This window comes from Anolis sagrei, chromosome 2 (genome assembly GCF_037176765.1).
Source record: "Anolis sagrei isolate rAnoSag1 chromosome 2, rAnoSag1.mat, whole genome shotgun sequence".
NCBI classification, from domain to species: Eukaryota; Metazoa; Chordata; class Lepidosauria; order Squamata; family Dactyloidae; genus Anolis; species Anolis sagrei.
This window is the reverse complement of record NC_090022.1, coordinates 190,795,561-190,859,827: the sequence shown is the minus strand read 5'-3', so window position 1 is coordinate 190,859,827 and position 64,267 is coordinate 190,795,561. Positions and strand designations below refer to the sequence as shown.

Here is a 64,267-nt window from a genome sequence, read left to right as displayed (position 1 = left end):
GTGAGAATCTACATGGTGATAGGATTGCCAGAGCAAAAAACTAGTGATAGTTTCTATGCCTTAAATGGTTGTGTGAAACAGGGAATTTCAATAGATATTGCTTGTTACCTGGGTTATTGTCAATAAATACCTGCTGCAATTTGTTTTCTTACACAACCATTAAAGGTCCAGGAGCCCTACCAGCTGAACTTTCAATAATGTGGCTGTGGGACCTGTGTGGCATTTCATCTCAAGCGGAAAACAAATTCTTTTGGGTCCTCGCTGACGCCAACATTTGTGCCCAATGAAGAGAAAACAGTGTCTGGGAAGAAGAGTGCCCGATGGGTGTGTAGTTCCCATAAGGGTCCACTAACGACAATACTGTGAATCTCCAGAAGTTAAAGTCCAGGCTGGCTGGTGTGAGCTGTAATTGGCATTCCTTCTGATGGGAGCTTGTCTGCTCACAAAGGTCTATTGTGTCCTTGCGAAAGGCTTGCTGACAGAAGGCCTTTGTTCCAAAGGGACCTGCGGGGGGCTGGGAGCTTCGGTCCTCACCATTTCGCCAACGACAGCTTGGGGTCTTTGCGGTGATCGCCCTACAAGAGCGTCATTCCTCCCTTGCCATGGGAACTGAGCACAGGAGGAATCGCACATGGCCTCCCACTGACCTTTGGAGGCAATACCAATGTCTAATCCACTAGGTTTATCTTCTGGGAAGGTGAGGCCGAAGCAGCCAGGGCAGTTGCTGTCAGCCCTGAATACACTAGCATCTGCTTAAAACTAAGTCCTAGTATGACAGTAGCAAGATCTGGAATCTAGTCACTGTGACATTTGAGAGGATCATATAGGTTATGCTGTACTATAATGGGACAATTTGCCATGAAGAGGAGTTGTGTGTCTTCAAGTTGTTTCTAATCTCGACCCTAAGGCAAAGCGATCATAGAGTTTTCTTGGTATGGCTTGTTTGGAAGACACTTTTAAACAGAGGTTGCAGGGCCACCTGTTGGGAATGCTTCAATTGTGTTTGTGTATATCAAGCATTGGACTGGGTGGTCTCTTCCAATGCTACAATTCTATGAGGTTGGCCATTGCCTTCTTCTGAGGCTGGGAGAGAGGGGATATCTAGTGGGTTTCCATGGACAAGTAGGAGTTTGAAGCCTATTCTTCGAAAGCTGTGTAGTGGTTTGAGTGTTGGACTATGACTTTGGAGACCAGGCATTATTCTCTCCCTGTTTATGGAATTAAAAATGGAATAATATGGATAATAACATAAAATAGTTGTGCTTTTGTGATACTGAAACTCAGATGTATGAGACAGACACTTAACTTTGGGGTCAGCCTGGCCCTGGTCCTCAGACAAGGTTCCCAGGCACTAAGAAGGGAAGGCTGACTTTTGGGAACTTTTTTGAATTTCTGTAAATGGGACGTTCCCATTTACATTCTCTCACTACTATTACAGAGAACACTTCTTGACTCTTTTTATGTAGAAATAGGAAAAATTCCCATGTATAATTGCTCTGAAGTCATCAGGGGAAGGACTTGAGTATGAATGTGACCAATGATCCCCAAATTCTGATTCTCCGGTGTGTGTGTGTGTTGGACTTTAGCTCCCAGAAATCCCAACAGCTTGGCCAAAAGTCAGGAATGGCAGGAAATGAAGTCTGCAACATCTGGAGAACCAAAGTTTGGAAATTATGTTCTAGACAGAAGGATGTAGGAGTCACGCCCTTATTCCCTGTTCCCATTGGCATTCTCTCTGGCTTTTTTGGCTGTAGAACTCCTTACTTTAGAGAACTTTAGCTGGTCTTGACTGATAAGACTTTTAAAAAAATCTAATATCTTTCACACTTATTTTGGGAATTGCCTTCTAGATGGCTGTAGGATTTATTTCTGTGTTCACTTTTTGTTCTGATTACTGATGAATAAACTATCTTAAGAAAACGTCAGGAGAAATGCCTCTAGAACATGGCTCTATAGGCCGAAAAAACCCACAAGAACCTATCTTAAGAAGCTTCATGCTGCCATCTTCCCCAGCACATTAAAAATGTCCAACACCACACCCATCCCCTTGTCAAGGTTAGCAACAACCAGAGTATTGTAGTGCTCTGTTCAGTAGCTTTGTGGACCAGGGGCAATTCAGGCAGTGTGATATGGACTAGAAGCAAGAACAAATTGTCAGCTAAAACTTACAACTATTTGGAAAACTAAAGGCAACCTACTTCATGGTGAGTGGAGAAAATACTTCAGATATACATAAAAAAAGAACATCACTGAGTCCTAGTGAAGCTTAGTCTGGAAAACAGGAAATGATACAGTAATATGATTTCTGAATTGTGCTACTTCAGGTTGGCTAGAGCTGAAAGGTACAAAAGAGGACATAATCCTGCCCTTTGCATCCTTGTGGAGAATATATTAATCCAACCAGTATAGCTTGCATAATAAAACCACGCCACCTTGTTTTCATCAGACATTATATAATTCCCAATAGTCGATTTAGATACAGTGTGGTTTAAAATGTCACTACTGATAGCTACTTCATATGGTGGACTGCATGTACTATAATCAGCTTAAAAAAACTTTCAGAAAGCATTTCCCATGTTGACATCTGAGAAATACCTATATGTGCATCTGTCCAGAATCCTCCCATGTTACAGAGGATTTTAAGAAGCAACTCCTTCCTTTTTGTAGAGGATCCTGAGACCATATTTGAAGGCATCCAAGGTCTCAGTGTGATGAGATGGCGTCACCTTGAGAAGTTGGATGCCTTCAAATATGGTCTCAGAATCCTCTACAAAAGGTACCTTGGTATATAACTGAGTTGATTTCAAACTTGTCTTAATTGTACCTGTCACCTTCATTTTCTTCCTCCTCATCCTCCTCTTCCATCCCTGTGTTTGTTGATGTGTCCTCAATTTACAAATTAGCACTCATGACTGCCTAATTAAAACGATGAAGGAATAACTAAACTGTACTAATGCAACCCAACTATTCAATCTTTCATATGAGCAAATGTGTGTTGCTGGATCCAATTGGATCAAAATTTATTCATGCTGTGTAATTTTTTAATGGTGGGTGTGAAGTGCCCTGGGAAAGCTCTCCTAGGGTCAAAAATCATTTCAAAAAGAAATAAATATACATATCACACTTGCCCAGTAGACCTCTAATGTTGATGAGCACAATAAAGGCTCAGACCAAAGGCAACTACATTGCAGGCAACATGGAGTACCATTTTATATGAATTATGATATACCAATACCAGCAGGTTAAACCGCTGAGCTGCTGAACTTGCTGACCAAAAGGTTGGCAGTCTGAATCCGGGGAGCAGAGTGAACTCCTACTGTTAGGCCCAGCTTCTGCCAACCTAGCAGTTCGAAAACATGCAAATATGAATAGATCAATAGGTACTGCCTTGGCGGGAAGGTAACAGTACTCTATGCGGTCATGCTGGCCACATGATCTTGGAGGTGTCTACGGACAACACCGGCTCTTCAGCTTAGAAATTGAGATGAGCACCACCTCCCACAGTTGGACATGACTAAACTTAATGTCAGGGGAAACCTTTACCTTTCCTTTAAAACCCAACTGTGATTCCTCTTAAATGGAAAAAAACACAATTTCTGTAGAGCTTTTATTATTTTTTTTTCTGAAACATAGCTTATATTTTATTCTTAATTAAATTAAAAACAAGCAAAATTCAAAGTATTGAAAACAACGTAATTTCCATGTTAGTTGTTCCTTTGAGCAGGCAACATTTAGGGCATTGGCTTGCCCTTCTGGTGATACATGTTTATACAAATACTGAATTGTACCTGCTTAATGATAGGGTCCCAAATGAAACACATTTTCCAGGTTGTGATATCTTTATGTCACGAGTTTCTTATGGCAGCCAATAAATGATATGAGATGCGGGGAGTAGGGACACATGCAACATGATGCCACAATATGAATATGTGTGACCACATATTGCTGGGTAAAAGGGAAGAATGCAACAAAGAGAGCCAGTTAATGTTTCCAGAGCAAAAACAGGAGAGAACTCTGTCAATGTTGTGTAGAAAGGGAAATTTCAGCAAGTGATGCTTGTTATCTAGTTGCATCACAAATAATATCTCCTAAAATTCCCTCTTCCACACAGTCACTAAAGATATAGGAGTCCTTTCCCGTTTTTAGTGCGGAAACATTAGAAAGGCTGCCTCTTGTCAAGTTAACATATCCTCCTACTTCCAGTAACCTTCAGAGGGATGCAGGAGCAGTACATGGATCAAAGAAAAACGTAAGGAGTTCAGCATTTGTGTCTATTGAGTATAGAGTCTGAGAAAGCAAATAATGCCCCCCAAATGATAGGGGGCTGTACCAAGGACTCCCCATTATCGAGGAGGTAGCTCTTTGCCAAGTGGCCAGCTCCCCAAAGTAAACCAAAATGTCTCATTCCCCTCAAACAATCTGAGCCCAAAACAGTTGACTACCTGCCTCAATTTAATGTAATAATAACAAAGTTCTTCTGATCCTGGTGATGAATCATGTTTATACTTTTTAAAAAAACAACAACCCTCTAGAACAGTGGTTCTCAAACTCTGCTCCTCCAGGTGTTTTGGACTTCAGCTCCCATAAATCCCAGCCAGCTCACCAGCTGTTAGGAATTGTGGGAACTGAAGTCCAAAACATCTAGAGAATCACAGTTTGAGAAACTGTGCTCTGGAACTTACAAGAAAAGCATTCCAAGATTATAAATATTCCATCTTGTTTCACTTTATGAAGCAAAGAAAAAAGGAGAAAAAAAAACAGAGCAAAATTTAGATCATATCATTTTGCACAGAGAAGGTCCCTCAATTAACAGAGAGACAACCCTGATCAGAAAATAGATGCCTCGTTCAATGAGGCCTCCTGGAGACCCAGTGGCCTCCTTCCCTCTGTCAATTTGTCATCATAATTTAAGGCATAAATATACTTCTAGATTAAATACATGGGGAGAGGAGGACCCAAGGGTCTTGTAGCACCTTTATGGAACAACCTGTGGCCTCTTAGTGACTCCTACAGAGCAGTCGGCCTCAGTCCTCCCCCACACTCCAGGTTATGACATCTTGGTGTCATTTTACCTCTGTGTATCAAAGAACATCAGCAAAAGCATGTGTATATTTTGGATTTCACTGACATAACAGTCATACATATGGTGTCATGTCCCAAAATGGCAATATCTATGCAGGCAACTTCTGATTCCATGCTCTCGGCTTGGCTTGTACCATGCACACTACACCACAAGGGCAGGCACAGCTGGAACCTATAAAATGCATATACCATTTTGGCATGACATTGTGCCATTGTTTGGCCACCCAGATGGGGCAGCCCTCACTGATCTTTCACTGATTGGCAAGGCTAGTAGAGGTATTGGTGGCAGGGTGGAGCCCCAACTATGTGTGACCAGTGGGATGAAGCCTATACAATAGGGTATCCCCCGATCCCCTTTTAAAACTGTCCTCTAAACTACTTTCTAGACCTGCTAATGTGATTAACTTTAAACAGAACAGGATTTTTTTAACTGCAAAGCTTTGTATTACTTGCATAGATTACTCTTTTCCAAACGAAGGGTTCCCAGAGTTGAAAAGGGGGTTCATTCAGAAGGTTTCCAAGTTGAGTCTCCATTGTCCCAAATGCTTCAGAACAGAAGTTTTATTGCATTTTGGAATACCTATCTGTATATACTTAGGAAATGAAGGAGAGGAGGAAAGGGGGCTAGTCACACATCCAGTGCCTACTGAGACCTCCCTCCTCAAGGAGACCATGCTCCAGAAATATCAGAAATCTGATGGGGGGAAAAGAAGAAGAGGGAAAGGGCCAGATTTCCACTTATAGAAGACACCTATAAAATGCAGATGTCTCAGACTTCCTCAGCTGTCAACACACTTTCCACCCTTTTAGCAAAGTACTCAGGAAAGGAGGGGAAATCTTCCCCCTGTGCCCCCTGAGTTCTGGAAGGCAGGCATGGAATTGCCTGGGACGTCTACCTTTCAAAGGGACCCCCTCCCTAAATAGAGCTGTAGGAGACAAGAGTCCTCCCTCTTCCCGAATCTCTGACAGTGCTGGAGGAAAAGCTCCCCAAAGAGAAACCCAGTGGGTGCAGGATTTGTAACCAGTCCCACTTCTCCAAAGTTAAGACTGGGCAGCTGGCAGCAAAAGGTTTTGGGTTTTGGAATACTGCACATTTCTGGATAAGGGAGACTCAACCTGTCAGAGCTTCACAGTAGGCAAGGTTTGGCCAGTTGTGGCTTTTTGCATCAGTGGTGCAGTATACCTGAAATGCCATCCCTGGGTAGGTTTTTCCCTTCCTCACAATCCTTAAAGATACTGGAGCCCTTCCAACTAAGGATCTATTTTTTCATATCCTCAACCAGAGATCACACTTGTTCCTTTATGAGTTCTGGAGCAGCGTGGCATGTTCTGTAGATACAAATACTGCACCCGGGTCTCAAAGCAGGTTGTCTCTCACCTTCTTCTTTCTTCTGTTTGCTACAAGAAGTCAGGAGAGGTGATCAGAGTTAGATCCTCAGTGGGTTACACTAGTTGGAAATGAGTCCTATACATGCCCTGAGAAAAACCCACTTCAGTTCTGCATGTCCATGGAAATTTCCTGTGTATTATCTTGACAGATCATACAGAGAACCAAGGCAAGGAAGGCCTTTTGTTATATAATGACATAGGGAATTGTAGAAGACAGCTTTAAATTTGTTTCCATACACAGTCATAGACTACCAAGGATTTCAGTTAGTTTTCCTTCCAGGATTGGAGGGGAAGGTAGAAGTTTGGACACAAAAATAATATTTCAAACAGATGAAAGGCCAACAGCCTCTGGACCTGTGCTTTCTCCAGGAAATAAATTATTTACCTGAGAGGCAATAAGAACAGGTGATGACAACAATGGCTGCAGTAGGAAGTTAACAAGGAATGTGGCTGATCTCACCAAGCCTAGATTTCTAGCAGATTGCTTTGCTCTGGGCTGGTGGCATCTTTTTCGTCTCCAGGTATCCCATCTTGCAGGCCGGCGCTAGGAGAACCAGCCACCATGGTGGTAGCCTCTTCCCGTTCAGCATCCCCCTCTGGAGGCTTGCTGACTCCTAGCTCGTTGTGAGTCTTCTGGTGCTTGCTGAGGTGGTCACTGCGCGTGAAACGCTTGTTACAGAGCAGGCAGGTGAATTTCTTCTCCCGAGTGTGGGTACGGACGTGACGCTCCAGCTCATCTGAACGAGTGAAGCGCTTGCCACAGAACAGCCAGTTGCAGACAAAGGGCCGTTCCCCAGTGTGCCATCGCAGGTGAGCTTTGAGGTGTGAGGCCTTCCCGTAGACCTTCCCGCAGCCTGGGATGTGGCAGCTGTGGATGGGCTTCTTCCGCAGGCTGGCTGCTGAAGCCCCAAGTCGCTCCAGCTCTTGACAATTGGGGCAGTCACAGGTTGACCTTCCTGTTGTGCTTCCAAAGGAACTGCCTCTCCCAGACTTCAGTCCAATCCCGCCTTCCATCAGGGAATTGTTGACTACTGGCTTGGGCTTGTACATCTCTTGGGGCAGCACGTGTTGGCCTGAGGGAAGTAGGTGTGATGAGGATGTAATTCCCACTGCAGGGTATGGAGCGGGGTTTAAAGTGGTGAATTCAGAACTATAACTGGACAGTTGGGGACTGATGGGAGCCTGGCTGGGCATGGACTGCAGTGAGCTTTGGAGTCCATCTGACTGTGGCTGGGAGCTCAGCCAGTTGCTGTTGGAGTGCATGTCCCACCAGGAAGCCGTGGGACTGTTGGAGCTAGTGGAGATGCTTGGGTGGATGCCAGCCTTGTACCAGGAGCCATATGGATGTGCCATGTCTAAAGAGGTGTAGACACTTGGGAGGCAGTCAGGGGAAGGGTGCCCCTTGGACACCAGCAGGGATGATGTGTCTTGAGATGATGGTGAGGCTGGAAAGGAATGGGAGAAAGGACTGTAATCATTGCCATAGGTGGTGGAAGCTTGTGGACTTGTTGAAGGAGACATCAGTCCATTCCCATTGGGGAAAGTGGCCGTGTAGGAATCTCCCATTCCGTCAGCACTCCAGGCTTTTGCAGCAAAGGGTTCCTTGTCTCCCAGTAGATAAGGCGTCTTCTCCAAATTGTCCTCAACTTTTAGAGGTAATGGTGAATCCTGAACTGCACTAGAACTTCCACATTTATGACAAGTGTCCATCAACATAAACAGGGGATTCGTGCCATTGTGAACTTCCTCCTAGGTGGAATAGAAAAGAAAAAGACAATGTAAAACATTTTAAGGATAAATGGAATGGATAGAGTAGGATGACTGCAAACTGGTGTATGCAGTGGGAATAAAGAGAGTGCTACAATCAGCATACTGTTTATGAGAAATAGGGATGCCATTCTTTGCTAATTTTCTTCTCAAAGGAAGCAATGGGTAATTTTAGCAATTTTCTTCCCACTACAAGAAAATCTTTGAAAACAGTGCAGACTATACTCTATTGGGAACTTAATTTGTTCAAGATTCATACACTGTACACAACATAACCTTGTGTAAATTTTGCACAGAATAAATTTTGCACTGTGAAGTTTCTCATTATCCCAGATTTTTTCTTGATTTCAAATATGATTTCCATCCCTAAATAAAAGCAAAGGGTTACTTTTCTCCAGATACTTGGTCACTGAGAGGTCAAAGAATTGTTCCAGCCATTGTCTGCTTGTATGCTGAATTCATGGTTTTTTCATGTCAAGAGAGACTTGAGAAATTGCAAGTCGCTTCTGGTGTGAGAGAATTGGCTGTCTGCAAGGATATTTATAGGAGACACTTGGATGTTTGACATTTTACCATCCTTGTGGGAGGCTTCCCTCATGTCCCTGCATGGGGAGCTGGAGCTGACAGAGGGAGCTCAACCCACTCTCCCAGGATTTGAATTGCTGACCTATTGGTCATCAGTCCTGTTGGCACAAGGCCTTAACCCATTGTGCCACTGGTGTGTGATGCATGTGTGATGAAATATTTAGAATACCAAGGCCTGTGTGTTGAAGTATTTAGAACAAAAATCCAATCTTACAAGAAATAATAGAAACTTTTAGGCAGCATAAAATGATAGAGAATTGCCAACTTGTCCAACAGTAAAGCCTCTCTGTAGTATTAGTTATAGCACTATCCATTTGCAGAGAGTCGCAACAGTTTCCTCAGAGAATGAAGTTTAGCTATAAAAAATGTGAGTTTGAATGTCTTGGGAAACAAACCATAGTCAGGAAATATCCATGCTTGGGAATGTTACTTTCAGGACTACAATTTCTAAAATCTTACAGCCAAGCAAGTCCAAAAGAGTAAGTTTTCCAAGTTCTCCATGATAATGTTAAAAAGGCACCAAGGAGGCAGCTCACCCAGAATCTTACTTCCTGTGGTGGTTGACCAAAAACTTCTAGGAAGCCCACAACCAAGATATGAAGACAACCTGGGCCGGCTAATTTTCAGCAGATTTAAAGCATTGCCAAATTGCTGATGTGACAAAATGGGGAGAGTATTGATGTGCTTTATAAAACCAGTCTTGAGAAGGAGAATGCCAGAGAAAAAGTATCAGTCACAACCAAATTGCCTGTGGTGATTTTTTTTTGGCATGTCAGGAGCAACTTGAGAAACTGCAAATCGCTTCTGGTGTCAGAGAATTGGCCGTCTGCAAGGATGTTGCCCAGGGGACGCCCGGATGATTTGATGTTTTTATCATCCTTGTGGGAGGCTTCTCTGATGTCCCTGTATGAGGAGCTAGAGCTGATAGAGGGAGCTCATCCGCCTCTCCCCAGATTCGAACCTGCGACCTGTCAGTCTTCAGTCCTGCCAGCACAGCAGTTTAACCCACTGCGCCACCAGGGGCTCACCTGTGGTGATGCCGGGTCTGGACTTTCAAAGGTGAATGGTACTCAGAACCTGGAAACTTTTGAGAAAAAATAAATTTGCAGAATATTCCCAGATAGGACTACTGAAGTTATAGTTCAAAACAGTAACATTGCCTTTGGTCATGGCTTGTTAAATTACACTGCCACTTACCTTTCTATTCGAGCTGTGATATAAGTCGGAGGTTCACAATCTGTGGTACATGTGCCACCACGGATAAAGGTGCGATGCTGGCCTGTCATAACAATTTCCAATTTCCAATAGATTTGTGGTTATTTACTGTATTCCGAAAAGTACTACTGTAATTTCTAAAGTCCTTCAGATCAGAAATGATCATAACACAATGCCTGGAAGCATAAATATAACCTTCACACTAAAAGAGACTTTTCTTCATGCTTGGACCTAGTTTCTTTGACTGGAGTGGAGGCATATAATATACAAAAGACTGATAACTATTGTTGTTGTAAACTACATTTGCAAAAGAAAGCAACTTTTCTATGGCAAGTCTACCATCACATAGATTTAACATACAAGACACAGTATGTTAAATCTGCAGTAGCATTCATGGGGAAAATCAGATTTGTCAGATGATGGTTGGTATCCTATTGGTTAGTCCCAATTAGACTAAACGCGTTGAATCAATTGCTGAATGGAGGGCCTGCACATAGATAATTGTTTGATCTTATCAATTGATTCAGTCTGGCTGATTCAGTGGGTCTGCAAATGCCATTACTAAAAATAGAGTCCAGGCCCCTGAGTCTTCTCAGCCACATTTTTTGGACAATGCATTCCCATTTTCGATTTTCTATTTCTGTTTCTTTCTTCTTCTTTTTTTTTTCATGTCCGGAGCAACTTTAGAAACTGCAAGCTTCTTCTGGCGTGAGAGAATTGGCTGTCTGCAAGGACGTTGCCCAGGGGATGCCCAGATGTTTCTGATGTTTTACCATCCTCGTGGGAGGCTTCTCTCGTGTCCCTACATGGGGAGCTGGAGCTGACAGAGGGAGCTCACCTGTGCTCTCCCTGGGATTTGAACCCTTAACCTGTTGGTCTTCAGTCTTGCCAACACAAGGGGTTAACCCATTGCACCGCCAGGGGCTCCACTCTGTTTCTGCTAGTAATTGGACACTTCTGAGCAAATAAGTTTGGATAATGTCTGGGATATCCAGATTTTTCTGTACAGTATCTTGTTATGCAATAATAGTTGAAAAGTTTAACCTATTCAGATGTACTGTAAAAATTCATGGACTATACCATGGTTCAAAGCCCAGAACAATGTGAAAAGACTTGAAATTCAAGTCGTTTTGCATTTTGTTTTGGCCGTTTCATAAATCTCATCTTATGGCATCACAGCCAGAGGTGAAATTCAAATATTTCATTTAAAAGGATGGAAAACTACAGTTAGAAAGACTTATAGCAATATATATGGATGGTCATGTTCACATGTAAGGGCAAGGGATGAGGCCCTATGGAAGCACATCATGAACATCAATTGCAATTGGATATGGCTCAATGAATCGCAGACCTGTAGTCTGTAGTTTGTTTACAATGTCATCCAACCTGGGAGTTTGGTTTACTCTCCTTTGACTAGCTGGAGAAATAATGTGCCTTCTTGAAGTATCATAGCTTTCAAATTAGGTGTAAGATGTATAATTGTGGCTTTATAGCACAGGAAAACCAATGAAATATAGACAGAAAGGTAGCTCAGGAAGTCATGGACAGAAGGAGTGGCCAGGAGGAACTTAGGATGCATCTAGACTGTAGAATTAATGCAGTTTCACAGTATTTTAACTGCTATGGCTCAATGCTATAGAATCATGGAAATTGTAGTTTGATGTAGTTTGATGTAGTTTGATGTAGTTTGATGTAGTTTGATCAATACTATTTGTCTTGCACAATGATCATTATAATGAAGCTTATAGTAGCCGCGTAGAGGCTGGCACATACTGTTTCAGAAGGTGCAGAAATGTGGAGACAAGGTTAATCTGAAATCATTCCATATCACATGCCAAAGATTTCAAAATAACTTCAAACAGTCTGACAGCACTTGGCACCCAAAACTGCAGCCATGTTTATTATTCAAATGGCTTCTCTCTTGGGTGGCTTATGCAAACGCTGATATGCATTCCTGCCTTCTCTTTTATTTACACAAGATCGAGGCTGCTGGCTATCAGACTGGAAGCATTTTACATTTTCATTTCCCAAAAAGAAATTGTTTTGTGTATTTTTCATGCAACCAAGCAAAGACAACGAGTACATCTCACTGACCAGCTTCTGCTACTGTCCATTAAAAGACACTGCACACCGTTTACTGCTTTGCTCATTACATTACAATATGTAAAATTAATCAATGATTGGCATTATTTAGCATTTATTTAGTTAAGGCAGAGCAGTTAAAATAAGCCAATATGCTGTAATGGTTTGAGTTACGGACTAAGACTCAAGAAGACTTAGGCTCAAATTGCCATTCAGACAGGCCTCATACCTCAGGACCCGATCCCAGCTTTTCTACTTTATACGGATTATATGAGTCCATACTGCCAGATAATCTGGAATAAACAGAAAACCTGGGATTAATCAGCCTAAAACACAAAGGCTTGTTTGGGCCAAAACCTCTGCCTGCTCATAGAAAGACAATTGTTCCTTCTTTTCTTTTCTTTTCTTTTTTTGAAAAAAAAACAAGCAAATGATGTTTATTTTGTTCTTGAACAATAAAGATGCATAATGGTTTTAATAAACTGTCAGGATTTACTTATACAGAGAATTGTTGTATATCATGAGTTTTTTTGCAAACGATGTTCCACACACAGGAATACAAACAGGTTGCTTTAAACCTTTTGAATCCTCTTTCTTTGAGGCTTCAACACCAGTGCTTGAAAACTATAGAGGCCCACTATATTCTTACTCCTTCTCCCTGAAGGCTCTAATTACTTTCCTCAAAGAGGTATCTTTCTAACAACAGTTCCCAAAACTCTTCCTTCCTTCCCCTTAAAATCTCCTGGATTTAACTGATTTTTTAGTGAAAAGGAGGTGGTAGTAGGATCGGAAAAATTGCAGGGTAACAATTCTCTAGGGTTACAAGTAGATAACCTGCACCATATAGACCAGAGCCTGGAAAGTTGATTTTTGGACCACCGCTCCGAGGATATCTAATGACTAGTCTGAATTGGTGATTTGGGGAGCTGCAATTCAAAATAAAGAGCCTTGCCATGCTTCCCAATCTTGATCCTTGTAACACTGACAGATGCTGACAACATACACACACACAGAGACTTTTTGGACCACCGCACTAGTCTGGGTTGGTGATTTGAGGAATTGCAGTTCAAAATTAAGAGCCTTGCCATGCTTCCCAATCTTGATCCTTGTGCTGACAACACAGACACACACATTTTGGACTAGTGCTTCCAGGATATCTATGCTGAGTTGGTGTTTCCTTTGGAAACATCTTAGGTACCTTGTAGAAATGAACTGCTATCCAGGAAGCAATATTTTCTTTGCTTCTGCTATTGCATTTTGCAAGAACAGTGCCTAGTCTCTGATGATGATGAAACGAGTATCCCAAGAATTTTATTTCAAGTTTAAACACAGGTATGTCCAGAAGTCAGAGAAATTTCTGCCTGCTATTTGTGGGCTTCCGGGCCCTTCTGGGGCAGACCCCTAAGGAAAGGGAGACTCCATATATTGTCACAAAGTAGAAGGAAATCTGCCCAGGTTGGTCATAGCAGGGCAGTAAAGGTCAATTAGAATAGCCTTCCATTAAAAAAACAAACAAAAAACCATTATTCCCCCCCCCCCTCTTTTTGTAGCTAACAGTGGTTTCAAATGTTTCCAAATGTTTAGTTGAATATTTTTTCATTTCAAATAATCCCATACCTACCTACCAAATTTATTTATAAGCTGGACTAATTTCATGAACCAATTTTTCATGCAACATTAAATACAGAGACTTGTAGTCATAACTTGAAATATTTTAAAGGAACTTTTTTTAAAAGAAGCAACAAGCTGTTACTTTTACTGCAGTCCAGAAAGATAATTCAGCCTGTTACTTTGACCAATACAACAAAATGTTTCCTGGTTCCCCCATGTGGTGAATTCAGATACTGCATATCACAAATTCTGAGAAAAATACAGAGAACGTTTCAAATGAATCCTTCACATCTGAAGCACAAGGCAGCCACCCATCTAAGGATAATTAACAGCCAAACAATCTATTTTAGTTGCACTGAGAAGTAAAGAATTGAAGCCATAGCCAGAAAAAAAGAAATTCTATTTCAGCTTGTTACTGCGCAAAAAGTAATCATGTTAGCAAAGTAACTTACTAGCCAAATGTGTTACTGCCTAGCTTAGCTGGTAACTCAAAAGACTATTGGATACAATGGAACAATAATTTTACCAGAATAGCCATATATGACAAATCCGCTTCCAATAACAATTAATTGAAGGGTCCAGCAAATTCTACCCATTTTTAATTGGGAATAGGTCCTTCTAAGTCTGTTGTGGAGTATTTCAGAATATGCACGGACAGAACAGAACTTCGTAGTCTTCGTTGTTTTTCTTTTAAACATAAAATTATCTCTACTGCTTGCAAAACATGTTAAAATTAGCTGGCTTAGACTCCTCTTGATAGGTCAAATGTGTTGTGAGGCTGTGTAAGGTGTGTCATTTGCTTCTATACTTCTTGGCTTCTCTGTGTGTGAAATATTCAACAATGTTTCTGTTGTCCTGGACTATTTCATAGCAATGTTTGGCATCAGCTGCAGCATTTTATTACCAAACTTGAATGAATATTTTAATTTTTTATTTAAAAAATTCAATTTATACAACAAAAAGGGAAAAGGGGGAGGTGGAGTTATTGTTAGTACAGTAAACCATGAAAAATATTAAATATGTCACAAAACTAGAGGGAAGGTGGTAAAGAAAAAAGGAGAGACAATTACCAATGTACAATAACTTTTTAAATTCAGAAATATATTAGAACAAAATGTCCTCTTCTTTTCTGCACTCTTTTTACAACTATAAAATATATAAGAACCTTATCTAGATTTAATAATAATAATAAAATATAATAATAATAAAACTTTATTTATACCCCACATCCATTTCCCCAAAAGGACTTCGGGCAGCTAACATGAGGCCAAGCCAAACAGATTACAACAGAGCAAAAAGTACAACAGAAGATCATAAGATAATACATAAAATAAATACAATAAAAATAAAATAAAATAAGATAACCCAAAATAACACAGAGTATAAACAAAATAAAACATTGAACCAAGTGGGCAGGGCCAAACACAACGGATAAGATTTTAAAACCTTAGGTGAGTAGGGTAATGTATATGATGGGGAGTTTGGAGGGGACAAACAATGGGATTTAATTCACTGAAGGATGAGCTAAAGTGCATCAAAATACATTATGTGCTGAGTTGGTCAAAGGTAAGAGACTTATTGTTCAATCCTCCAAGGCACACTGGAACAGCCAAGTTTTTAGGCTCTTCCTGGAGGCTGCCAAGGTGGGCGTTTGCCTAATCTCACCAGGTAGTGAGTTCCAAAGTCTAGGGGCCATCACAGAGAAGGCCCTCTCCCTTGTCCCTGCAAGTCACGCTTGCAACAGTGGTGGGAGCAAAAAGAGTGCCGCCCCCAATGATCGAAGGAATCATGCAGGCGTATAAACAGAAATGCGGTCACGAAGGTAGGTGGCTTCAGGGCTTTGTAGGTGATAACTTGCACCTTGAATTGGGACCAGGAAATGAACGGCAGCCAATGGAGCTCCTTCAAAAGGGGGGTAGACCACTCTCTGTAATTTGCTCCAGTTAGAAGTCTGGCAGCTGAACGCTGGACCAATTGAAATTTCTGGGCCATCTTCAAGGGAAGTCCCACGTAGAGTGCATTGCAATAGTCCAATCTAGAGGTAACTAAGGCATGGACCACCATGGTCAGATCAGACTTCACGAGGTAGGGTCGCAGCTGGCACATGGGTTTTAGTTGTCAAAGGCTCTCCCAGCCACTGCCGACATCTGAGCATCAAGCGTCAGTGCTGCATCCAAGAGAATCCCCAGACTGCGGACCTGGGTCTTCAGAGGAAGTGCTACCCCATCAAGCACAGGTTGCCTCCCTATACCTCGATTTGATGTGTGACTGACCTGGAGGACCCCTGTCTTGTCAAGATTAACCTTCAACCTGTTCGCCCTCTTCCAGACCATCACAGCGGCCAGACACTGGATTTAAATCCTGAGCACCTATGATACTTTATTGCTGCTATTCAACTGGAGCTCAGGGTGGCCTCACATAAGCATCAAATGATGCTATCATCATATAAGGGTGGAATATAAATACTGTAAATAAATAAATAAATAAGGCTAGAGTTACACTTAAAAAATGTACCTGTTCTAACTTACACACAAATTCAAGCTGAGAGAGAGTGACTTGTTCAAGGTCACGGAGTGAGATAAGCATGGATCTGAGGTCTGGTCTCCAGAGTTATAGTCCGACGCTCAAACCACTGCACAGCACTGGCTCATCATAATAACAGGTATCTATTTATTTGTAAGCAGATCCATCTGAGCTCTGGTGAACACACAGCAACCGAAGGAGGAGGGGGAAGAGATACAGCTTTATAGCCTTAACCCATTAACCCCGTCTAAAGTTTGCTTTTGATTTCACATTATTTCACATCTCACAATGTCTGGAAATCTGTATGCAGAAGCTCGCTGTGGCTTTGGAGCAACTCCTGTTTTCAATCTCCTTAGGTTTTTTTTAAAGGACTTTTTTAATTGAATTACTTTGTGGCATTTTAAATCCTGCTCTTTCCCTTCCATGAACAACTTCCTCTTCATTTGCTCCCTTCATGTTTTTAATCTGCTGCTTTAGGAGGATGGGGTTTGCCAATTCTGACATATAGTACTGCTTAAAAAAACCCAGCCTAAACCCCAAAGGCATCCTGTTTCCAACTAATCACTCAAAGGCCTCACTGCTTGAGGTCCATTTATCTTGTCACCAAAGCCTGTGCTGAAAACTTTCTGGGATGAATACAGGAGAGGCCTTCATCGCAGAATTAGAATCTTTCAGTGAGAAAAAGACTCCTTAAAAATACATTCAATTCAACCCATCCCATCCAAGGACTAGTTTCTTTCTCATATTTACTTATTTATTGCATAATGAAAAACTGATCCAGTTTGACAGGGACATTCCAGATTAATCCTCCGTCTTCTCACTTTTTTCAGCTGCTTTTAAAATATCCTAATTGCTCTCTCCTTCTCTCACGTTCGTCCTATGTCCTCTTCTTACTTCGGTTCTTGCAAACCGCGTTCAAATTGCAAAAGTGGCTTGAACGCAGCAGGAAAAAAATAAAAGAGAGGAAGGGGCAAAATATTGTTTTTTGTGGTCTCAGACAAAAGGAAACTGCTTCAGTCTCTGTCTCTCCTAGCTTTTGGGTTAAACCTGTGTGCCGGCAGGACTGAAGACCAACAGGTCGGAGGTTTGAATCCGGGGAGAGCATGGATGCGCTCCATCTGTCAGCTTCAGCTCCCCATGCGGGGACATGAGAGAAGCTTCAAGCAAAGATGGTAAAACATCAAAACATCCGGCTGTCCCCTGAACAATGTCCTTGCAGTCAGCTAATTCTCTCACGCCAGAAGCGACTTGCAGTTTCTTGTCGCTCCTGACACGGAAAAAATAAAGCTTTTGGGTTCTTCCTCATTCTGAAATTTGGACATCTTGACAGGCCACACACGTTCCAGTTTGCCGCTGTGAAATGTTGGAGGCTATGTTATTGAATTTATATCTTGAGTTTTCTATCAAATGCACTTAAGGCAGCTTTTTTCTCTCTCCACTAGCTGGAAGTTGCAAAAAGTGGTGGTACAAAAATAAGGAAACATATTACTCCCATGTGTATTGGATTGATCTCTTGAAGAATTGCCAGGTCACAGCCTGGATAAGTAGATTTCATCTTAAATGTTGTAAGTCTGACCAATTAGTTGTTCCTGCCACTCAACCTCCTAACAAAGTTAAGTTATGCTTTTTGTGCTTAGTGTGGTAAGGTTCTCTGTTTATGTGAGTGGGGAGGAGGCTTAGTTCCTTGTGTGCTTGTGAGGGTTTTATTGTGTTCTGGTGAAGGCAGATGATTTGTGTGAGCTGAGTGGGGGCTTGTTTGACAGCGTGTTGGCATGTTATTATTTTATTCTGTATAAGTGTGTGTCCTCTACCTGTGTGCATGGTTTCGGGATGACAGTGCATCTACTGAATCTTAGTGAGTGGAAAAGCTAGCAGCCACTATATCTATATAGCTGTAACCCCAGTCCCTGTAGCTCAATTAACTGAGCATGGGTGTTTAGCAAGGAAGACCTGGGGTTGTTTCAATGCCTATTTAAGATTACTAAATATGGATTGTAGGGAGCTTCTGCAACAATATGAAACAGCTGTGATATGCTTGTATCCTTGGCAGAACATGTGGATCACTATACCTGCAACCAGTGCAAGTTGGTGTCCCTGTTGGAAGATAAGGTCCATCAGGTTGAGGTCCATGTTGCTACTCTTCAGCATATTAGGGAGCATGAGGATTTCCTGGAGAGAGTGGAACAGACTGTCCTTATCAGTGATGTTAATGAACAGCAACAAGAGCAACAGTATTAGTCCTCAGAAAACATGCAGGTGACCTTGGAAAGATGCAGCACATAGAATGGCCCTTGCCAGGTCTCAGTGGAAGTGTGTGGTGGGAGTAGAGGACTTTCTGCTTAAAGGAATTGTGGTTTATGAGACTGACAGGGTGTCCCAAAAGGTGTGCTGTCCCATTAGGGCGACATACTGAAGGAAATAGCTCAGGAGTGGCAAGAAAACTGGAGGTGACCAACTGGATCCAATAATGGTGCCACCAGGAACAATTTGGCTTTTTGGACCATGGACTTCTAGCAATGATGAGCTGCACCTCACAGTAGTTGGCAGGGATATCTTGTCAAGGATTTCATAAGTCTGGAGAGCTTTAAAATGGAACTAAGTGGGAGAGAAAGAATAAATAGTCCGACCTTTATAGATAGAACTGGGCAAACAGTACAAGAACCCAACGAAAAACAAGCATCTAGGGGAAATGGCCCATGACCTTAGATGTCTCTTCACCAATGCACAGAGCAAAGGAAATAAACATGATGAACTTGAACTCTTAACACAGCAGATATGAAATATGAAATATTAGACATCACTGGAACCTGGTGGAACGAGTCTCATGATTGGAATGCAGCTATACTGTAGATTGGTGAGGTTACTCTACTTCTAGCATTGGACAAAGGGGGCCTCGTGGTATATACAGGGAAAATGTTGCTTTTGCTCCATTACCCACATTTTATTTTTTTCATAATTGCACAACTATGTGTTGTGATTAGTCAAATTACACAATTATGGAATGTTCTACATCTGCAATAAGTGTAAAATTTTGTTGTATTGTGAAATTACAGCATAATAAAAAGGGAGGAAACGAAACAATGTATGCACTATGTAAGGCAGACATGAACATAAAAGTAGGGTTAAGTGAAGCAGTATGGAAGACAGATTGTGGAAACATGCATCACTAAAGTAGCACCATGGCACTATTGGAGGAAAGGTGTGAATGTAACTACTGCAATGTGACAAGATGGTGCAGTAAAACCATAAGAGCTGTGAAGTCTAACAAGGCAGGAAACCCCGTACACAATCTTTTATTCTATCATTACCCATAAGTGTGAAATCTACATCTCTGAATTGCAATTCCCTAATTCCAATTTGCCCTTTTATGACTCCAGAACAGTTTTGACAAATTTTCCAGGTAGTGAGCACTTCAGAGAATGTAAAATTAAAAACAGTGGGAAGAATCAAGTCTATAAGCTAGAAAATGTTACATCAAAGTTACACCTCACTTGTATTATAGGAGATGAAACAACATCAGATAATCAACACAGTTTACAATTAGGATCACCCAGGAGGAAATGGTCTTTCAAATAAGCTGTTTAGAGCGAACATCCCATCCATCAACCTTGGAGGAAATAAGGATCTCCTTCCCCAGAGGCCCACAAGACTCCCCTGTGGCTTCAGAATGGCCCCAAAGCAAAGGCGGGAAAGGAGACCACAAAAAGAATTCTAAAACTAATAAGAAAGCTGATAGTGCACCATTCACATTGTGCCTTCTTTTGACGTTGTCATTTATACTAAGTGATGTGGCTTGGGTGTGGGTGCGCATGATGATTTACAACGAGCTGACATCAGGGTTTCTTTAAACTCCAGAACTACAGGAGTATTGTGGAGAGATGACTTCCATGAACCACAGGCATATGCACTCATTTGGTCACTTTCATAAAGGTTTAGATATCCACAAGAACAAGGAATTCCCAAGCTGAAAATATGACCTCAAAGTACAAAAGTAGTTTGCAATTATTTAGCTCAGCGGGAGGGAGGTGAGAGGAGGGGGAATCTTGCCTTTCCCTGTAGGCTCTGGAAAAATCAAACAACTGCAACCTTTCCTAGCTTGCACATTGATCCTCATATTAATAATTGTTGTCATCTTGACCATACTTTGATGATGCTTTGGTAAAAATGTCCCAAGTTTAAATCTAGGAAATAGTGGTGGGCATGGTGATTTTAAAAATGAAGCCAAGACTTCATGATTTTTATAAGTTTATTGACTTCAGACTTAAATTATAATCTATATATGTATCTATAGAAATAAAAATGTAATGTTCGTTTGTGGGATTAACAGAACTCAAAAATCACTGGATGCATTGACACCAAATTTGGACACAAGACAGCTAACAACCCAATGTATGTACTTTTGTCATTTGGGAGTTGTAGTTGCTGGGATTTATAGTTCATCTACAATCAACGAGCATTCTGAACCCCACCAATGATGGAATTGAACCAAACTTGGCAAACTGTTCTCCCATGACCAACAGAAAATACAGGAAGGGTTTGGTGGGCAGTGTCCTTTGGTTTTGGTGTTATAGTTCACCTACATCCAAAGATCACTGTGGACTCAAACAGTGATGGATCTGGACCAAACACTACACAAATACTCAATTTGCCCAAATGTGAACACTGGTGGAGTTTGGGGAAAATAGAATCTTGATATTTGGGAGTTGTAGTTGCTGCGATTTATAGTTCACCTACAAACACAGAGCATTCCGAACCCCACCAACGATGGAATTGGGCCAAACCTCCTACACAGAACCCCCATCACCACCAGAGTGGGCCACAGCAACATGTAGCAAGGGATGGCTAGTAATTATTGTGTGTGTGTGTGATATTTATTTATATCAAGAGTTGACAGCTTACATTTGATGTGCTTGAAAAATCAAGCATATCCAAGAGGTACTGCACCTTCAAATTCACAAAAAGCACTCAAAATTTAAAATGCAATTTTTCCCTTCAAAATTTGGATTTGATTTTCAAAGTTGAAATTTCACACACCCCATTCAACTAGCAAACATTTGAAAAGCTATTGTGTTTTAAATTGTTGTTGATATTTTGTTTGTTGAGGACTATTGCCAGGATTTCAGAGGACAGCTGTCCTACTATGTGTTCCCAAGGACTCTTGTGGAGTAATGCAGAATTCAAGGCAGGGCCCTGAGAGTTAGATGGTGGTTCTGTATTTCTTGTACTAGGACAGAGGTCTGTCAAGGTAACAGAGTGTCTGACTTTTGGACAATGGAAATCTCCATAACCTTTGGAAAGGTATGACCTTGGTAGAGACCTTAACCTTTTGTAAAGTATGATCTTCCCGAGAAGAGTTAAAAACTCCCTTGAGTCAACCTTCTCCTTCGTGGTACATATCCACTGGCACTCATGCAAGGCAATTAGGTTTCTCAGCTGTTAGACTGATATGCCTTGATATCTCTTTGAACTGTTAAGAACAAAGATATGCCAATGCACAAAAACCAGTTACAGGTAGAATAATAGAATCCTAGAGTTGGAAGAGACCCCGTTGGCCATCCTGTCCATCCCCCTACCAAGAAGCAGGAAAATCGCATTCAAAGCCCCCCCCCCCCCCCCCATCGATTGATTGCCATCCAGACTCTGCTTAAAAGCCTACAAAGAAGAAGCCTCCACCACACTCCATGGCAGAGAATTCCACTGCTGAACAGTGGATCTGAAGTAGTTTCTCTGTTCAGATAACACTGGGCATCCTTCTTATAATCAACAGTCCAAAGTCTAAAGCAGTGGTTCTCAACCTTCCTAATGCCGCGACCTCTTAAAACATTTCCTCATGTTTGGTGACCTCCAACCACAAAATTATTTTTGTTGCTACTTCATAACTCTAATTTTGCTACTCTTATGAATCATAATGTAAAAATCTGATATGCAGGATGTATTTTCATTCACTGGACCAAATTTGGCACAAATAACCGATACGCCTACATTTGAATACTGGTGGGGTTGGGGTGGGGATTGATTTTGTCATTTAGGAGTTGTAGTTGCTGGGATTTATAGTTAGCCTACAATCAAAAAGCATTCTGAACTCCACCAACGATAGCATTGGGCTAAATTTCCCACATAGAACTCCCATGACCAAGAGAAAATACTGGGCCAAACTTCCCAAACAGAACTCGCAGGACCAACAGAAAATACTGTGCTTTCTGATGATCTTTGGTGACCCCTCTGACACCCTCTCGTGACCCCTCCAGGGGTCCCAGCCCCCAGGTTGATAAATGCTGGTCTAAAGTATCTCTGGTCAGAGAGTCAAATAGTCTCTACAGTCTTTCTGTTTCTACTGACTTCTGTAAAACATCTTGCTTCTACTGATTTCTGAAGGCATACTGTTGCTAAAATGAAGTCTGAGATCTGAAACAGTTCCAGATCTGATCACATAGTCTGCAGCCCCTCCTACAACATAGAGTTAAAGAAAAGCTGCATACCAATACACACATATACAATACAGTAAGCAATCTGAATTATATTCATAAGAAATAACTAGTGGAGGTTTGAAGAAGGTTTCTATTTATAACACTGACAGTGAGAAATGCTGCCTGATAGTGTGGTGGAGTCTCCTTCTTTGGAGGTTTTTAAACAGAGGCTGGGTGGCTATCTGTCAGGAGTGTTTGGATTGTGTATTCCTGCATGGCAGACAGAGGATGGATTGGACAGCCCTTGGGTCTCTTCTAACTCTATGGGAGTCAGGTGACAGAAGTAGAAGAATAGCAGAGAATGGGTAGAAGGTTCTCCAGTGGGAACTTCTTCTGTGGCCTCAATGCTTTTAAAAGCCAAAGATACAAAACTAGCTATGAGTCATCCACCTAATATTGCAAAAACCAGCTAGCGATTTGCCTTGAGGTCAAGCATAGATTCCTACCCAGTTGGAGCAGTAGCACGTAATTTCTGTTCCTGCTCCTTGTGTAGCTGGCTCTGAATTTGTTTGCTACTGAAGAAAGATTGCCATCTTAGAAACTGTGTTTTTATATGTTTCAGATTTCATTATTTGTGGTTTTTACCCTCTCTCGTTCGTTCTCTTTCTCTGTGCTGGGGCTGTTTTATGAGGATTCCGGTCATGCCGACAGTATATGATGTGCTTTCCAAACATAACAAGTCAACAGAGACTGCAGTAAACTAGAAAATGTGTTGTGTGTACTGCTAAAATGAGTTTCAAACTCTGACTCAAAGTTGGTGGTTTTAGGGTGTGGCATGTCTAGTGCAGATGAGACCCATCCTTTGAGACCATCTCTCCCAACAAAGAGGCAGCAGACCCACTGAAACACACAAAGGAATGTTTTGACAAAGATCAAAACAAGTTGGAATCCATTCTAAAAATCAACGGGACACAATCCAGTCCAAAGTAAGGTTACGTTAAGTTCAGTGAGCACAATGTTTATATGTGCATTTTCACACAACCACAATGAAATAATAATCCACAATGTTTATTAAAACCACTAACTGGGTGCCATATTTTTTAAATAGCAATTTCACACAATTTTGCCGAAATCACCCAATCTAATGTGAAAATGACAATCATGTGATCCTCTAGGTTAGTGTTTCTCAACCAGAGGACCCCCAGATGTTTTGGCCTTCAACTCCCAGAAATCCTAACAGCTGGTAAATTGGCTGGGATGTCTGGGATTTGTAGGCCAAAACACCTGGGGACCCACAGGAGAACCACTGCTCTAGGTCTCATTGGATTGCATTTTGAAGCATTCTTCACTATTGGATATGCCTGGATGTGAAATCCAACACCCATGGAAAGTTGCCGGATTCCAACCTCAGATCTAACAAGAAAAGAAAAGGAAGTAGGAAAAAGACAGAGGAATAAGAAATTGGAAAAAGAGGATACCGACATTAAAATGTACTAAGAAAAAAATTAGACGTTCTTCAAACCATGGAAGAAATTGAAAAGCGCTTTATTTTCATTGGATCATGCCCTTGGGTAAAAAGGAGATGTGTTTAACACAACTCCTATCAGCTGTAATCATCATGGACAACTCTTAAAAATGACGGGATTTGCACTAAAAAAAGATTTCAGGGAAGAAGACTCAAGTGGGCTACTGCTATTGAAGGTCATATATGTTCCATATTTTAAGAAATATTTTATGTATTCTTGCTTTATGCTGGTTTGATTACAGATCTGGTTCTCAGAAGAATCTGCAGGGCTGTGCAGGATGGCATGAAAAAACTCCTAATTGCGGGAAAAGACCATGTAATATAATACGAATAATATAATATTAATAGTAATATAATATCGTGGTTATATATTATATATACAGTAGAGTTTTGCTTATCCAACCTTTGCTCATCCAATGCTCTGAATTATCCAAAGCAGTTTGCCTCTCTCCCAGATCTGCAGCTATTTCAATACATCGCGATGTTTTGGTGCTAAATTCATAAATACAATAATTACTACATAATGTTACCATGTATTGAACTGCCTTTTCTGTCAATTTGTTGTAAAACATGATGTTTTGGTGTTTAATTTATAAAATCATAATGTAATTTGACGTTTAATAGGCTTTTCCTTCATAACCAACATTTTTGCTTATCCAACGTTCTGCCTGCCTGTTTATATTGGATAAGCGAGACTACAAAATGTTGGATAAGCGAGACTCTACTGTATGTGATATTGCTGGTGATATTGGAGTGTGGTGTTGTGGTACAGTGTAGTAATGTATAGTACTGGTGTGCTGTGCTGGTAATGTAGTGTAATGTCTATACATATAATATTGATGGTGGTGTTATGGTGTAATACAGTATAGTACTAATAGTACTGCTATATAATATGTAATAATAATATTGTGGTGTGGTAGTGCTATTATGTTTAAAGCAGTTACTACTGATAATATATACAGTAGAGTCTTGCTTATAAAAAAAATGGACCGGCAGAATGCTAGATAAGCGAAAATGTTGGATAATAAGGAGGGATGAAGGAGAGATTTTACAAATTAAGCACCAAAATATTGTGTTTTACAACAAATTGACAGAAAAAGCAGTTCAATACACAGTAACCTTATGTAGTAAATACTGTATTTACAAATTCAGCACCAAAACAGACAAGGGTTCTTTTTTTCTCCCACCCTGGACATTTTTCCGGGTGAGAGGCAGATTGCGTTGGATAATACAGAACATTGGATCAGCGAAGGTTGGATAAGCAAGACTCTACTGTAATAATATATAATGATATTTATTACTGTAATGTTGTAATGTTTTTGTAATGTTTTTGATTGTGAGCCGCCTTGAGTCTCCGAACAGAGAGATAAAGCAGATACTCAAGTATAAGCCGACCTGAATATAAGCTGAGGCACCTAATTTTACCATAAAAAACTGGAAAAACATATAGATTCAAGTATAAGTCGAGGGTGGGAAATACATCCGCTACTGATAAATTTAAAAATAAAAATAGATTATCAATAAAACTGCATTAATTGAGACATCAGTAGCTTAAATGTTTTTGAATATTTACATAAAATTGCAATTTAAGATAATACTGCCCAACTCCGATTAAACCATTATTCTAACCTTCTTCAATGTAAATGTGCTTCTGTGTCCTTCCAATAATAACAAAGAGTCTAAAATAATAAATGTAATAATAACAATAATAATAATAGAGTAAAATAATAAATGTAATAATAACAATAATAAAGTTAAATTATAAATTTAATAATAATAGAGTAAAATATCAAATATAATAATAACAATAATAAAGTTAAATTATAAATTTAATAATAATAGAGTAAAATAATACATGTAATAATAGTAATAATAATAACAGTGTAAAATAATAAATAACCTTGACTCGAGTATAAGCCAAGGGGGGGGGGGGAGTTCTCACCCTAAAAAAAGGGCTGAAAAATTTGGCTTATACTCGAGTATATACAGTATATAAAATAAATAAATGCACAAGTTCACTGCTTCTTACATTAACTTATGGGTGGAACTGTCCAGATTTCTTCCCATAGGTCAACAACGAGCACTATATTTGGGTATACTGACTACAAGAATTTCTTTCCTCCCTCCCTTCCCCTTCCCCTCCCTTTCTCCCTCCCTTCCTTCCTCTCACCATGGAAGAGCAGCCAATATCTCATGCACTATCTCACGGAGGCCCGCTTTGAATATCATTGTATTAAAAGTTCATTTAGAATGTCCACATTAGTCATTACTTGTAACATTTTATTCCCGAGGTATAGCTGCATGATTACATACCAAACTTATATGAATAATAGAAGTTGCAGGCTATATTCCCAACTAAGGCTATGGTAAACTATCTCTGAGAATATGGGTTGCTTTGAGTTTTCTGGGCTGTGTGGCCATGTTCCAGAAGCATTCTCTCCTGACTTTTGCCCACATCTATGGCAGGCATCCTCAAAGGTTATGAGATCTGTTGGAAACTGGGCCAGTGAGGTTTATAAATCTGTGAAATGTCCAGGGTGAGAAAAAAAAACCCCTTTCAATTTGAGGCAAGTGTGAATGTTGCAGTTGGCCACCTTGGTTAGCACTGAATGGCCTTCCAGCTTCAATGCCTAGGGGATCCTTTTTGGGGAGGTGTTAGCTGGCCCTGATTGTTTCCCATCTAAAATTCCCCTGTTGTTGTTGTTTTTTTTTTTTTTACTGTTGCTCTGATAATACCTCACCAAAGAATATCCTATGAAATTCATGGGGTCACCTGATGTTGACAGGCGATTTGAAGGAACATACAAACACATACAACTGCTGAGCTTTTTTATGAACCTGCCTAGGAGAATTTGTGGATTCTGTGACTTTTTGAATTTGTTTGCTTGTTTTACCTTGATTATGAAACTCTTTCCTAAAGGCAGGCAGATTCAGTTTTGTTGGGCTTTCAGTAGGCAGTCCAATGTCTGCTCTTTTTAAAAAAAATGAGCATTGGACATGAGTTTATATCTGTTTTCAAAGAATGTTCGTCTGTACAGGGTTAGTCAAAATGCATAGGCCAATAAGCCATTCAATTGAATGGCTTATTGGCCTATGCATTTTGACTAACCCTGTATTTTACTAGGAAATTTACCAGGCACCACCTAGGGTGATATCAATGATTTTGCAAACAGACATTGACTGGTAGCACCTAAAAACCGTCCAATTCTTTCACACCAGGTTCCAGACAAAATAGTCCAAACCAACAAAAAGCTAAAGATTGCCAATAGGCCTCAAAGTTTAATGAAGTTGTTTAAGATGTTAGTCTTAAATGTAAATACCAAGTTAGGACAACATCGATTTGTAAAACTTTCTCAGTGGCTGCATGTAGCTTCTGGAATTTCCTTTGACATCCAAAAGGGGTTTAACAAATTCAGCAGGCTTTCTATTAATTGGCTGCCGGATAACTTTATTGAGTATGTGTGCTGTATTTTCATTTAATTCTTATGTATATCAAATGAGTTTACATATCTTTCAAAATTTCACACATGAAAACTGGGATGTGTGTGGCCAGGCAGCATCGAAGTGTGGTCAGGATGGTAAAAGGGATTAAGAAGGAAGAACAGATAAGCTAGGAGAGGCTGCAGCGGTTTGTTTCTTTAGGAGCCTAATGGGAAGGGAAGGATTCCACCTCTTCCTGCTGTCTCCCTTCTACCACGTTAATTGAGCGCAAACTGATTTGGCTGTTTAAACTCAGCCCCCTTCCACACAGCTGCATAAAACCCCACATTTTCTGCTTTGAACTGGAATATATGGCAGTGTGGACTCAGATAATCCAATTCAAAGCAAATATTGTGAGATTTTCTGCCTTGATATTCTGGGTTATAGGGCTGTGTGGAAGGGCCCTGAATTTGCAGCAATTCAAGTAAGCTGAAGACAAAGAGGGAAAGGGGGAGCTGGAAACACAAAGCAGGATAGAGCATTTTAAAAAGAGCTGAAAAGGTGGGACAAGAAGAGAATTAACTGGGACTAGCCCTGCCAAACTGGGACAATTTGCAGCAATTTAGTCTCCAACTGGGACAACAGGAGGGTACATTTTTACACAATACAGTTGAGAGTCCTGCACTGTTACAAACAGAACCGTTTTGCTGTGTATCTTTTAATATTGTTTTCTCTTTTAAAAACAAGAATTTTAAATTGCTTTATTATTGTCAACAGTGGAAACCTGTTTTAAATATTTTTGTGAGTTTTTAGCTGTTGTTTTTTAAATTGTAAGTTGTACTGAGTCATACAATTATTGGAGGGAAAGAAGAGGAGGAGGAAGAGCGGGGGAGGAATTCATAGCTTTTAAAAACGTTTTATCCTGTTAATTTATATTATTTGATTATGCCAGTTATGGCTTATTTAAGTTGCATTTTTGGTTAATTTTTCTTTGGTATTAAGTTTATAGTTAGGTTGCTTGTATATTGTTTGATGTAATGTGTTTATATGTTCTTTATAGGTATTTATTGTCGTTTCAGGAGCAACCTGAGGAACTGCAAGTCGCTTCTGGCATGAGAGAATTGACTGTCTGCAAGGACGTTGCCCAGGGGACGCCCGGATGATGTTTTATCACCCTTGTGGGAAGCTTCTCTCATCTCCCCGCATGAGGAGCTGGAGCTGATAGAGGGAGCTCATCCGCCTCTTCCCGGATTCAAACCTGCGACCTGTCGGTCTTCAGTCCTGCCGGCACAGAGGTTTAACCCACTGCGCCACTGGGGGAAAGTCACTTTGTGTCCTCACCCTGATGCAGCAATTAGTTCATCCCTTCTCACCCCTTATATGGTCCATATATGGGGGAAACAGGGGCATGAGGTACTTTGAGTAAAACTTTGGTTCGAAATGACTGATCCTGCAATTATTTCTGGGACTGTAATTCCTGGTAACACAGCAACATTCTAGACCAGGTCTGGGCAGACTTTGGCCCTCCAGGTGACTTGGACTTCAACGCCCACAACTGTGGGAGTTAAAGTCCAAGACGCCTCGATTGGCAAGATTTACTGCAGTTTTTGTGGCTGCCACAAACTATATTGAATTGGATGAGATATTTATTGCAAAACTATAATAAAATGTTCTGCAGGACAAACTATTTCCATGTTTTTATGATAGAACCAATTAGGAAATGATATTTATTGCCCAGGGGGAAAAATCGTGCTACATAGGCTCCTTCCACACAGCTGTATAAAATCCACATTGATTATATGGCAGTGTGGACTCAGATAACCCTGTTCAAAGCAGATATTGTGGATTATCTGCCTTGATATTCGGGGTTATATGGCTGTGTGGAAGGGCCCATAGTGTTATCTCAGCGTGGTTCATCAAATGGTTGAACCACCCTCAAACTCACCAGAGTTGCTAAAACAATGTACAAAACCATCATTAAACCAATAAACAAGAGATACTCAACTTCAGCCATCTTCACTGGGCCAATGGCTAGTGGACAGTGGTTAGTTAACTTGTCTTCCATTGATTTGTCAAATGTATTTTAGTCACCATCTACTGTTAGTTTCCAAAGAAGTATGCCATACTATATTGTAGGATAAAAAGGAGAAAAGCTGAGAAGGCAATGATAAAGAAATGAGCTTTCATAGAGCTAAACCCACTCCTTAGGATGCAGTATGGGATCACATCTAATGTTCGCTCCCCCACTATAGCATTTGGGGCAAATCATCTTCAAATGTCATTTTCCCCGCCAAACATGGAGCTTCCTAGATGTTAGATTATAACTTCCAGATTTCCTGACCACTGGTCATGTTGGCTGGGAATCCAGGAAGCTTTAGTTCAATAATATCTGGGAATTAGTTTATTATAGCTTGATCCTTTTATTTTAGTAGATATGGCTTGGAAGGACACTGAAATGTGTTATTATGGTTAGCCTAATATCAGTCCCCCTACATTTCCCAGAGACTACTGACCACTCATAATTTGATCTATGTCCTTGAGCTAATATTAGGGTTCTTTTGTAGATTTTCCAGCGTCAGAGGGGGAAACTGATTATGGTGAGGACAGACTGACTAGCGGCTGTGACAGCAATCAACATACTTCACTCCTTGCCTTATGCAAAGCAGTTTTACTATTTGTTTTTTTAATTGAGGTAAATAGGGGAACGCATAAACAAACAAGTAGAAATATGTACAAGCAACTGTAACATAGACCCCTTCGACACTGCCATATAATCCAGATTATCAAAGCAGATAATCCACATTATCTGTTTTGAACTGTATTTTATTTATTTATTTATTTACGGTATTTCTAGCCCACCTTTCTCAGCCCTAAGGCAACACAAGGCAGGTTACAGATCGGCAACAATTCAATGCCACATATTCATAAAAAATACAATTAAAAACATTCTGCATAACAATATAAAACCATATAAAAACCATTAAAAACATATAAACCTTTCCCTCCTCCCCCATACCATCCTACTGTGCTTACCTTTTATTTTGAATGTAAACTTGCAAAATAAAAACCAATACAAATATTATTTAAAAACATATAAACACCGAGTCTACACTGCCATATCATCCAGTTCAAAGTAGATAATCTGGATTTTGTATGGCACTGTAGAAAGGGACTTACTTTTATTTATGTATGTATGCATACATATGTTTGTGTGTTCATGTGTGTGCATACACACACAAAGGCATGAATGGAGGCAAAAGGGAGAAATGTGCCAAAAGGAAGGTGCATCAAGCCAACCCTGACCGGGCCCCCTTTCCACCTGGAAACTGATGGAATAACATGTGGGTCAAGAACAGGGCTCCACAGTCACCTACCTACCCACTGCCAAGACACTGCACTTGGAAGACCATCATATTCTGACGTTGAAGGATTGCCTAAGTATGCATATATGTTTGTGTGTGAGAGTGTGTGTGTGCATATATTATATTACAGAAAGTCAACTATCCTGGAAAACTAAAAAGGAAAGAAAAGACTGACCACTCCGATCTGAATCTCCCACTGTCCAACAGTCCCACTTTGACCCCAATAGTCCTAATTAAGACACCAACTGGGTTGTTGTAGGTTTTTTCGGGTTATATGGCCATGGTCTAGAGGCATTTTAGTAGATATGGTTTGGAAGGACACTGAAATGTGTTATTATGGTTAGCCTAATATCAGTCCCCTTACATTTCCCAGAGACTACTGACCACTCATAATTTGATCTATGTCCTTGAGCTAATATTAGGGTTCTTTTGTAGATTAAATTTTCCTCTAGACCATGGCCATATAGCCCCAAAAAACCCTACAACAACCCAGTGATTCCGGCCATGAAAGCCTTCGACAAGACACCAACTTTTTCAGCTACTTTAAAAACATCCCAGTTTCATTCCCTTCCTATGTTTTTCCCATTGTCCTCAGTTTATATCAGTTACTGGAAACTAGATCCAAAGTACTAAAATGTTTTGCATATTGTTTCCACAAAAGGAGGAGAGAAGGTGAATTTCTGAACATCTTGTAGCAGCTGTTTTAGACATTTACATGAATCTGTTGAACTTTGTTTACAATAGACTTTGCATAAAATGCTTCAGCTGTACTTCATAAAAAGGAAAATCACACTGTTTAACAAGCTTTGCAAATGCTGATTTGTCTGATTTTATGCCCATTTTATATACTATATAAAATCATGTAAAATGTCTTGGGTAGAAAGAGGTTGCTAATGGAAAAGTTTAAGAAGTCATGTACTGGAGGACGTGTATGGCTTCAAACTACAGGAAAGGAGATTCCATCTGAACATTAGGAAGAACTTCCTGACTGTGAGAGCCATTCAGCAGTGGAACTCTCTGCCCCGGAATGTGGTGGAAGGTTTTAAACAGAGGTTGGATGGCCATCTGTCAGGGGTGCTTTGAATGCAATATTCCTGCGTCTTGGCAGGGGGTTGGACTGGATGGCCCATGAGGTCTTTTCCAACTCTATGATTCTATGATTCTATAGATTTCCAGATAGAATATCTCTAAGTCATCTAATGCGATTCCATGGCCACCTTCCAGCAGAAGATGATTACAGGGTCATGCTGAACATTATGGGAATTGTAGCCCCGCACATCTGAAGGGCCGTATGTTGGGCCAGAGTGTCCCGTTTCCCTCTTTGGAAACATACAAAGCAACTCAGTTTCTCACAAGGGTCACTTTCACTTTTGTGAGTTGAGTTTAGCTTGTGGGTTTCTGCAGTGTCCTGGAGGCATTCCTGGGCTGTGAGACAACCAAGAGAGGAGACAGAGAGCCCGTCCCAGTCCTGAGATCCCCAGCAAATAGAGACAGGGCTTGGATGGGTGGAGGGAAATTGGTGTCCCTTTGCTTTCCCCACAGACAAGATCAATAAAAACATGCTGGCATCCACAGACCCTCCTGGGAGTTGACCTTCATGCCAGTTTAGTGCCAGTCTTATCCACACAAGTCTGGTGCCACCAGTTTGGCAGAGCTGTTTTAATTTGCAGCATTGTTGTTGTTGTCTTGGGATGCTAGACAGACTTTCTTCCCTGCTCTCCCAGATGATATTTTTTTGGGAACCAAATCTGGCCTATATAAACAGACTGGAGATTTTTTAAAATATGATTTTGTTTTTGCTGGGTTTTCAACATAAAAACAGGCCACTTCAAATCAGACCAAAGCCTAGAAGGAGAGTGAGACTGATTTTGGCGAAGGTGGTTGGTTACCACATTTGAGTCGCTATAGGACTGGGCAAGAAGACAAACACTGTCTCCTTTCAGTCTGAGAAGAAATAAAAACAAGGGAAGAAATTGCTAGAGCCTCAGCAATTTACAACAAAGCACTGAAGAGGAACTAAAGCATACTATGATGGCATGAAATCCAGCTTTGTGTTGTCAAAGGCTTTCATGGCTGGAATCACTGGGTTGCTGTGAGTTTTCCGGGCTGTATGGCTACAATCCAGAAGCATTCTCTCCTGACGTTTTGCCCTCATCTATGGCAGGCATCCTCAGAGGTTGTGAGGTCTGTTGGAAACTAGGCAAGTGAGGTTTTTATATCTGTTGAATGTCCAGGGTGGGAGAAAGAACTCTTCTCTGTTTGAGGCAAGTGTGAATTTTGCAATTGGATACCTAGCTTCAAAGCCTGGCTGGTTGCTGCCTGGGGGATCATTTGTAGGGGGGTTTAGCTGGCCCTGTTTAATTCTTGTCTGGAGTTCCCCTGGTTTTTTTGAGTGTTTCTCTTTATTTATTGCCCTAGAGCAGGGGCCCTCAAACTAAGGCCCGGGGGCTGGATATGGCCCTCCAAGGTCATTTACTCGGCCCTCATTCAGGGTCAACCTAAGTCTGAAACAACTTGAAAGCACACAACAACAATCCTATCTCATCAGGCAAAAGCAGACCTACACTTCCCATTGAAATACTAATAAGTTTATCTTTGTTAAAATGGTTCTTAATTTTAATTACTGTATTGTTTTTAAGTGGTTTTTTACGCTACGAATAAGATATGTGCAGTGTGAATAGGAATTCATTCATGTTTTTTTTTTCAAATTATAATCCGGCCCTCCAACAGTTTGAGGAACTGTGACTTGGCCCTCTGTTTAAAAAGTTTGAGGACTCCTGTCCTAGAGGGGTTTTTTTTAATCCACAAGCATGTGAACAATTTCAACAGAAAGGAAGAAACCATGAAAATGAACAATATCTGGCTTCCAGTATTAAAGAACTCTAAAATCAGGACAGTAAATAAACAGCAACACTCAGAAAACAGGGGAATTCCAGGCAAGAATCAAACAATGCCAGCTAACACCTCCGTACAAAGGATTCCCTCAAGCAACAACCAGCCTTTGAAGCTTCAAGGCCATTCAATGCTAATCAAGGTGGCCAATTGCAAGATTCACATTTGCCTCAAACAGAAAAGAGTTCTTTTATCCACCCTGGACATTCCACAGATATATAAACCCGACTTTCCTAGTTTCCAACAGACCTCACAACCTCTGGGGATGCCTGCCATAGATGTGGGCGAAACATCAGGAGAGAATGCTTCTGGAACATAGCCATACAGTCTAAATCCAGCTTTGTTACTTCTGGACGTAAAGGAGCCACAAATAGTTCATTTCTGCACTACCAATATTGTGGCTTAATCATCACTTTATCTTAGAACTATGAAAATTAGTAGCAAATGCTTCACATCTTTCACTAATCGCTAGTACGCTTTCTAAAATCCAACTCAGTTACATTTAAACTAGAAATCTACAGTTGTGGTTGGTGTTTTCCAGCTTCATTCTGGAAAGGATTTTAGGATAAGCATGTAACATAACCTTAAAGGTCAATTTGACCTAAATTTAAGAATTTATTTTCTCCCTGAAGGATTAGCAAAAAGCCCAAAGCAGATTTGCAGCAATCCAAGAGAAATGCACTGGCAAACATGAACCATGAGTCTTTTGCACATTTAACTAAATAATACCAGTAACTTAATTTTGCAATTCAGTTCATGCAAAAATATGAATCTTTATCAGTTATTCCATAGCCCCCAGTGGCGCAGTGGGTTAAACCCTTGTGCCAGCAGGGAGAGTGGGTTGAGCTCCCTCTGTCAGCTCCAGCTCCCCATGCGGGGACATGAGTGAAGCCTCCCACAAGGATGGTAAAGCAGCAAACATCCAGTCGTCCCTTGGGCACCATCCTTACAGATTTAATTATTTTGTATCAAAAGCATTGCATAAATTAGTATAAAACTGATAAAAATAGAAGAAGAAGACCAATACTGTCACACCAGAAGTGACTTGAAATTTCTCAAGTCGCTCCTGACATGAAAAAAAAGTTATTCCATCAAATATCAATTCTGATCAAATTCAAAAGTGTTATTTTGGTTAGAAAAATTCTAATTTAATTTATTATTAGGGCCTCTTCTACACTGCCATATAAAATCCAGATTATCTGCTTTGAACTGGATTATATGGCAGTGTAGACTCTTATAATCCCGTTCAAAACAGATAATGTGGATTATCTGATTTGATACTCTGGATTATATGGCAGTATAGAAGGGACCGGTGTAGTGTTGTGCTTTGATTGTTAGGTCTAAGGCCCCTTCCACACTGCCCTATATCCCAGGATCTGACCCCATATTATCCTTTATTATCTGACAGTGGAGACACATATAAATTCAGTTCAAAGCAGACAACCTGGGATCAGATCCTGGGATATTGGGCAGTGTAGAAGGGGACTAGGACATAGGGAAACCAGGGTTGAATCCCATCATGGCCATGGAAGCCCCCTTGGTGACTTTGGTTAAGTCACACTTCAGCAACTTCAGAGGAAGGTAAAGGCAAACCTCCACTGAAAAGGTCTTGCCAGGAAAACCCTGTGATAGGGATGGATCACTATAAATCAGAAACGACTTGAAAGCATGCAACAATAATTATTAACTGATTCTACTTAGTTCCTGTGACTGCTTTAGCTTTAATTAGCTGTTACACTAAAAGCCAACAGCATGGCTCCTGAGGGCTAATGCATTTGGCCCAGAGCTTGGAAATATTATTATTATTATGGATTACAAATTCTCAATTTCCACCCACAGAAACATTTGCCACAAAAATTACTATCCCAAGCTCTGTTTTAGCCCTATCCAAAGTCACAGAGCAACTTGTGGCTTCCCAGAGGGGAGATCTATTGACAATGAGGTACCCCCAATGAAAGGAGGGAAAGAAGCTACTGTATGCAAAGTCAACTAAGGTGCAGTGCTTTGAGTGAGTGCAGGATTAAAACTCTGGGGCCCTTCCAGATAGACCTATATCCCAAGATCTGACCCCAGGTTTTCTGCTTTAAACTGGATTGTATGAGTCTGCACAGCCAGATAATCTTGGATAAACAGAAAACCTGGGATCACATCCTGGGATATAGGGCCTGTCAGGAAGGGCCCTGGGAGACCAGAGTTTAAGTCCCTACTTGGCCATGAAAAACCCAATGGGTGACCTTGGACAAATTACACATTATAAGCCGCAAATGAATGCAATGGCAACCCCGCCCCTAAACAAAACTTGCCAATAAGATCCCATTGTAGGTTTACCTTAGGGTTGCACTAAGGCAACATTATCTGCTTTGAACTGGATTATCTGAGCCCACACTCAGATAATGTGGGATTTTCTGCCTTGATATTGTGGTTATATAGGGCTATGTGAAAGGGCCCTCAGTAAAAGATCACCTGAAGGCACATAAAAACAACCAATATACAGTCTGAGACCACTGGCCCCTCTGGTCCAGTATTGTGAATGGTTCTCCAGGGGATCCATTCCTTATCCAACCTGGAGATCTCTGGTACCACTCCCTGATGGTCTCCCTTCCAATTACTAACCAGCAACTTGTAAAATCCTGGCTATGGAATCAGGCCATTGCAGAATAGGCTGACTTACTGACGTGTTGACTTATTTAGAACTGATGGACTGCCCCTGGGTAATTATTTAAATCAGTGACCACTGACTATTTGTTGTCTGATTTTATATTTTATATTGTTTATATGGTTTTATACTGTTTATACTGTTTTATATTGTTATTATTACATTGCTGTTAATTGTATATTAATGTTTTGATGTGGGCACCATGGGGTGCCACTTTGTTAGCCGTTCTGAGTCCCTCTGCGGAGGTTGAGAAAGGACGGGATATAAAAGCCCTAAATAAATACATTATTAGATCGTTATGAATTAAAGACAGACTTTTTAAATGTAGAATCACCAGCAGCTTTACCATTTTGCACGTAGGCCATATTTTCATTCTTGTGGACCACAGGTTGGGAATCACTGAATTACAGGAAAGGAACATTAGGAAGAACTTCCTGACTGCAAAAGCTGTTCAGCAGTGGAACTCTCTGCTTCGGAGTGTGGTGGAAGCTCCTTCCTGGATGGGCATCTGTTGAGGATGCTTTGATTGTGTTTTTCCTGCATGGCGGGGGATTGGAATAGATGGCCTACATGGCTTCTTCTAACTCCTACGATTCTATGGAATTTCCTCTTCTACACAACTATTAAAGGTACAAGAGCCTTCTCTAGTCTTCAATATGACAACCCTAAGAATGGGTTCCCATTCTGGCAGAGAATATGTCATTGTCGTTGTTGCTGTTGAAAAACCTTCTTGAATTCTTAGCCAAAGGAATAAAAAGAAACACAATACAACTGTCTTCCTGCTTCACATCCTGTTGACTCATTTTAGGTTTGTGACCCATGAGCTGAGAAACCTGATGACACTGATTGTGCTTGTAAAACATCCACATGAATGGGGGGTATCATTGCTGCTGCGGGAATTCCTAGGGATTTTGGTGCAGGGAAATTCACTAGAAAGATCAAAGGGAGCTGTACTTATGATGGGGAGCAGAGTGAGGAGAATGGGCTCACACCTGCATTTTGGCCTCTGACCTCCTGAACAGCCTGGGGCCTTCCACGGCAAGGAATCAAAAGAAAGGTGAACCAGAAGACACTCTAAGGAAAGGGGTGAAATTGCCAGTCGCTGCTTGTTGGGACTTAGAAGACAATCAATGCTGGACTCGACACAAGCGTATCATAGAGGCAGGTGGTTTGATCCATCCTTTCAGGGCAACAATATAAAGTGAAAAAATAATATAAAGCCAGCAAAATACAGCAATGTAAATGCTAGAATAGGACCCTAGCATGCTGTGAAGACATGGAAATGCACTGAAAGGTTTTGGGTAAAACACACACTCAGGCTTAGAAGAAAGCAATGAAAAAAACCCTCTGAGTAATTCTTGGTGAGAAAAACCTGTGATATGTATTGTCAAAGGCTTTCATGGCTGGAATCACTGGGTTGTTGTAAGTTTTTCGGGCTCTGTGGCCATGTTGCAGAATCATTCTCACCTGATGTTTCGCCTGCAGAGTTTGTGAGACCTCACAACCTGTGAGGATGTCTGCCATAGATGCAGGCGAAACATCAGGAGAGAATGCTTCTGGAACATGGCCATACAGCCCAAAAAACTTGTTGTTGTTCATTCGTTCAGTCATTTCCGACTCTTCGTGACTCATGGACCAGCCGATGCCAGAGCTCCCTGTCGGCCGTCACCACCCCAGCTCCAGTCACTTCAAGGATGCCATCCATTCATCTTGCCCTTGGTCAGCCCCTCTTCCTTTTTCCTTCAATTTTTCCCAGCATTGTCTTCTCTAAGCTTTCCTGTCTTCTCATTATGTGGCCAGAGTACTTCATCTTTGCCTCTAATATCCTTCCCTCCAGTGAGCAGTTGGGCTTTATTTCCTGAAGGATGGACTGGTTGGATCTTCTCACAGTCCAAGGCACTTTCAGAACTTTACTCCAGCACCACAGTTAACAAAAAACTTAGAACAACCCAAACCTGTGATAGGTTAACTGAGGCTGGATCTACACTGCCCTATATCCCAGGATCTGACCTGAACTATATCTGGCAGTAGAGACTCATATAATCCAGTTCAAAACAGATAACACAAGCCAACAAGTATTTTTCATCACATATAATTTTAGGTCATTCTTACATTTTTGTTGTTGTCAGATATGTGTTTATTTTTTTCTCTATCACGTTTAGTTTTTGCAATGAGGCTGAATAATTAATGCATTTACGCACTGATATCTATAGAATCTAATTGTTACCGGTGCATAAATGCATTACTTACTCGATTAGCCTCATCTCAGAAACTACACATGATAGAGAAAAAATAAACACAGTTCTGAATTCAGCACAAAAAACTCTATAAGAATGACCTAAAATTATATCTGATGAAAAGTACTTGTTGGCTTATGGTTAATTAAATTCTGTTGATATCAGTGTGTAAATATATTAATTATTTGATTAGCCTCATCGCAAAAACTACACGTGATAGAGAAAAAATAAACACATATTTGTTCAAAAAAAATCTCCATGGGAATGACCTAAAATTATATCTGATAAAAAATACTTGTTGGCTTGTGTTACACAAATATGATGTGAAATGTGCAGATTTTACAGTAGTCTGCTGTAATGTACCATTTCTCATATTTTAAAAAGTTGATGTGATGGAAAAAAATTAAGTCATATTTAAAATTAGCATAAAAAATGCTCTTTTTTTTCCTGTCAGGAGCGACTTGAGAAACTGCAAGTTGCTTCTGGTGTGAGAGAACTGACCAACTGCAAGGAAGTTGCCCAGGGGACGCTCTGATGTTTTTGATGTTTTACTATCCTTGTGGGAGGCTTCTCTCATGTCACCGCATGGGGAGCTGGAGCTGACGGAGGGAGCTCATCCATGCTCTCCCTGGATTCGAACTATCCGACCTATTGGTATTATGTCTTGATGGCACAAGGGTTTAACCCAATGCGCCAACAGGGGCTCCTTTCAGGGTTGCACTGAAACAATGTGACTTCACAGAATATACACATATGCATATAATACCCTGAATATTTTTTTCCAGAAAACCGTAAAGTTTGTCATATTTAGAGTTAAAGATGTAATGACAACATTATAAATTAGTGTACCAAGGAGACAATCAAATGCATTGAAAATACTGTGACTGCCTTTTTGACCTTAATATTAAGAAACTGAATCTTGTCTCCGAGACGTGATTTCTGAAAATAGCAGAAAGATTGAAGCCATTGGTCAACATCCATCTCTTTAGTGCTGCCGTTTAGTCCAGCCTATCCTCTTGTTTGTCTTAAGTGAATTGGAATGACTGGAGCACTGTGTAATTCTCTCAGCTAGGATCCGAAAACTTTCTTTTTCCGCAAACAACAGTCCTTTCGTCCCCCCTCCTTCCCCCATAAAGCCTCAGGCTGAGCTGTTTTTGAAGTGGAAGGGAGTTTCCACAACAATTTGTGCTAAAGGCACAAAGGTCAGATCTCCAAAAGCAGAGGGAACAAAAAGATCTCAGTGGTGTCACACATGGGCCTTGGATGCAAATGGAGATAATGTTTGGTTGTTGTTGTGTGCCTTCAAGTCAGTTCTGACTGATGTCAGCCTGGATCTACACTGCCGTATATCCCAGGATCTGATCCCAGGTTACACAAGCAAACAAAATTAAACTTTTTGTAATAATCAGAAATGTATTTATTTATTTGTCGTGTCAGGAGCGACTTGAGAAACTGCAAGTCGCTTCTGGTGTGAGAGAATTAGCCGTCTGGAAGGACGTTGCCCAGAGGACGCCCGGATGATTTGATGTTTTTATCATCCTTGTGGGAGGCTTCGCTCATGTCCCTGCATCATAATCAGAAATGACAGTAGCACAGTTTAAATGAATTTAAGGACCCCCCCTTGCAGATGGCCAATTCTCTTGCACCAGAAGCAACTTGCAGTTTCTCAAGTCGCTCCCAACACACATACACAAAAAAAGTGCAACTCTCCGATTTTATCATGTTTCCTCTCCAAGCAAGGAATATTCAGAAGTGATTTTTGCCAGACTTTGAAATGGAATTCAAAATCTCGGAGTATTCCATGGGGAAATACGTTCAAAATTAGGTTTTTTTTAAAAAATACAAACATATTGGTGTGTCCTTTCCCATCTCATCATTGATAGGATCAATCAATGATAGGATCAATCAATGATAGGTGCTTCCCTCCTTTTTCCTGGATAATTTTAACTATTGTAAAGAAGATAAGTTACTTGAGGAAAAAAACTCTGATCACTTTCAAATAAGTAGCCAAGAGCTACAGTAGCCACTGCCAGCTGATGAATCCCTTGGACAAAAAGGGGGAGTGGGAACTATTTAAGTCACAAAATGAAGGCTAAACTCTTTGTTAATGAAAGCTATACTCTTCGGTAATATCCTGATGAAGATCAAAGAGATACATAAAGAAGCTACGTAATGAAAGTCAGGAATAACTGGAAACTTCACTGGTGCAGAAAAGCAAAGCTATGGAGTGGTTTAGAGGGTGAAACAGATTAAGTATACCTTAATCCAGTGTTTCTCAACCTTCCTAATGCTGTGACCCCTTAATACAGATCCTCATGTTGGGGTGACCCCCAACCAGAACATTATTTTCGTTGTTGCTTCACAACTGCAGTTTTGCTACCGTTGTGAATTGTCATGTAAATATCCAATATGCAGGATGCATTTCCATTCACTGGACCAACTTTGGCACAAATACCCGATACGCCCAAATTTGAATACTAGTGTGGTTGGGCGGGGGATTGATTTTGTCATTTGGGAGTTGTAGTTACTGGGATTTATAGTTCATCTACAATCAAAGAGTATTCTGAACTCCACCAATGATGGAATTGAACCAAACTTGGCTCACAGAACTCCTGTGACCAACAGAAAATACTGGAAGGGTTTGGTGGGCATTGACCTTGAGTTTGGGAGTTGTAGTTCACCTACATCCAGAGAGCACTGTGGACTCAAACAATGATGGACCAAACTTGGCACAAATACTCAATATGCCCAAATGTGAACACTGGTGGTGTTTGGGAAAAATAGACCTTGACACTTGCAAGTTGTAGTTGCTGGGATGTATAGTTCACCTACAATCAAAGAGCATTTTGAACCCCACCAACGATAGAATTGGGCCAAACTTCCCACACAGAACCCCCATGACAAACAGAAAATATTGTGTTTTCTGATGGTCTTTGGTGACCCCTCTAACACCCCCTCATGACCCCCCCCCCAGGATGTTTAAAATGGCATCTCCCCAAAATACTGATTTGATTGTATTTGAGTCACCTGAATGCTGAGAAAAGCGGTATATAAATAAAGTAAATAAAGTAAATAAAGTAAATAATAAATAAATCTGCCAAATCTGATCAAACTATACAAGTGAGAGAACAGTACACACAAACAGACAACAACTCTATTATGGGTGGAAAACAAGGAAGCCAAACCATACAAATATATTATGGAAGAAGGCATGCAAGAAAACAACAGAAATGCCTCACCAATAAATAAGTTGTTTATAATAATAATAATAATAATAATAATAATAATAATAATAAAAACTTTATTTATACCCCACTCCATCTCCCCCAGGGGGACTTGGTGCAGCTTACACGCCCATCAATACAACACAACAGTATAACACAAAAACACAATAGAACCAAGCAAAATACATAAAATGCAAAATCAAAATAATATACGACACAAGCATTAAAAACAGAAAATTTCACTAGGTAGGGCCAGATTCAAGGATAATTTTTTTAAAAAATTAAAAACTCTGGGAAATAGGACAACGTAAATTATAAGGAGGAGGCTCAGGAATGAGGAAGGATTTCCTTGCACAAACCATAAAATAAAGTGCTTCTAATTAACTTCATGACAGAGAAATCAGCCTTCTACCTGCAACTATGGGGCCGCAGTATCACAGTGGGTTAAATGACCAGCTGCAGAAAACCTTGCAGGCCAAAAGGTTGACAGCTCGAAGTGGCGGGTTGGGGGTGAGCTCCTGGCTGTCAGCCCTAGCTTCTGACAACCTAACAGTTCGAAACATGTAATGTGAATAAATCAATAGATTCCACCTCAGCAGGAAGGCAAAAGGCACCCATGCAGCAAAACACGACTCAGAGGGTCTACCGACAACAGGCTTCTCAGCATGGAAAATGGAATAAGAGCACCTCCCTATGGCCAGAGTTGAGCATTGCCTCCAGACGACAGAGATGGAAAGGGAAACCTTTGCCTTTGTTTGTGTATTATATGTCATTGTTCATTGTATAAAAGGTATGTTTGCCTATATATGTGTATACTGTAATCTGCTCTGAGTCCCCTCGGGGAGATAGAGCAGGATATAAATAAAGTGTAGTAGTAATTATCTAGATATTAAACAGTAAAGCTTCTCTCAGATCCACTGTACTGGGGAAACTCTGACGCTTTTCCCATGCATCCACATGTGGTCTTTTCTAATCTTCTGATTCTTCATCAGAAGACGGTTGTTCGTGCATAGAATTGTCTTTTAAATTGTATTCCACAACTTGGCTTATTCCAATAGAGGATGCAAATGTAAGAGATAACTTATGATACATGATGAAATATATTGTTGGGAGATTTTATTTTTGGCAGTGCAAAAAGCAAATGCATACTGAGTACTCTCAATAATCGATATGTTTAAGATCTTTTTACGCACTCTTAACTCTAATTCCTGTAGAAAAAAATGAGCCAGTGTGATGGGAATGAAAGAATAGCCTTTCTTCCCCTTGAACAATCATCAATTCAAAAGAAAAGAATTTGTGAAGGTCTTGGGTGTAACCAGTCAACAGAATCCAGGATTTTCTGCCTCTTGACTTATGTCAGTCCAAAAACCATGCTGGGAAAATAACTTATTTCAGATTACAACTCTCAGAATTGGAGGTGGAGATTCTAAGAGGTTCAATCTGAAAGGAAATTTTGTCACAACTTTCCAAAAACCCACTCAACAAAAAGATACCACTTCCCACAAAAACTTTTCACTTCTTTTGAGAGAAATATCCTTGCTTATTATTTCTATTTTTGTCTGGATTGTGGTGCAATGGTGCATGACTAGGACCTTAACATGAAATTCATCATATCACCATAAATCCAGTGCTCAAACTATCGAAAGCAAAGAAACAGGACACTGAAGTCTACAACCCTAATGCTTTCCCATATTTCTTTCAAAATCCCCACCCCTTGGTTCTAAAACAATATTTAAAAAACTGGGTGCCCTAGGCGTAAAATGAGGTAAGCTACAATTTGTGTACCTACATATACTTGTATACTTTGTATAATATTCAAAACTAGTCAATATTGTGGTTATTTGTTCTCAACTACAACGGTGTTTTGACTGAAGTTTACCTTAACTATCTGGGCCACCCCTACCATTAGGCAAAGTGAAGAAGTTGAAATATCATGAATATCATGAAAGTATCTCCGTGTTTTGGAAGAACCAGTATGAGGTGCAGAGCATTTCCTGCACATGCCAAATCAGCAGGCTGTCCTCATGTGTGCTAAAGCACTGCTTCTGAAACTGTGGGTCCCGACCCCAAATGTGTTGGAGCATGCAAGGAATCGGTGAGTGTGCGTGACAACTGTAAAATAAGATGCATGAAGCTGATTGGTCGAGCAATGCTTGGGGAGCAGGCTGAGCCTGGGACTTTTTGGATACTGTTACATTTTTGTTCAGGCTTGAGCTATTCAGGTGCAGAGAGGAGAGAGAGAAAATTTGAAGTGTTCTCTTGCTTCATGAGCTGCTGAAGTAGTTTATCCAAATTGACAAAGAAAGACTATTTTAAACCTCTAATAAAAGGGCATTATGTGAGCTGATGTAACTGATCCAGTGATTCTCAACCTTGGGTCCCCTGATGTTTTTGGCCTACAACTCCCAGAAATCTCAGCCAGTTTACTAGCTGTTAGGATTTCTGGAAGTTGAAGGCCAAAAACATCTGGGGACCCTAGGTTGAGAACCACTGAACTGATCAATATTGATCATATTGAGTTGGCCCTGAAAGGCCTGTTGGTTGTGAAAGGGTAGAAAATCCAGTTTGCCACTTTCTGTGCTGGGACATAGGGCAAACAAGTGGATAAAAAGACCCAAGCCAATTTGCTTCTGGGCACAATTCAAAGTGCTAGTCATGACCTATAACTCTCTACATTGCCAGGATCTAGATCACCAATCACTGTCCCACAAAGCAGTTACTCTATTTCCAACTCAAGAATGGAAAATGTAATGTTGGTAGACAGGAAAAGAGATTTAAAGATGTGCTTAAAGCCAACCTTAAAAACTGTGGCATAGACACTGAAAACTGGGAAGCCCTTGCCCTTGAGCACCCTAACTGGAGGTCAGCTGTGACCAGGAGTGCTGTGAAATTTGAAGAGGCATGAATGGAGAACGAAAGGGAGAAATGTGCCAAGAGGAAGCGTATCAACCCAACCCTGACTGGGAATGCCTTCCACCTGGAAACTGATGCCCTCACTGTGGAAGAACAAGTGGGTCAAGACTAGCGCTCCACAGTCACCTATGTACCCACTGCCAAGACACTGTACTTGGAAGGTCATCGGACAACAAGGGATCGCCTAAGTAAGTAAGTATCTGAAATATTGTGTCTCTTCATATGAACCTTCTAGAGTTTTAAAATCATTGGGAATGGGCTTTATCTTGATCCTATTGTAAGTTATACACTACCTACAGAATGAATATATATATATATATATATATATATATATATATATACACACACACACACACACACACACACACACACACATATATACATACACACATACAGAGAGAGAGAGAGAGAAGAGAGAGAGAGCTTTTTAATGTATTATTTAAAAATTCATGATTCGAACATGCACCCCATTTTTAGAGGCAGGGGGGAAAAAACAAAGAAATGCAGCCTTAGGGTTTTTTCTTACTGTTTTTTTGTAAGCTACCTTAAGGACCATATCAGGAGAAAACTGGGATCTTAAACAAATGAAAAAAATGACTAAATAAATAAATACATTCTCAGTGAACACACAGAAATCCATACCAGAGTGTTCGATTTTGCTTCAAAAAAGGAAAAGGAAAAAAAGGGAGAAATCAATGTGTGAGAGATGCCATCGAAACTTGTGATCTGAACAATAAGCACATCATGAACATCATGTTGTAAGCACTCATGATGCTGTTACAATGGGCACCTCGAAACCTCCTGGATATTAACAAAAGTTAATAGTTCCAGAGCCAAAAAGCAGGACTTCTGCACAATATAAGCTCAGGCGACATCTCCTGGGTGATTTAGTTTTTCCAGTCAATCCCTGGATCTGACTGGAAAGACCCACATAAAGCTGAAGAGGGGGCATCACAACTTGTACTGTGCAAGGAACAACACAGGCAATTAATTAACAAGCCATTTTTTAATTTAAAAAAAATCCAATTCTCATAGGGTTGGAAAGTGAGGTGAAATCTTCCAAACGGGGGCACAGATAGCAAAACAAACACCACAGGGGTATTAACCTTTCCCTATGCTATCCAAAGCTTGCATATGCATGTGTATGTGTATATTATAGCTGGAGTTACACTTAAAAATGTACCTGTTCCAACTTATGCACAAATTCAGTTTAATAGCAAACCTACAGAACCTATCTTGTTCATAACTTGGGGGCTACTTGTACTAAAATACAAACGGATGTGCCACTCAGCAGCAAAGCCCTAGAAGAAAGGTACATCTCACAGTTTTACAGATGTCTGATAGTGGAAGCATATTTTTATTTTCTAAATTTAAATTGGAAACACGTTTCATGTGGAGGTGCCTTCAGGCAGAGTCGTTCTGCTACATCTCTGTATTATAAGTAGGGCATGGCACAATCCATTCAGCCCTAATGTTGAAGGAAATGGTAAAGAGGCTCGGTGGAAGGAGGCAAAACTGTGGGCCATACAGAGGCACACTTGGCAGCCTACTGGGCTCACAGGAAACTTTTAATCACTTTTCTTGTGCTACACTGACAGTTCTCGTCTATCCTTAGAGCATCATCTCAGCATCACTAAAACAAACAGTTTTATTTTGCCCAAAGCAGAGAGGAGAACCAAGACACTCTTTGTATTGTCGAAGGCTTTCATGGCCAGAATCATGGGGTTGTTGTAGGTTTTTTTGGGCTACATGGCCATGGTTTAGAGGCATTCTCTCCTGACGTTTCACCTGTATCTATGGCAAGCACCCTCAGAGGTAGTAAGGTAGTGAGGAAAGCCTCTGAGGATGCTTGCCATAGATGCAGGCGAAACATCAGGAGAGAATGCCTCTAGACCATGGCCATATAGCCCAAAAAAACCTACAACAACCCAAGACACTCTTTGTTTTATTCATTCTGATAAATTCCAATTCCTCTTTCAAACATGGAGTGCCTAGTTTCCCTTGCCCTGTCCTGCCTGTGTGTTTATTTCCATAGAACTATCAAAATTTCACATCTCCCTATCAATTTCTTCCTCCATTTCTCTTACTGCCCCTCTCAAAAATTACCTGCATGTTAGGTACCCCATCTGTGGGAAGGTAATGGCACTCCATGCAGTCATGCTGGCCACACGACCTTGGAGGTATCTACGGACAATGCTGGCTCTTCGTCTTAGAAACGGAGATGAGCCCCCCCCCCCCCCCCCGAGTCGGACATGACTAGACTTAATGTCAGGGGAAACCTTTACCTTTACTATAAGAGGTGAGCAAATTAAATCATCACCATCATGAGATTTTCCTACCTGCTTCCAAAAAATGCCTCACACACACTCAGTACCATACATGGCCATATATTAAAAATACGAAAGTAACAACACTAAGCTGAAGGCTTCCTTGTCAGGGGACAGTCAACCTGCTGTGAGTTTGAGTCCATACTTTAAAGGAGATGTGAAATCCTGTCACTCAAATGAATTCAGCACCACGGAGAGCTCTTTTAAAACCCAGAATGGATTCACCACTAACCTAATGCCACCAAGAGCCAGCATCCTGCTACATCAGACTATAAGTAAATATATCCTACTGCTTGGACAGCCCACCCCATAATCCCATCAACCAGTGGTAGGTACAAGGTGCAATCGTTCTCGATACAAAGAGATGGCTATGCTAGCCTGTTTCAGAATAAGAAGCTATAAAGAAATCCAGAAGTACCTTTCAGGTCAACAGGAAAGAAGACATTTCTGATATAAGCTTTTGTGGACTTAGTCTAATCTAATTTCTTCTTTTCTGTTCATCACCAAAGTGCTGCTTGAATCCTTAAGGTGTAGTTAGATTTCCAAACAGAGGGGGCTGAGTTTTAGTGGCCTCTCCCTGTGATGAACCCTTGCAAATAGACTGAAAAACTTTTTCCTTATTAATCATTAAATCAGGAGCATAAAGAATCAAGGGGAGGAAAGGGCTACAACTGAAGGAAAATGGTCCCTCACCACTGGAACTCCTTCCCTAAAGAAATAAAGTTGGCCCCCTCCCTCCTCTCCTTCAAAAAACAACTGAAGACTTACTTTTGCTCACTAGCATATGGAGAGGAGGAGGATTAGACAATGAGAGATCATTACCAGACCTCTGGTTGAGAACTATTTCATATCCAGACTCTGCTAGTCCATGTTTAGCCCAGTTACCATCACTGGCCACACAACTCTGGTTGGCTTCTGTAAATCAATGTGAATGTTTTATGTTCAGATTTTGTCATTATATAATTTTGTTTGATTACTTTTAGTTTAATTTATTGATGTTAGGTTCTAATGTTGTTTTCAGATGTGGGGTTTTTCAGGGAATATTATATTGAATATTTGCCATTGTATGTTGGAATCCACCCTGAGTCCCCCCGAGGAGACAGGGTGGAATATAAATAAAGTGTTGTTGCTGCTGTTGCTGGTGATCGTTTCCTCCACCAGCAAGAAGTGGACATTGGACACCACCGAGCAAGGACCAATCTAGCCCTGCATTTGGCTCCCACACTGGGTAACCACCAGATTATCCTGGGAAGCCCACAGGCAGGATATGGGATAATATCATCCTTCTGCCTGTGTTCCCCAGCAACTGCTATAGAGAGGCATACTGCCACTCAGACTTGATGTATCGTATACATACCACATGACTAATAGCCCTGTTCTCTAGGAATTTTTCTAATAACCTTTTATAGCTGTCCAAGTCGATGGCCATATTGTGATAGTGAATGTATTGTGGTAGTGAATGTATTGCTATACACACCAAATGAAAAAATAATGGATCTACCCTGAAAGGAAGATGTGAAAAGATGAGGGGGTGGAAGGATGGCATTCTATTTTATTTATAACTAGCCATCCCCTGCCACACATTGCTGTGGCCCAGTCTGTGTATATGTGTGTTTGTGTATATTTGTATATATGAGTGTATATGTGTGTTTGCATATATGTGTGTGTGTGTGTGGTTTTGTGCATGCGTTGTAATGGTTTGGTTTTTTTTTTTTTTGGCTTTTTAAGTCTCTTCTGCTGTGTTTTTCAATGTTTTTATGAGTGGTGGTCACTTGTTGGCCTGATAGGTGTATTGTGCCTAAATTTGGTGTCAATTCGTCCAATGGTTTTTGAATTATGTTAATTCCACAAACTAACATTATATATTTTTTTATTTATATAGATTACTAGCCATCCCCTGCCATGTATTGCTGTGGCCCAGTCTGTGTATATGTGTTTTGTGTGTGTATGTGTGTTTGCGTATATATGTGTGTGTATATATATTTGTGTATTTGTGTGTTTATATATGTGTACATGCATATTGTGTATATGTGTGTGCTTGTCTATATGCATTTTTGTGTGTATATATGTATGTATGTGGATATGTATATGTACATGTGTATACATATATGTGTATGTATATGTATGTGTGTATGTGTGTGTTTTTGTGCAGATATATACGTGTGTGTGTATGAATGTGTATGAATGTGTGCATGTGCATATGTATATGAGTGTATGTGTATATGTATACATGGTCTATTCCACTGGGGTTTTGTATGCATGTGTATGTGTGTGTGTATGTGTGTGTTTATGGGTGATGGACACTCATTGGCCTGATAGGCGTATTGTGTCCAAATTTTGTGTCAATTTGTCCAGTAGTTTTTGAGTTATGTTAATCCCACAAATGAATATTACATTTTTATTTATATAGATTATTATAGGGATTTTGCCCTGTCATTCAACATGTTCCCAGGGAAGGCAAACATCTTATACTAAAATGATTAGAAACAGTGCGTGAGAGAGACATTTCAACCAAATTGGGAGACAGTTTACAATTAGTCCTTATTACTTATATTTATTCATGACATTTATGTGCTTCCCAGTAGTAAAAAGTTTTCTAATTGGACATTTTTACTTTAAAAATCCCTTTGTTCACTTCCCTCTTAATACTTCTTCCAGTCCTTGCCTTGTAAGAAAACAGTCAATTCCAAAATGAGGCAGACTGAGGATCATTTCTGCACCATCAATATTTCCCTTAAGGCCACTGTTGCCTCTTTCTAAAAATGCTACACATTTTCAAGGCAGGGGAGCTCTGCATTCCAGGATGCAGGGACAGCAGTAACTGTCGGGAAGTTAGCTCAGCAGGAGAAATGCTACTGCAGCCTTGTCGAAGGGGACGCATGCAGTGGTCAAAGCAATGCCTGCTGGTGGTGGCAATACTTCTCCAGAAAACTGAAACCCTTTCTACGTTTCACTTCGAGGGAGAGCTAGATCCCCACCAATTCTTGAAAGCAAGAAGACAAGGGAAGAATGGGATTCAATCGGTTTTGAGACACTTCTTAGCTGTTATGTGGCACAATCCCAGTAGCATGCTGGGAACAATTAGGGTCACCACTCTTCTCTAGTCACTTCTGCCCGGATAGTTGTCAAATCAAACCATTTATGGTAAAGGACACTATACCCCAATTATAAAGAAAAGATAATGGGTGGTACTAATAACTAGGATGTATATTTCAGAAGAAACCAGCAAACCCACCTCTGTGTATTCCTTGCCTAAGAAAACTATGAAAACATGGGATCCCTATAAGGCAGTGGTTCCCAGCATTTTTTTTAACCAAGGACCACTCTCCAACATTAGTACCAAATGGGTTACGAATCAGTTTTTGGTCAACTTTAGATTCAGTTTGGTTATTTGGGGTGCTGATTCAGAAAATTGCATTAGATAGACCACATTGGCTCTAATTTCTGATACAGAACATATGCCATCCAGTAGTCACAATCTGCTCGCCCACAGAAAACCATATTTAATAATCTAGAGATGGTGTGGTAGTAGTAATCTTTCATGGGTAGTCAGCTTCACCCCTACCAATACTCCCATTGCCTTGGCACTATAAGAGGGTTTCGCGAGACTAGTCGCTCTTGTTGCCGTATGGTTTCAAGGCAACAGTGTCGTAATGGTGAGGCCACGGACCATATTTTCATTCTAGCAGACCACTGGTGCTCCACGGACCACAGGTTGGGAACCACTGCTATAAGGGGACAAACAACTTGAAGACATGCACACACCAAATAGAGGCGGTGGGAGTCCCCTTCATCTGCAAATAGGTTCAGAGTCTGGACAAGTTACTTTGTTAAGTAACAGCACCCAGAATTTCATAACCAACATGACCAAGATGCTGACTTGAGCATTCTGAGAGTTGTTGTCCTAATAAAACTTATTTTCCAAAGCACTGATATAAGAGTTAAGACTGCCCAGTTAAGATTGTGGGAAAAGAGATGCCATCTTACTTTTTTATGATCTCCTGCACACGTTTCCTATTTTTGAAAGGGTCACACTATTCCTAAAGACGTGTGTGTCAATGACATTTTTGGTCACCAAATCAGTATGGCCAGACATAACTTTTTTCATTTGCTTTATAACTGCAGAACATGCAGCTCAGTTTTCAAGGAACAGAGAGGTGCTGCATGTCATTGCCTCTGGACTTTAGCCTGCTTACACTGTGTGTAAAATTTATTGAGATTCATCCAAAGGAGAAAAGCCACTTTAGACTATCTCAGCTATAGCCCATCTGACTTCAGTGAAACAAGGGCAGCTTATGCTATCTGGGGGGCTCACTTCTAACACATTATTGCTCTTGTAGTCTCTTCCAAGTCTATGATTATATTATATTCTTATGTTCTTATCTATATAAGGAGCAACAAAGAGCTGGGCATGTTTAGCCTGAGGAAGAGAAGGCTGATAGGAGACATGATAGCCATGTATAAGTATGTGAGAGGAAGTCATAGGGAGCAAGCTTGTTTTCTGCTGTCCTGGAGACTAGGACGCAGAGCAATGGCTTCAAACTACAAGAAAGGAGATTTTCCCTGAAATATTAGGAAGAACTTCATGACTGTGAGAGCTGTTCAGCAGTGGAACTCTCTGTCCCGGAGTGTGGTGGAGGCTTCTTCTTTGGAGGCTTTTGAGCAGAGGCTGGATGGCCCTCTGTCGGGGATACTGTGAATGCAATATTCCTGCTTCTTGGCAGAGGGTTGGACTGGATGGCCCATGAGGTCTCTTCCAACTCTATGATTCTATGATTTTATGATTCTATGAAACTGAATTATCTCAGAATGGTTTAGTTGCTCCATATATAGATAAAAACATAAGAATCCATCTCAGGGCTTTTCCACACAATCATATAAGCCAGAATATCAAGGTAGAATATCAAGTCCACACTGCCATGTATTCCAGTTCAAAGCAGAACATATGGGATTTTATTCAGCTGTGTGGAAGGGGCCTGATACTTGGGTTGAAATCAAAAGATTTTGTTGCCTGCAGTGGACAAAAATGGCTGTCCTCTTCCATCCCAGGTACAGAATTTGACCAGACTGGCAATTTTAGACTACTTCCACACCAGTAATGGGACAACATGCTCCACTGGTCCTGAAGGGAAAATGGGAGAGGTGGTTGGGAATACTCTACAGACACCAGCTGGAATTTGGGGAGTTGGAGTCCTCCAAAAAGAAACTTTTCCCAGCTCTGCTGCAGGGTGGCCTACCTAGAACGCACAGCTTCATCTTCCAACACAAGGGAACAGCCAGAGGTAACTCATCCGTTTCCACTTCACATCACATCCAACATCAGATCATTTGCGGCAACTGTCTGAGGGTGCGTCTACGTTGTAAAATGAATGCAGTTTGACACTACTTTAGCTGCCACGATTCAATGCAATTGAATCATGAGAGATGTAGTTTAGTGATGCATCAGCTCTCTGTGACAAAAAAAGAGCTTTGCATACTTGAAGTGACTGGACTGACCTTGAAGGAGCTGGGGGTGGTGACAGCCAACAGGGAGCTCTGGCGTAGGCTGGTCCATGAGGTCACAAAGAGTCGGAGACGACTGAACGAATGAACAACAACATGATTCCAAAGCACTGTGCCAGGCAGTTAAAGGGGCGTTAAACCACATTAATTCTTCAGTACAGTTGCACTTTTAGTCTGCCTTAAAAGTATGGATCATCCCACTGGCCATACATTCCACACAGCCATATATCCCAGAATATTAAGGCAGATAATCCACAATATCTATTTTGAACTGGATTATCTGAGTCCACACTGCCATATAACCCAATTCAAAGCAGATAATGTGGGATTTTATACAGCTATGTGGAAATACTGATTGAAAATACTTGTAGAAGTATTTTAGACCTAAAGCATGACTAAAGATACCATGGATTGAAGCTGGGACCCTCTGTGTGCAAAGCATCTATAAGTGAGCTATGGATGTTCCCCATAAGAATATAAAGCAGGCAAAGATTGATCATTGAGGGAGGGACGGAGAATGCTGGCTTAGAGGGGAAAACAGAAGTGCTCAAGTACAGTGGTGCCTTCATAGTGAAAATCACTCTAGTGCTACTCATTCTAATATCATAAGAATGGCTCAATCTAGGCAAACATACTACACAACCCACAGATCACAATTTGACTGCTTTTTTATGAGCATTAGATCTTAAGAACAACTCCGTCCAGGAGTTAGTGGAAAGGCCAAGAGGCTAATCTGCAAACCAGAAAGTCACCAGTTCGTATCTTACCTCTGCTTTTGGAAAGCTATCCTCTCTCAGCCCAATTCCCCATTTGCAAAGTATGCATAAAATAACACTAGCTTACCCCCTTACTGTGTGGTGGTGTAGTGGATGAAACTGCTGAGCTGCTGAGCTTGCTGACTAAAAGGAGCAGGGTAAGTTCCCACTGTTAGCCCCAACTTCTGCCAACCTAGCAGTTCGAAAACATGCAAATGTGAGTAGATCAAAAGGTACCGCTTCTGTGGGAAGGTAACTGTGCTCCATGTAGTCATTCCGGCCACATGAACCTAGGAGGCGTCTACAGACAACGCCGGCTCTTTGGCTTAGAAATGGAGATGAGCACCACTCTCCAGAGTCAGACTCAACTTAATGTCAAGGAGAAACCTTTACCTATACTTTTTTAGCTTACTTTATAAAGCTGTTGTAAATATTAATTAGAGAATGCATCTGAGCACTCATGCATTATAGAGCTAAATAATGATCAATCATTTGAATCCTGTCTCTGGGAAGAACTAAGGCAGGGAAGCAGAAAGGTGGTTCATTCAAGAGGATCAGCCGCTGCAGCTCATAATCATGCAAAACAAAGCTAAATTGCAGAATGGTTCATGTAGTGCCAGGATCCCCAACCTGGCACTTTCTGTCTGTGTTAAAACTACAACTCCCATGGGGCTGTAGTCTACCATATCGAAAGGCACCCTAGATTAGAGAAAATTGCCATGCGAAATCCAAACAAAATGTCTTGATGTGTGTATTTCTACATGTTTATGTAGAAACACGCAGACATTCTTCGAAGGACCATTTTTCCTGCCATTTCATGTGTTGACACAAATGTCTTTGGCAACCACTAAAGCTCCATAGATAGATAGATAGATAGATAGATAGATAGATAGATAGATAGACAGGGGCCTCTTCTACACTGTCATATAAAATCCAGATTATCTGATTTCAACTGAATTATATGGCAGTGCAAAGTAAAGGTTTCCCCTTGACTAGCTGAGTCCGACTCTGGGGAGTGGTGCTCATCTCCACTTCTAAACCGAAGAGCCGGCGTTGTCCATAGGCACCTCCTAGGTCATGTGGCCAGCATGACTGCATAGAGCACCGTTACCTTCCTGCCAAAGTTATTGATCTACTCACATTTGCATGTTTTTGAACTGATAGGTTGGCAGAAGCTGGGGCTAACAATGGGAGCTCACCCTGTCCCACAGATTCAAACAGCTGACCTTCCAATCAGCAAGTTCTGCAGCTTGGTGGTTCAATGCACTTGTGCCACTGCGGCAATGTAAACTCATATAGTCCAGTTCAAAGCAGATAATATAGATAATCTGAATTATATGGCAGTATAGAAGGGCCAAATTCTCTCTCTCTCTCTCTCTCTCTCTCTCTATATATATATATATATATATATATATATACACACACACACACACACAGCTCTCTGTGATGCAAATAGTTTTTGCTCAGATCAGATCTAACTATCTAACACTAAAATTCCTACTCCTTGTTTTAGTACAACTTCAGTAGTAGCTAAGACTTCCAGGCGGCAAATTTCATTCCTCAAGGAGGGGACATCTGTCTCTGAGCTTTCCTTTAATGTGGAACATGACCTTATTAACGCACCTATTTCCATCCTGTATTGCTCTCAGAATGCTTTTTAATTTTTTTTCTTTGAAAAATATCAAACTTCAAACAATTTGCTTCTCTCTCCCTCTTTCTCTTTGGAAGCCAAGTGGATGCTTGTTTTATTTTCCAGTCCCATTAGTCTCATTTTTTAATTAAAATGTCTCGTTATCAGCTTAACCCTTTCAAATCCTCAAATCCCACACATCATGCCTGGATCTTAAATTTCAAAAAAAAAAAAAAATAGACAGAAGGTTGTAAACAGGAGAGCTGGATGGAGAGAAGAAAATGTCTGTAGCCAATAAAATCTGAAAATAGCCCTGAACTGGGATTTTGTCCTCCACCGAAACCTAAATATTTGCAAAGACAGTGGCCGAGAAGTTGGTTTTTCTGTTATTCCTCATTCCACCCTCCAAAAAAGATCCATTTCTCGGCAGAACAGCTCTTCTCGCTCTCTATTTTGGAAAATAAGATTGAGGAAATGTGAGGCCCCTTGCACACAGCTGAATAAAATCCCACATTATCTGCATTGAACTGGGATATATGGCAGTGTGGACTCAGATAACCTAGTTCAAAGCAGATATTGTGGGATTTTCCTGCCTTTATATTGTATGGCTGTATGGAAGGGCCCTGAGCTGTTTTCCCCATATTCGAGAAAGGATGAAACCATAACTAAAAGACGCAGAAACTGAATAAAAGTTATTTCAAAAAGAAAAGAAAGTAAGTCTGGAAAGCAGAAGATATTAAATTTGCAGGAGGGCTGCATCAAGTGGACAATGCCCCCTTCCACACAGCTGAATTGAACTGGGATATATGGTAGTGTGGACTCAGTTCAAGGCAGATATTGTGGGATTTTCTGCCTTGATATTCTGGGTTATATAGTTGTGCGGAAGGGCCCTATATGAAATGTGGAAACTAGCGGACCTTCCACACATCCCTATATTCCAGAATATCAAGGCAGGAAATCCCACAGTATCTGCTTTGAACTGGAATATATGGCAGTGTGGACACAGATAACCCAGTTCAAAGCAGATATTGTGGGATTCCCAGCCTTGATATTCTGGGTTATAGGGCTGTGTGGAAGAGCCCCTACTCCCCACATTTCATATAGGGCTCTTTCGCACAGCTATATAACCCAGAAGACAGAAAATCCCACAGTATCTGGTTTGAACTGGAATATATGGCAGTGTGGACACAGATAAGCCAGTTCAAAGCAGATATTGTGGGATTTCCAACCTTGATATTTTGGGTTATAGGGCTGTGTGGATGGGGTCTGAGTCCCCACATTTCATATAGGGCTCTTCCGCACAGCTATATAACCCAGAAGGCAGAAAATCCCACAATATCTGCTTTGAATTGGAATATATGGCAGCGTGGACATAGATAACCCAGTTCAAAGCAAATATTGTGGGATTTCCAGCCTTGATATTCTGGGTTATAGGGCTGTGTGGAAGGGGCCTGAGTCCACACTGCCATATATTCCAGTTCAAAGCAGATATTCTGGGATTTCCAGCCTTGATATTCTGGGTTATAGGGCTGTGTGGAAGGGCCCCTGGTCTCCACATTTCATATAGGGCTCTTCCGCACAGCTATATAACCCACAAGGCAGAAAATCCCTCAATATCTGCTTTGAACTGAATCCACACTGCCATATATTCCAGTTCAAAGCAGATACTGTGGGATTTCCAGCCTTGATATTCTGGGTTATAGGGCTGTGTGGAAGGGCCCCTAGTCCCCACATTTCATATAGGGCTCTTCCGCACAGCTATATAACCCAGAAGGCGGAAAATCCCTCAATATCAGCTTTGAACTGAGTCCACATTGCCACAACATCCTTGGGTACATTCACACTGTAGAATCAATGCAGTTTGAAACCACTTTAGCTCCCATGGCTCAAGGCTATGTAATTCTAGGAATTGGGAGTTTTAGAAGGTCTTTTGCCTTCTTTTTCAAAGGGCCCTTCCACACAGCCATACAACCCAGAATATCAAGGTAGGAAATCCTGCTTTGAACTGGGTTATCTGAGTCCACACTGCTATATATTCCAGTTTAAAGCAGAAAATGTGGGATTTCATTCAGCTGTGTGGATGGGGTCAAAGAGTGCTAGTGCCTCAAAAACAACTGAAACTGCCCTAAAGGGAGCCAAACTGTATTAATTCTACTGTGTAGATGCACCCTCCATCAAGCGGGCTTTATGGAAAGTGGAGACCAAACATCCTTGATCTGTTTTGTTGATCTCCAAGGAGCTTCTGTTCCTAAGTCACTCCCAGTGCCTTAAATTATAAATGGCCCCCCATGGCATCACCATCATCACCATCATCTTCAGGTAGTAGTGCTCAGAGAGGGCAGAGGATGGGGTGATGAGGTGTGAGAATGAGGAAGTGAAAGAAAAAGGCATCTCTCCTTACTGTTCTTTTCCTCCCCACTGGGCTGGCTCTTTGGGCTTTAACTTTCTTCCACCTGGAGGGATTTGTTTTCCCAAAGCCTCCGTGGGGCTCCACCGCAGCCTCCCTTTCTCTTTCTGTGTTGGACCCACGGGTCACGCGTGGCGGTGCCGAGGAAGAAGAGAGGCTCCCTCCCGACGCGGCGAAGGCATCCCAGTCCCGGCCAGAGGGGATTGCGGCAGATTCCTTTGGGGGAAGGAAGGAGACTCCGAGGCAGAGAGCGAAAGAGTTGGTCCGCGGAGTTGGAAGGGACGGGGAGGCGGAGGGAGGGAGGGAGGGAAGGAGGAAGGACTCCTCTGCCTTTGCAGGATCCACCCTCTAATTACAGCCTGGGAGACTTTGAGGGACCGCTGGGAGCCGGGCAAGGAGGGGGGACTGCGGGGGGAGCCATGGGGGTGCCGGAGAAGAGGAAGAGGAGGAGAAGAACCAGCAGAAGAAGGGGAGGAGGGATTGGGGAGGGGAAGAAAAAGAGGAAGAGGAGAGGGAGAAGAGGGGGAGGAAAGGTAGCAGAACAGGAGGAGGAGGAGTTGGGAAGGAAGAAAAAGAGGAAGAGGAAAAGTCGCAGGAGGAAGAAGGAGGGGAGGGAGAGGAAGCAGCAGAAGAAAGGCAGGAGGAGTTGGGGAGGAAGAAAAAGAGGAAGAAGAAAAGGAGCAGGAGGAGGAAGAGGAGGGGAGGGAGAGGAAACAGAAGAAGAGCAGGAGGAGTTGGGGAGGAAGAAAAAGAGGAAGAGGAGAGGAAACAGAAGAAGAGTAGTTGAGGAGGAAGAAAAAGAGGAAGAGGAGAGGAAGCAGAAGAGGAGGAGTAGTTGAGGAGGAAGAAAAAGAGGAAGAAGAAAAGGAGCAGGAGGAGAAAGGAGGAATAAAAGGAGGTGCAGGAGAAGAGAGAGGAAGCAACAGAAGAAGAAGAGGAGGAGGAGTTGGGGAGGAAGAAAAAGGAAGAAGAAAAAGAGCAGGAGGAAGAAGAGGAAGGGAGGGGCAGGAAGCAGCAGAAGAAGGGCAGGAGGAGTTGGGGAGGAAGAAAAAGAGGAAGAGGAGAGGAAGCAAAAGAGGAGTAGTTGAGGAGGAAGAAAAAGAGGAAGAAGAAAAGGAGCAGGAGGAAGAGAAAGGAGGAGGAAGAGGAAGTGCAGGAGAAGGGAAAGGAAGCAGCAGAAGAAGGGCAGGAGGAGTTGGGGAGGAAGAAAAAGAGGAAGAGAAGAGGAAGCAGAGAAGGAGGAGTTGGGGAGGAAGAAAAAGAGGAAGAAGAAAAGAAACAGTAGGAAGAAGGGGGGAAGAAGGGCAGGAGGAAATGAGAAAGAAAAAGAGGAAGGAGAGGAAGATTAAAAGGAGCAGTAGGAGAAAGAAGATGAAGAAGAAGAGGAGGAGAGGAAGAAAGGGGGATGACAGGAAGAGGAAGAGGAGAGGAAGCAGAGGAGGAAGAACAGTTGGGTAGGAAGAAAAAGAGGAAGAAGAAAAAGAGCAGGAGGAAGAAGAGGACGGGAGGGGGAGGAAGCAGCAGAAAGGCAGGAGGAGTTGGAGAGGAAGAAAAAGAGGAAGAGGAGAGGAAGCAAAAGAGGAGGAGTAGTTGAGGAGGAAAAGAGGAAGAAGAAAAGGAGCAGGAGGAAGAAGGGGAGGATGAGGGAGAGGAAGCAGAAGAAGAAGGGCAGGAGGAAATGGGGAGAAAGAAAAAGAGGAAGAGGAGAGTAAGAAGAAAAGGAGCAGTAGGAAAAGGAAGATGAAGAAGAAGAGGAGGGGAAGAAAGGGCGATGACAGGAAACAATGGAAGAAGGGCAGGAGGAGAGAAAGAGGAGAGGAGAGGAAGAAGAATTGGGGAGAAAGAAAAAAAGGGAGAGGAGAGGAAGAAGAAAGCAGTAGGAGAAGGAAGATAAAGGAAGATAAAGAAAAAGAGGAGGAGAAATGGAAGAAAAGGGGGATGATAGAAAGCGCAGAAGACTGCAGGAGAAGTAGAGGAAGAGGAGGGGAGGAGGAAAAAGAGGAGAGGAAGAGGAAGGAAAACACATTTGTTTGAGAGAGAAAAAAATGTAATAAGGCCTGGAAAGAAGACAATTATCAGTTTAGAGAGGACTGAAATAACTTGAATCTTACAGACTGCTGAAAGGAAGCAGTCACATTTCCCTCATTTAATCTTTATCTGTTATCTTTTATTTTTTAGTGTCTCGCCACTTTTCCTCTTTTTCTTTTTCCCTTTCCTCTTCCCTTTCTTTTCAAAAATATTTATAGAATATTGGTGTTGTTGAAAATTCTTAATAAAAAGTATCAAGCTGGGACCCCAAATCGGTTCCCCACCACAATAAAATTACGCTTCCCCACTTTGGGCTCTTGGGATGGAAAGGGAGCTGCCTAGCAAAATCAACACGGTTGTGGCTCAAAGATCACTGCTGCTTTTTCAAACCTTTCCTCATACATATTGCATGGAAGATTTGGGGAATTCTGGTTTCTTTCTTCACTCATATCTGGCAGGAGGGAAGGGACATCTGGCCTTCCAGATGTTGTTGAATTGCAATTCTCATCTCTCCTTGCCCTTAGTTGCAGTTGAATCACATTTTGGATGCCTAGGCCCTTTTGGGAAGAACAGTCCTCGGTTTGAGGGTGGTTGATATAAAGGATTTTTGAGTAAAAGTCTGATTAATAATAATAATAATAATAATAATAATAATAAAAGAATCTGCAGGAGGGAATTAGGAATTACACAGCAACTCAGGCCACAATTTCCCCACTCTCAGCTGTAATGTTTGTTTGTTTGTTTGTTTATAGTATTTATTTTCTGCCCTTCTCACTCCAAAGAGGACTCGGGGCAGATTGCAGAACATACCATTTTAATCCAATCCTAAATATACTGATGCGGAAAAAGTTCACATTGGCATAAACACATGATTGCAAAATAAATAGTACAGTTCAATCTTGAATTAACCCAATTAAGAAAGCTGTTTTGAAAATGTGACATTAATGCCGTTTTTTACACAAACAAGACAGACAATTATACATAGAGGTATATATATCAGCTTTTCCCATAATCGGCATCTTGGAGGCTTTGTGCTCAGTTTCATCCATTGGGGGAGGGGGGGTACTGTCACTCCATCTCCTTGCTGTTTGTAACTTCCTCCTTTTTGATCCAATCGCTGATAATACTTATGGGTGCCTCAGAATACCTCCCCACTTTTTAAGTGGTACCAATTTATCTACTCACATTTGCTTTCAAAACGTTAGATAGATGGAAACTGGCTAAAGGCCAGGAGATCACCCTGACCCAGGCTTTGAACTGGCAGCTGTTCGACTGACAAGATTTACTGCAGCTTCTGGTTTAACTTGCTGTGTTAAAGCCTAGCCCATATAGTGTTAATTCTGCTCAAGTTATTTCCCTTCTACACTGCCATATAAAATCCACATTATCTGCTTTGAACTGAATTATATGGCAGTGTAGAACACATATAATTCAGTTCAAAGCAGATAATGTGAATTATCTGATTATATGGTAGTCAAGAAGGGGCCTTAGAAACAGCATTTCTAAATCTACACATAGCAGTGTTGTGGTTTGCCTGTTGGACCATAATGCTGAGAGACCACTGAAATTGCTGTTCGGTCTTGGAAAACCATTGGGTCACCTTGCAAGTCACACTCTCTCAGCCTCTAAGGAAACAATTAGAATAATTTTTGCAAAGAAAACTTTATCATAGGGTCTCCACAAATCGGAGTTGACTTGAAGAAGCAGCCATTCCATCAGTATTGGCAGATTTTCTGAACCTGTTGTCCACTTGTAAGCCACTCCAAGATCCTTTGGGAGATGGGACAGGATATAAGTAAAGCTTAATTCATTCAATTATTTTCTTTATACAGGCAGTCCCGAGTTACAATAGGTTCTGTAGATTTGTTCTGAAGTTGAATTTGTTTGTAAGTTGGAACAGGTACATTTTAAAGTGTTACTCCAGCCATACTGTATTTGTTTTGCTGTCTGTTCCCCTATTCAGAAGACTTCACCTCACTTTCATCCTTGTGAGAATTGGATTTCAACAAAATTGGCTTGCTGTGGAAACAAGGATTAGTGATAAAGCTTCAGTGGAGACACCTTTTCCCCATGATAACTCTTCCAGAACTGTATTTCCCTTCAGAGGGGTAAATTTCCCTCAGTTTCTGTTGTCTCACCCCTGTTCTTAATTATGAGTCCTTTGTCAGTCAAATGTTTGTAGCTTGGGTACTGTCCGTATAGGCAAAATGATAAATTATCTACCTTACCTATGGCATATTTTCTTTTATTTCTTCTTCTCATACTGGTTCTTCTCCTTTGTTAGCAGAATGTTATGGAGAAATTGTGTCAGTGTGACCTCCCTCATCACTTTTTCTTCTGAGCAAAGCTTCCATATTTCCAAGGTTGGAGAGAGAACATATTTACTATTGATAAAGCATACTTAGAAAATCTCTGAGAAATTACTAAGCATAGGGAATGGAAAAAAATTGGGATTAAGTTTGGGGTCAGAGGAAAAAGAACTTAGCCAAGAAGCCTGTCGGCTACTTTGGTAAAATCTATATGTCAGCCTGATCTACCTAGAGGTAGTTCAGGGTAGATCTTATGAGCATAAAGTCTGCCCATGTCTAGGGTGCCAGATGGTCCAAAGCACCAAAAGCCTAGTGTGTTTCACTACTAGGGTGGACTATAGTGTTCAAGATTTATATTGGCTCTTTCCTTGGTGACCAGAACTAATAACTATGTCAGGGTGATTCTACTATTAGGCAGCCTCTCAAGTGGCTGCTTAATAGTAGAACCAGGAGACAGCAATAGCATCAATCATCTGACCATATTATTGACCTCTTCTCAAACCGTATTCCCTTCTTTTGGAGGACAGAGCTCTACTTACGACCTTGTCAGTTGTACACCCTCTGATACTAACCTGGTGCCCACAGTTGCAAGGAAGGACAAAGTCCTACATCTTCAGTTCTGAAGTAGAATCCAAGTGTCAGTCTAGTTCATTCTAGATATGGATGTTTGTACTGAAAGCTTGTCCTTTGATTCAAAACACTTGGGGCCAGTATTTAATCTAATCTAAGGACAGAAAATGTAGATATTACATTAATATCTTTCATTTCCTCCCTTCCAATGAGTTACACATCATTTTGCACCTCCCCAATAACAAACCTGCAAGGTAGAGTAGGGGCCTCATCACACTAGAGAATGAATCCACTTTAAATCCGGTTTCTACCTCCTGCAGAATTCTGGGGTTTGTAGTTTAGGGAAGAGCCTTTAACAGCCTCACTAAACTACAACCCCCAGAATTCTGAAGGAGGCAGAAACCAGATTTAAAGTGGATTCATTCTCTAGTGTGACGAGAAATAGGGTTGTTGTTTTTTAGCAATTTGACCCCCATGGGCTTTATGGCTAAATGCAATGCAAACCTGGTTGTCCAGTGTTGTTCTTGTTGTTGTTCTTAGGACAGAAGAGTAATAGCAAATTTGTTGTTGTTTTATTTGAAATCTGGGGTTCATGTTAGTCAATGAACATCTTAATGGATTGCATTCTGCTGTTGGTACATGAAAAAAAGCATCCAAGAATCGCAAGTAGGGGCAACACTCAATAATATCATGTCTTCTCTCTTCTGTTGCACTCAATTTTTCTCTTTTGCTCATAACTCACTACCAGCACCCCGCACGTTATTTATGATCACCCTCATCCCCTATGTCTGACACAGGAGACCTTGCTGTGGAGCCAATGCGCCTTCCCTTTGCTTGTATTTTCTCCATAGTTAGGAAAAGAAAAAGCCACTAATTAAAGATACGGCAGCTCTTGTGGTCATTTGGAGTCTGCGCTTTACTAACATTTGGAAGTGTTTATAGTTTTTTGTGCATCTGAAGTCAGAGGGGGATGGTGCGAGGGAGAGCCATGATTGGTGGAGGAAAAAAGAAATCAAAGATCACAGTGGCATGTACTCCTGACCTCAAATTGATTTTCCAGCATGACATTAAAGACCTTTGAAATGCACACACACAAAGCCCAAAATGCAACGATGGGGACTTCCCAGCCCAGGGAACACGTTGACAAAATGGGCCAACTCAGAGGGGAAAATATTCATTTCACCAAAAATAAAAGAAGAGTTCTCTTTACCATTTAGGGTTGAAATCTCTGGAGTGTTTGTTCATTCAACATTTTCCAGCAAGCTTTTTGATATATGTGAAATAGAAATGGATTGACTATGCCATTACATTGACTCAAAGAGCAAGGGAAATTGTGTGTTTATTATTTGGCAGTATATTATTCGCCTGTATGAATTATTTTGATACTCTTCCTGCAAGGTTTTTAGGCCAAAGATCCCAAACAAACTTCTGTTATATTAATCTATATAAATAAAAATGTAATATTCGTTTGTGGGACTAACATAACTCAAAAACTACTGGATGAATTGACACGAAATTTGGACACTACACCCCTAACAGACCAACAAGTGACCATCACTTAAAACCCAAAAAAAGTTAAATGATGAAAAGCTAAATGGTGATACAGAAAAAAGGGAAGAAAGTAAAGAGGGAGGGAAGGAAGGAGAACAAGAAAGAAAGAAAGAAGGTAAGAGGTAGAGAAGGAAGGAAGAAGAGAAAGAGGGAGGGAAAGAAAAAGGGGAGAGGAAGGAAAGAGGTAGAGAAGGAAGGAAGAAGGAAAGAAAAAAAGGAAGGATGGAAAGAGGGATCAAAGGAAGGAGGGAAAGAAGGAGAGAAAGAGGGAGGGAAGGTTGGCCTCAACAACACGTGG

The 64,267-nt window shown here is 41.1% G+C and overlaps 1 protein-coding gene across 1 annotated transcript; it reads right to left on the bottom strand.

Moving 5' to 3' along the window:
• Positions 1-3,616: 3,616 nt before the first annotated feature.
• On the bottom strand, positions 3,617-57,809 carry SP7 (Sp7 transcription factor). The gene is made up of 2 exons (XM_060759740.2): positions 57,506-57,809; positions 3,617-8,220 (listed from the first exon to the last, which is right to left on the bottom strand). The coding sequence occupies exon 2, from the start codon at positions 8,185-8,187 to the stop codon at positions 6,937-6,939; it is 1,251 nt and encodes a 416-aa protein (XP_060615723.2). The 5' UTR covers positions 8,188-8,220; positions 57,506-57,809; the 3' UTR covers positions 3,617-6,936.
• Positions 57,810-64,267: the final 6,458 nt, after the last annotated feature.

Coding starts and splice junctions, on each gene's coding strand:
- SP7 (XM_060759740.2), bottom strand. CDS start 8,187: ATGTTGATGGACACTTGTCATAAATGTGGAAGTTCTAGTGCAGTTCAG.